The 72,089-nt window shown below is 30.3% G+C and overlaps 4 protein-coding genes across 6 annotated transcripts in view; 2 read left to right on the forward strand and 2 right to left on the reverse strand.

Annotated features, from left to right (window-relative positions):
• The first annotated feature begins 27,607 nt into the window (after positions 1-27,607).
• Positions 27,608-38,412, forward strand: ATM2 (myosin 2). Of its 2 annotated transcripts, none has more exons than XM_020368029.3 (24): positions 27,608-28,711; positions 29,354-29,455; positions 29,550-29,693; positions 29,784-29,934; positions 30,031-30,058; positions 30,140-30,308; positions 30,454-30,517; positions 30,669-30,682; positions 30,773-30,857; positions 31,187-31,290; positions 31,402-31,540; positions 31,716-31,834; positions 32,137-32,289; positions 32,369-32,458; positions 33,000-33,077; positions 33,308-33,466; positions 34,176-34,373; positions 34,578-34,783; positions 34,859-34,994; positions 35,311-35,440; positions 35,763-35,873; positions 35,962-36,074; positions 37,003-37,218; positions 37,610-38,412. In XM_020368029.3, the coding sequence occupies exons 1-24, from the start codon at positions 28,313-28,315 to the stop codon at positions 38,069-38,071; spliced, it is 3,570 nt and encodes a 1,189-aa protein (XP_020223618.1). In that variant the 5' UTR covers positions 27,608-28,312; the 3' UTR covers positions 38,072-38,412. The 2 variants fall into 2 exon arrangements, with proteins under 2 accessions (XP_020223618.1, XP_020223619.1); XM_020368030.3 differs by having other exon boundaries at positions 27,610-28,711; positions 37,006-37,218.
• Positions 38,413-39,743: 1,331 nt separating this feature from the next.
• LOC109806683 (chlorophyll a-b binding protein 13, chloroplastic) lies at positions 39,744-41,608 on the reverse strand. The gene is made up of 3 exons (XM_020369157.2): positions 41,373-41,608; positions 41,102-41,263; positions 39,744-40,381 (listed from the first exon to the last, which is right to left on the reverse strand). The coding sequence occupies exons 1-3, from the start codon at positions 41,508-41,510 to the stop codon at positions 39,872-39,874; spliced, it is 810 nt and encodes a 269-aa protein (XP_020224746.1). The 5' UTR covers positions 41,511-41,608; the 3' UTR covers positions 39,744-39,871.
• Positions 41,609-43,176: 1,568 nt separating this feature from the next.
• MRE11 (DNA repair and meiosis protein (Mre11)) lies at positions 43,177-53,449 on the reverse strand. 2 transcript variants are annotated; one of them, XM_020368196.3, is made up of 20 exons: positions 53,072-53,444; positions 52,900-52,990; positions 51,325-51,444; positions 51,170-51,238; positions 50,982-51,073; positions 50,700-50,802; positions 50,511-50,618; positions 50,337-50,399; positions 50,101-50,172; positions 49,667-49,744; positions 49,239-49,301; positions 49,083-49,143; positions 46,973-47,055; positions 46,385-46,498; positions 46,118-46,195; positions 45,760-45,831; positions 45,408-45,634; positions 44,713-44,830; positions 44,310-44,501; positions 43,177-43,654 (listed from the first exon to the last, which is right to left on the reverse strand). In XM_020368196.3, the coding sequence occupies exons 1-20, from the start codon at positions 53,371-53,373 to the stop codon at positions 43,622-43,624; spliced, it is 2,139 nt and encodes a 712-aa protein (XP_020223785.1). In that variant the 5' UTR covers positions 53,374-53,444; the 3' UTR covers positions 43,177-43,621. The 2 variants fall into 2 exon arrangements, with proteins under 2 accessions (XP_020223785.1, XP_029128732.1); XM_029272899.2 differs by lacking the exons at positions 43,177-43,654; positions 44,310-44,501 and having other exon boundaries at positions 44,712-44,868; positions 53,072-53,449.
• Positions 53,450-69,702: 16,253 nt separating this feature from the next.
• LOC109806066 (cyclic nucleotide-gated ion channel 4) overlaps positions 69,703-72,089 on the forward strand; it is a 9,489-nt gene continuing 7,102 nt past the window's right edge. Inside the window, exon 1 of the mRNA XM_020368415.3 lies at positions 69,703-70,371. Within this exon, the coding sequence (XP_020224004.1) occupies positions 69,772-70,371 (600 nt within the window). The 5' untranslated portion in view covers positions 69,703-69,771. The remainder of the gene's footprint in view (positions 70,372-72,089) is intronic.

Raw genomic sequence — 72,089 nt, forward strand, 5'->3', positions numbered from 1 at the left:
AGATAATTATCCCAAACATCCTCTCATACCGATATGAATGAGTACATTGCTTGTTCGAAAGATTAACTTTAAAAAAAAAAAATTATATAGTAATATATAAAAATTATCACTATTTTATATAGATATAAATTTATTTAACATATATTTATATATAATTTTAAATAAAATTTAATAACATATATTATATGTTATTATAGTTTATATCTATATTTTTTACAATATATCAATATATATTATATCAATAATTATAAATAAAAATAATTTTTAATGATAAATATTGTATCTATAAAATATGTATCACTATATAATAATCTTTTTTTAGTGACTCTCCAACTTAATCTATACATCTTTCAAGATAATTATTGATAAAGGTAAACTAAATTGGGAGAAGTTAAGGGTTTTTAGTTGATTGAGTCAATCCTAGGATTAATCGAAATTGATCTTGTACATAATCTTGTATCTAGCATAAAACTAAACAAGTCAAACCCGAATAATTGATATTAGTTCGACCTTATATCAAGACTAGGGATAGTTGAAATTGATCTAATATCTTATAGTCGATACAAAATCTTATATTTAATAATTAAAATTACATATCAAGATATAATGTCCAATAATGAGTAATAGTTTTATAGAATTTTTAAATTTGCAAGATCCATAAACTCCTAATAATCAAATATAAAAATCCTAATTTTAGAGTAAGCAAAATTTTCCAGTACGTATTTTATATTGAAACACTTTGACAGGCTTAATCAACAGTGATTGTTTTAATAATATTTTCAAAAATTAATAATAATAATAATAATAATAATATTATTATTATGGGCTGAAGGGGTAGGAAAGTAGATATGGCTTAATAATCATTCCCAAATGTGATTAACCGATACATATATAATTGAATGATCATCACAAGTGCGAGAGGGAATATGATCATCTTAATTTGTCTCCCTTTGAATGAGTAAAAAATTATAGCTTCTGCTAAAGTTTTTATGCATTAGGCGATTGAATTTCTTGGAAAATGCTGAGAGATTACTGGTGCTTTTCCAGACAAATTTTTCGTGTACTCATAATTAGCTGTGCTTGCCATTCTTCTGGCTCATTATGTGCCACTAAGTTACTTAATTGTGTCCCACTAAGTTATTCACCAGTCACCATGCAATATATATAATATAAATAAGTTAAATTATTGAGTAGGTTTTTTAAGTATACGAATTTTTTAAAATATTTTTATAATTTATTTCTTAAACTTAAAAAAGTATCTTTATGCTAATTTGCTGTAGTTTAAAACTATCAGGAAAATAATGACATGTGATGATTTTAAAAAGTTTAGAAACTCAATTAAAAAAAGAATTTAATAGTTATGCATTAACTTAATAAAATATTTTTATATTGTCAATTAATTATAACTCATCATTAATATATTTTTTTTAGTTATTTATTATAAAAATTAATAAATTTACTGTATACAATAATTTGTTACACTATACTATTTTACATTTTCAATATATAACCTAATTTCTCATATATATAAAAAAATATTACATAATAAAAATCAATTAAAAGAAATAGTGACGGAAGTAATAATCAACCATGCAAATACTTCACATCTCAATATTAGCACTCAATGGCAACTTATGTAAAAGTCAACTACTGATAAGGACTTTGGTACTCTATCGTGTTGTTTTATTTCAAAATAAAGTTAAGAGTATGGATAAATATCTTTATATTTTAAGTTTAACACAAAACTTAATTTTAGCGAAATTTTATGAAAAACAAATGCAAATTATGTATTAAAAAAATGATATACTACGTATATCATTGATCTATTATCTCATTCAATCCTATATGTGATTTTCTTAATATATTTTTTTTGTTCGTCCCTGGAGTATCTACCGCCGACAGCAGTGACTAATCTCCTCGCTACGTTGGAGGCACCTCAAAGGGTGGGATAGCTGGCCCCAAGATTTAACGCGGCTGCATATATATATATATATATATATATATAGAGAGAGAGAGAGAGAGAGTTATAATTACACCGGTGTAACTTTTATTAAGTATTACACCGCTCAATAAGAATTTTATATTAAATGTGAATTTTGTAAATCCAACCGTTAGATTGAAAGTTCATATCTTTTAAATCATATATACAAAATTTTATATTAATTCAAGATGATTTGATACTTCATTTTTATAAAACAAAATTGACGTAATATATTCATTTCAAAATATACTAAAATATGAACATTTTGATTACCTTCAAGTTGTTATTCAATTTTAACAAAATTTGATATACACGTATAAAGTGATATGAATTTCAATCTAACGGTTGAATTTATAAAATTCACAATTAATATAAAGTTATTGAACGGTGTAATACTTAGTAAAAATTACACCGGTGTAATTATAATTTCCTATATATATATATATATGAAGAACCACATTTTTCCAATAATGTATACACTTTTTTTTTCATTTTTTGTCATGTCATATATGTACATTTTCAACCCACTGAATTATAATTTATTCTTCCTCATTGTATTGTAATTATCATTGATACAAAGAATTCTTGTAGATAATAGGAATCGAACACATAATTTTTTACTAAATATATCATTTTTATAATATATAATTATGGTAATTAATATGTCAAATCAATGAATTGTTTCATTTAAATGTGCTTTTATAGTTTTATAATATATAACAATCTATTTGGTCATTATATTTACTATGATCCAACAACAACTAAGCAAAAGTAATAACGTCAAATGCCAACCTATAATATTATGCAACAAGTAGGTAAATCTCATGTAAGCATATATATATGAAAGAAATAAAATGATTATTTACTTCTTACAAAATAAGTAACTACTACATATATGATAACCTAGTCGTTAGTCAAACGTCTATACAAGACCTAGTTACCTCAGGGTAGCAACACCCAAAAGAAAGTCACCTCCAGTGTGACTCATCGCCAAACAGCACCACTCAACCCACTAATCTTGTCCTTCCCCATACCAAGTATGACCATAGCAGTCTCAAATCACAAGGAAAAACATAGAGTAAGCTTATGATACAGAACAATGTCATACAATAGCATGCAACATAAACAATCTAAAATGAACATCATTCATTACATCATATTAGATCTCGTCATATAAATTAAGGCACTCAACCAATGTGTACAACTAGGCAACTTCATTATAGATACAATACAACACATAGTCATTAGACAACATCAAACTAACAACTTTCATTAGATAACAGCTTCTACATCTTTACACCTTCAACTTAGCCATTTTCAATATACACATACATATTACCAAACAACATGTACATTTATATCATCAATACATAACAAACAACATAGAACAACACAAACATCCATTCGACTATCATCCATCTTAACACCTTCAACAAAATGACATAATCTACATATATGTAAATACAATTGATGCATCATCACGTTTATCAACGACGGAGATCTCCTACAACTGAGGTGAGTAGTTTAAGTGGATTATCTCTATTGAATCACAATGTTACACCTATCTCACCAAGTAAAGTATAATACAATGTTAGGCCTCATAAGAGAGTCAAGTATAGACAACTTAGTTTGATTTCTTAGACTTTACCACTTAAATAAGAAAGTGTGGTACTATGTCAAGATAGAACAATTTGGATATGGGTCTACCATGACATTAGTCTATAACATTAAGTCACCTATGGGATTAGCCTATCGACTATCTTCTAAATACCACAACCCTCCGATATTAGGTTAGAGACTAAGTTCCTGATCCGATATTTTACTTGATTGGTCATTTTACACCCATGTGCCTTAACCTTGCCCACACACGGATAACACGTAGAACTAGAGGAGACAATTGAAAAACAATTTACCATTCAAAGACCAACTTACCTACTAAAGGGTTCAACTGATCTCTCGGAGCATCGCAACGTATATCTACACAATGGGATATTAAGTTCAAAAACATCTTTAACTCCCTTTTAGTTTCCACGTATTGTAGCTAAGATATGTATCTAACTCACATATCTATAGTTTATAAACTTAACAACTTATTCATCTTTCAGCATTCAACTTAAATACTTTAACAACATACAACACATGCAACATTTAACTTTCAATTTCACAACATGTCAACTTAAACAACGTAAATAACATACATCTTTACAACATTCACATCTTGAGCAAACAACATCTTAAATCAACTTAAGCAACTAGAATGACTTACAACTTTACAACACATTCAACTTATCAAAACTTATATCAATGGCTAAGGAAGAGAAAGGAGAAAAAAGACTATTTGTGAATGAGTTATGATGAAAATACAAGATTAAGTTTGTGTTAGCTTGTGCTTGAGGCTTTGTGCATGCATACAATATGAGATGTTTTTATGTGATGTGCATGACATGAAATGTTTATGCGTAACATGAGAAATTATATGTGACAGGAGATGATTATGCATGATGTAATAGGAGACAGTTAATTATGCATAATGTGATGAGATGATTATGTGTAACATGAGAATGAAACAATAATGATGTTTATGCATCAGATTTAAATTAAGATGATGTGTAAGCGAATGAAATGAGTATGAGTTATTTCAATAAGATAAAGTGTCGTGTAAAGTCCTATACATGAAACATGCATGATTAGAGCCTTTGTACTATAATTGTTAATTTAGGGTAATGTATAAAGTGTGATGACGAATGCAAATGAATCAATGTTATGACATAAGTACTGGGATGCATGATTGATTGAGAATTTATATGGTATGAGATGTGTCTAACGATTGAGTATGAGATGTATATTATGAGTAAAATTAAAGATGTGCGTCATGAGTATGAGATACATGTAACGATTAATTATAAGATATGTATTATGAGTAAGAGATATGTGTCTTGAGTATGACATACATGTAACGACTGAGTATGATATATGTGTTATGAGTATGAGATATGTCTCATGAGTATAAAATATGTGTCATGAACATGAGTAGTAATCACCTTCGGGCCACAAGTAATTGCCTTTGGACCACAATCAAGTACCTTCAAACCATAAGAGTATGTCATTGAACCATGAGTAGAGTTGTTAGAACTTTGAGTTATTCATTACTTATGTTTTTATATTAAAGAAGTGGAACTGATTGAGTTGAGAATGTGGAGTATAAATGTGTTAATGTGAAAATGTGAGTATTAAAGTTGTGTGAGTATTAAAGTTGTGAGAATATTGTTGTTTAATATGAATTATGAAATGTTACCTAGTTTTTCTTTTATATATGGTGAATATGTAATATTGAGACATTTCTCACTCCTATTTTTTTGTTGTTTCATGTTGAGTATTTTGCAAGTAATGATCATCTTGATGATGTGAAAGATGAACCTTATGGATTGTTGCATTGTGCTTTGATAGGACGTAACACTAGTATACGTAATATAAGTTTTCCTTTATTTTGAGTTATGATTATCTTAGACATTTGGATGACATGTCATAAGAAATCTTTAGTACCTCAACATTTAGTTGATAGTAATTTGTGAACTTTATGAATATTTCTTTAAAACTCGCATACTATTGTGATTTAGTACATTTGAATATATTATTATTGTTATGTGAATAATGATGTTGATAGAAACTACTGGAAGAAGATAGAACTACATTAGGTTAACGCTAAGAAATTCTCATTCCCTTCCATGAAAGATCATGATCAAAGGTTTTAATACAACAAAAAGGAAACAAAGCAATCCAATACCTACACGTGTAGGGTACTGCTTATTTAAAGTTAAAAACATAACCCAACTATAATTGGGTTGTCACACATAATCTACTAACTTCATGGGCCTTTTAGTAGCACGTTTGGGCCTATTCTCTGTAAGGCCTGGTGGCATTGTAACATTACTGGCCCGGTCAAAATGGGCCTTGTCCTCAAGGTCAGTGGACGCACTAAGGAAACCACGGATCGATGCTGACGTGGAAGCACGAGAGGGCCTTGTGCTTTCTCTCAACGGTGGAGATGAAACCGGAATTGGAAGTGGAGTCTCCACAGCCATGGCTGCAGAGCTACAGCTGCAGCGCCAGAAGTTACTTCACCTTGAAGGATTCTCCACAGCCATAACTGTGGTTCTACAGCTGCAGCGGTGGAGTTAAAAATTTTACTTTTTGCTCAGTTTTAGAGCTGATATAAAAGGGAAAAAGGAGGAGAACTGAGGGACATCATACAGAGCACGAATTTAAGGGAGAAAAACAGGGGAAAAGCTGGTGGGGAAGGAAGAACGAAGGAAGAACAGAGATTTGGAAGCTGGATCCTTTGGGAACGAAGATCAACTCCATTTCTTCATCCTTTGCTTTGTAATTTCTTCTTTTCACTCTTTGATTCTGTAATGGCCATGGGTGGCTAAACTTCTTAAGGATTGGTTAGATGTAACTACTAACTCCTCTTCTTCTTAAATATATGCATTTTGATCTCATTATTTGTGTATTGATTCTTTGCTTAACGCTTATATCGGCTTGATCAACCGTTGTATGAATTTTGGCTTTTGAATCCAGTTGGAAAACGTTTTCGAAAACCCGAACTGAATCTTGCACCTAATCACTTCTTGTTCTAGGAATAGACTTGATTTGGTTAGTCACATTGTTCAAGTTATTGTTCTTAATGCGAAGTGTTAGACTCAAAACATTGAGGAATCATGTTTTGAGCTTAATGACTTTAGGATTCAACCTTGAGGAATCTTGTTGAATTATTTAATGAACGTGGAAATAATGAAATTAGAATTGCATTTATTTTAAGAAGATCTATGAGTTAGCAAGTGCTCTGAGCCAATCCTTGTTTCCTTATCATTGTCTTTACTACATTGTCTTTACTACATTTGCTTTATTGTGTTGTTTGAATCTATCTTCATTCAATTGCAATTTCAAAATCATTCTCTTTTAAATCATTAGAGCGAGAATTACTAAACACGCAAATCCCTGAGGACGATCTTTAAATACTACTTCGAAACTTGGTTCACTTGCCAAGTGGTAGGTTTGCGAAAAAAATCTTCATCAATATATTCTGCCAGATGAAGATATTGGTACCATGCTCTAGGGTAGTCACTCGCAAAACACCGAAGATAAGTCTCCAAACAACGGTTAAGAATGGCAATAGCATCATCGTCTTTAGTAATTTTGGGAGGCATGAAGGAAAAAAATGAAAGCACCAATGATAGAAACTGCTGGAAGAAGATAGAACTACACTAGGTTAACGCTAAGAAATTCTCATTCTCTTCCATGAAAGATCATGATCAAAAGTTTTAATACAACAAAAAGGAAACAAAGCAATCCAATACCTACATGTGTAGGGTACTACTTATTTAAAGTTAAAAACATAACCCAACTATAATTAGGTTGTCACACATAATCTACTAACTTCATAGGCTTTTTAGTAGCACGTTTGGGCCTATTCTCTGTAAGGCCTGGTGGCATTGTAATAGATGTCATTCAACTTTTACTAAAAACTTAAATAAAAATAATTCACGCAGAAAAACCTTTATATATATATATATATAATCTTTGTGACTTAAATTTGATTTATTTGATTATGAATAAAATGATTTTTAGGAGTTACACAAATAAAAAGTAAATTTAGCCAACTGATTCCAACAATTTTTTTTGTCACCAATTATTACTATTTTTGGTCACATTTGTTTGACTTTTCACCAATTTTCAACTTTGAAATCAATCATTCTTTTGAATTAAAGAGACAAAATATTAGACTAATTTGTCACTTTAATTAAAATTTATTAAAAATTATAAAATTATCAACAAAATTTATTAAATAAAAAGTGATACCCAATAATTTTTTGTAAGTTATGATAAATTTTAGTGGTAAATAACACTGTATTAATAACAGTCATTTCTCTTATCTCTTTTTTATTTCGAATCGGGCAGGATATGGTTTTCTAATTAATTAACCAGGTAATAATTTATTTCAACTTGATATGCAAATATAACTCATGCCTTATAAATAAATTCTTTTTATTAAAATAAAAATAGTAAAAGTGGCACATCATATCTATTTTAAGATAAATGTTTTTGTACAATAATTTTTTAAATACAGAGAAATTTAAAATATTTAATAATATTTATATAAATAGAAAATAATATTAATTATATCAATTATTATATAAATAACACACTTTCCGTAATATATTAAACGAAACATTGAGGTCGCATGATGCAAACGTATGAAGTATATATTGTTAGTGAAATCGCTCGAGTATTAGATATGTCTCTCTCTTCAGCCAATTTTACCCAGTGTAAAAAAAAAAATTATTGTTTAAACTATTTATGGTTTTTTATTGCTTAAGCAGTTTTTACACATTTGAATTTTATTTTCATTCAGAGACAGATAGGAGAGGATTTGGCTTTTTACAACTCATAAATCAGGACAATAATGCCTTTGTGAGGTTATTAATTAATATGATTCGATCATTCGATGACATCATTAATTAATTGAATACTTTTTATCCAAACTACATCAGAGTGGAAGTATGATAGTAAAATAATCAAACGTAAGCAGGTTACCGCACCATTGGTTGCAAATATTCGTCTGATAATCATAAATGCGGATAATGATATCATGTCATTATGCATTTAGCTCCTTGCTTTTGTTTGTTTAATTGTGATAAAAACTTAAAAGAATTGTTAGCAGCCAAGATAATAAGCGAGAAAGATTCATCAATATAATATTTTAAGATTTTGGATTGATAAGTCGTGTTAAATTTATTTATGTAATTTATTTGTTATTTATAGATGAAGAGATCCCTAATGTTTAATGAGTGACCCAACAATTAATACTTGTTTGTATAGATATTGTACAATAATAGATAATTACATAGTAAGTTAAAGTCTACTTCCCAAATATTTTTCAATAAGATCATACCGATATGGACGAATACATCACTTGTTCCGAAGACTCTTTAACTTAATCCTTACACCTTTCAAGCTCAAGACTATAGAAAAGTATACCTTTTTGAATAATTGTTGATAATGTTAGACTAAATTGGGGAAAGTTGAAAGCATATAGCCAACCAAGCTAATCCCAAGACTAGTTGGAATTAATCCAACACAATCCTATATCTAGCATAAAATCAACTAAGTCAATTCAAGGATGGTTAGTATTAGTTTTTACTTTAAGCTAGGACTAAGGATAGTTAAGATTTGTCTCATCTCTTGTAACTAATATAGAATCTTATATTTAATAACCGAGACTATATATTAAGATATGATATCTAGATAATGAGTAACCATTTTATGAAATCTCAAAATTTTCAAGGTTCATAAATTTATAGGAATAAAATATAAAAATTATAACCCTAAAGTAAAGAAACACATTTTTTTTTTGGAAGGCAACAATTTTATTAAATAAAGTCAATTGCGCACAAGAAGTGTCAATTGAGATAAGTACAACAATATCATTGAATCCACATTTCTCGTTAAACAAGAATATTGTAATGCCAAAGAATAATGAGAGTGTTCCTCTGTGACAGATTATAAAATCATAGCAAATACATAGATCCACTCACAACAAATTACAGTATTGTAACAAACACATAGATTAACTCTGTTGCTCTGTTAGCTTCTACCTTGAACTTGAACTGTTCTCCTTCCTTTTTGATTTCACACTTTTGTTGTAAGCTTTCATCATCTTACTGAATTCGAATACAGGTTTGAATGTTACTTACCCATTGGCTCAAGTTAAATTTTGTCCCCTTGTTTACCTTATATAACCACCACCAACAAAAGAATATAATAACACTACCATAATCGAATGATGAACCATTAAAGATGATGTTGAGTAAAGAAACACATAATACACTTTTAAATACTTTAATTTTAGTTAAGTTGTTAGACAAAATGTAATACATTTTCCATATTGAAACATATAAAAACCAATTTTACTTATTATATAACACATAGTTTAATCTATTATTTGGTTAAAAAAGGAAAGAAGCGTAGGGAATGAAGAAAAATAGAGTAATATAGTGTTAGAGATCATATTCATGGATGATTGAGAGCGAGAGATGAGAAGGGATGTGTACGAAAAAGGGTGGATCCATTGTTGTAATATGTTGTGAGATACATTGGATCGATCATCGTCAGGGAGTGATAGAGCAACCGTACTATACCAAACCATGCATGCACCTTTGACGGAGAAGAACACAAACCACACACGGGACAAACAAATTCATCTTATTTGTTACCCATAGTGGAAAACTGCATGCCTACACCGTTTCAATTTTCTTCTCCCTTATTTCCTTTTCTTTTACTTATTATTTTATACTTTTCTTACTGGTTATTGAAAAAAAAATTAAGCCAATGTGTAATTCTTAATTATTTTATCATATCACTCGTTAGACCTTCAACTTAGTTCAAAAGTATAATGGCTCAAGGTCGATAACTGAAATAAGGGATTCAAAAAGGTTTTAAAAAGTATATATTTGTGTGATTCTTTTTTATATTATTTTATAAAGTAATATGCTCTACACATTAATTTTCAAATCTCTTATATGATAGTAAAGTTTGTTGGATATTTGGGTTCACACATACATGTCACATTTATATGATATTATTCACTTTGAATCTAAATTTTCATGATTTTATTTTGGTCATCTTCCAAAAGGTCATATATCAATGAAGATTATGTGTATTTTACAAACATTTCTTTCTACATGTGATCCAATGATGTGAGACTTTGTTTGTACCTCAACAAGTTCTCCTCAAACAAATGACCATGATTTAACCTTCTTTCAATAGAAATCTTTTTTTTTTTATGTACGAGTATTCAATGGTGACCCTTAAAGCTTTAGCTACACCTATCCAGCTCTAGATACTTATATTGTCATTAACTCATATCAATGGAGCACCCTGTCTAACCTTTACATTGTCATATGACTTTTGACACAAGGGATTCTACATTTGGTTGACCATTGACTTTGATACTACTGTTGAGCAATCGAGGTTCACACACATGCATGTTTCTATATTGTTCACTTTGAAATTAAATCTTCATGATTTTATTGTTGATCATCTACTAAAAGGCCTATATGTGTGTTTTATAAATATTTATTTCTCCTCATGATCCAATAATATAGGACTTTATTTGCACTCCAACAAAGTCTTTACTCTCTATTAAAAATGTCTACACACATTTTGCTCTTTTGAAAGGTAACTTTCATGTACATACAATTAGATAACAATATAATTATTATAGTCATCTCAAATTACTTTTTGTTTATCTTTATCTTTACATATATGTATGTGATTTTCTAAATCACACATTTATTTTAATTTTAAAAATTATCATAATTTAAATTATTTATTATAAATATAAAATATAATTTATATTTATATAATATTTATTTATTATTAATTATAATTATATAAGAATCAAATTTTAATTTGTATAATATACAAATTAAAATATTAATTAAAATCAAAATTTAGTATATTAATAAAAAATACATGGTAGATTTAATTTAAGACGATAATATTTCTTTAATAATAGACTATAATATAGAAATAAGTTAAATGAATATATAATACATATTTTTAAAGAATATGTTAATTAAGATTATGTTATTTCTTTAAAGTAATGAAATATTTTATTTTCAATTAATTAAATTATGTGTCTATTTTTATATAATAAATATTTAATTTTAAAACTCTTATATATGAAAGTCCTATTTATCGTTTTGACTGTAGTACATAAAATATTAAAATCGACTATGCCATTTACGTTTCACATTTCTATACGATAATATCATATTAATATGCTGAACAAAATATTGAGAAAATTTTGTCATAAAATGTGTTATGCAAATATGATAATATAACTCTAATGTCTTAAAGAATGTTATATAAATAATATAATAATTAAAAGAAAAACTAGCATTGGATCTCTAACAATGTGCGAGATTGTGGGCCAATCATATTTTAAAATTTTCTTATTTATATTTATTTTCATTTTTATGTTCTAAAATTTAAAATTGTTCGGGATAAAATACAATATTTATTATATTGTTATAAAAATAAAATTTTAATCTCAGAATTTATTTCCAAAATAAAAAAGTTTTAAAAGACATTAAAAATATAAAAAACTTATGCTGTAATTTTAGTTCAGAAATTTTAAAAAATAAATTAATAATTTTTAATTTTATTAATTTCCAGTATATTTATAAATTGAATAAGCATGATCTAAACTGTGACCGTTGGCAATGGGAAAATGTAGCCATTGTATAAAGTATAAAGTGACTTGATAGTTGATTCAATAAACCATAATATAAATTCATAAATCGAAATTCTAACTAACTATTATTATCCGGAATATTAGTCCCAACTAACCATTGATTCGTACCTTGGCACCTCGTGTGCACCTAAATAGTGCCAAATGTCAATTCATAGGTCCTGTCCACCAACTTGCTTCATTTTAAGGGAATTTTTAGAGGAATGGCTTTAACAAATTAAATTTATTATATTACCATTTTAATACATCCATTTCACATGTTAAATAATTGTTATATATAATTCTAAAGTTTTAATAAATTATATATTTAAATAAATATTATATTTAAATATTTAATTATATTTTAGATTAATAAATTTGAATTTATTTAATATTACAATTGATATATTGTGTTGATATTGTCTATTCCAAATATTATCTAATCTTAATTAGTTCAAATTTATAAATTTATCCCTATTAAATTTAAGCCAAATAGAAATATAAATAAACTTGTTACAATATATTTTGTGTCCATGGAATTAGCTATAGGAGAGTCAAATTTCATTCAATCTAACAAATTAACTATCATCACTCTCCTACAGAAATTGGTTTAAGTTTTATAGTCAAGCCATTAAATGATGGTCAACTCATTAAATAATGAGTTGTGTTAGGTTAGTATGCCGATTGACATATTACTTTCTTCAACTTTTATATAGTATTTTATGTGTAATTTATTTTTTTGTTAAAATTTATTTGTGATTGTATTGAATACTTATTTTATTATTGTTAATGAATTTATTTGTGATTGTATTTTATACATATTTTTGATGATATTGATAAACTTATTTTTGTTGAACATTTGAATCAATATTATTATTGAATACTTGAATCATTATTAATCTTATAACATATTTTTTATCTATTTTAATTATATCTAATAACAAATTTTGAAAATAATTAAAATAAAAATAATTTATAATTTTCTTAATAAGTTAACAAGTCAACTCAACCCAAATTATAATATTAGATTAACATGTCATTTTGGATTTAAAGGAAAAACAAACCTAATCCAAATATAATTTTAGAAAATTAAAGACATGTTAAGTGCATGTTTAGATTCTTATCCACAAATCTTAAATGTTGATTAAAAAAGTAACTATTTATTACTTTTAGTACATTTTGATATTAAAATGTGGATCATCAACGAGAATCCAAACACACACTAAACGAGAATCCAAACACACACTAAGTAGTATTTACCTATTTAACAACATACATGACAAAAAAAAAGGAAGATTAGTTAACAAAATACATAGCATAAAAGGAAGGTAGTGTTGGAAAAAGAACAAGCATTAGATCCAGAGAGACCAAATGGAATTGGTTATGGTTGCTGGTTCGGAGCACATGAGATGAACAGATCCATTGCATGTACTGCATCGTCGTCGTCTTCTCACTTGTATCAATTCAATTCATTAGTGGAGTGCCCATATTGCTTTATTCATTCCATAGGCATAAATCTTCTGCCTCTGTTTCTCAAGCCGGTTTTGTAGGGTTGAGTTAGGCTTAAATCCACTATTCTAACATGGTATCAGAGCCATTTAGATCCACTTTAAAAATAGGCCACCCACCATTGATGCATGCCTCATAGGCATGAGGGGGTGTATTGGGAAAAACCCAAGTCCCGCCAATCCTAGATCATTAAAAAGGGTCACCTACCATTTATCCACGTGCCAAACTCAATAGTGCTGGACGTGAGGGGGTGTATTGGGAAAAACCCAAGTCCCACATCGACTAGAGATTAGGCAATTGAATAGTATATAAGTGGAAAGCAACCCTTACCTTACAAGCCGGTTTTGTAGGGTTGAGTTAGGCTTAATCTACTATTCTAAGATGGTATCAGAGCCATTTAGATCCACTTTAAAAATGGGCCACCCACCATTGATGCATGCCTTATAGGCATGAGGGGGTGTATTGGAAAAAACCCAAGTCCCGCCTATCCTAGATTATTAAAAAGGGTCACCCACCATTTATCTACGTACCAAGCCCAATAGTGCTGGACGTGAGGGGGGTGTATTGGAAAAAATTCAAGTCCCACATCGACTAGAGATTAGACAATTGAATAGTATATAAGTGGAAAGTAACCCTCACCTTACAAGCCGATTTTGTAGGGTTGAGTTAGGTTTAGTCCACTATTCTAACTTGGTATCAGAGCCATTTAGATCCACTTTAAATGGGCCACCCACCATTGAATCAACGATTAAGGGCCCCAAATTGAAGCAAAACATTGTCGGCGTAGATGCAATCCCTCAAGAATTCCTATCGAAGGAAGATGCAACCAAAAATCGAATTAATCCTCTCTTCGAGAACTTCGAACAGCAAGATTCTCTCCTCAAATCATGGATGTTAGAATCCATGGAGCCCTCATTCAAGATTCGAGTAGCTGGATGCACCTGGTGCTACCAGATTTGGAGTGTACTGAAAACGTATTTTGCTTCCCAAACAAAGGCAAGGGTCAAACAGATCAAGATTCAACTTTGCAATGTTTGTAAAACGGGATCGATGAGTCACTACTTGTTGCAAATAAAGCAATTGACGGAAACATTGGCAGCGATTGGCTCTCCGGTGTCTTCAGAAGAGCACATCGATTTTATTTTTGATGGATTACCAGAGGAATATGACCCTCTTGAGACCTTGTGTCTAACGAGGAGCGAACCCTATACGGTTCCTGAGATTGAAGCTCTCTTGCTTCATCAAGAAGAGCGGCTTGAACGTCGCAAACAGAAAGAATCTGAAACAATTCAGGCAAATCTTGCCCAAAACCCCGGAATGCAAAAAAAGGGGAGGATCAAATTCTACCAGAGGAAGAGGTTTTGGTCGTGGACAAAATCGAGGAAGGGGTCGTTTTGTAAAACAAGGGTACAACAATGCAGGACGAGGACCCAAGATTCAGTGCCAATTGTGCGGCAAGAATGGACATTCGGCTTTTCACTGCTGGAGACGATTTGACGAGAATCTTTCTGATCCAGCCACGCAACAGAACACAACGAATGTCAACACTACAAAGAGTCAACAAGAAGCAATGTTGGCCTCTTCTCTTCATGCTCAAGCAGATGACATGTGGTACCCGGATTCAGGAGCATCCAATCACTTCACAAATGACATTTCCAACCTGAGTACAAAGCAGGAGTACCAAGGTAAGCAACGTGTCCTTGTAGGTGATGGTAATAGCCTGTTAATTTCTCATATAGGACATTCTAAAATGCATACTGCTCAATCAAATGTTACCTTCTCGTTGCCCAACATCATGTATGTTCCTAACATATCAAATAACTTGCTTAGTATATCTAAATTTACCAATGATAACAAAGTATTTGTCGAATTTCATCCTACTGAATGCATTGTAAAATCTCAGGAAACAAAGATGGTTCTTCTCAAAGGGCACCTTAAAGATGGATTATATGTCTTTGATAACCTTCGGCCCATCCACACACACACTGATATTGTACAACCATTGGGTTTTGTCACTGCTCTCTATAATACTGTATCTTGTAATGATGTGTCTCTATGGCACTTTAGGCTAGCACATTGTTCTTTTAAAGCACTGAAACGTGTAATGGCGTCTTGTAATATTGTTGTTGCTGAGAATAAAATGTCATTTGTTTGCTCATCCTGCTGTATTGGTAAATCTCATAAATTACCTTTTTCCATTTCTAAAACTGTTTACAATGATCCTCTTGAAATGATCTATTCTGATATTTGGGGCCCTTCACCTACACCAAGTAGAGATGGATTCAGGTACTATATCATTTTTGTAGACGCCTTTTTGAAGTTTACATGGCTTTATTTCTTGCAAAACAAATCTGAAGCTCTAAATTGTTTTATTCAATTCAAGGATATGGTTGAACTTCAGTTAAATAAAAAAATCAAAACCTTACAAACTGACGAAGGCAAAGAGTACACTGTTTTTTCTAAATTTCTTAAGCAAAATGGTATTCAACATAGATTTAGTTGTGCATACACTCATGAACAAAATGGCTCAGCTGAGAGAAAACATAGGCACTTGACTGAAACTGGGCTCACATTATTAACTGATTCTGGTTTGCCTTTTTCATTTTGGACTGATGCTTTTGCTGCAGCATTTTTTGTCATAAATCGAATACCTTCATCTGTAATAAAATGGAAATCTCCTTTTGAAATGTTGTTTCATAAACTTCCTGATTATACTCTCTTCAAGCCATTTGGTTGTGTTTGTTTCCCTCATTTACGACCCTACAACAGGATAAAAATGGATCCAAAATCTCAATTGTGTATCTTTTTGGGGTATAGTACAATTCATAAGGGTTATAAATGCATGACATCATCTGGAAAGATTTATGTCTCTAGACATGTGGTGTTTGATGAAAAAACTTTTCCTGTCAAAGAAAACAATTTTTTCACAGAGACACATGCTACTCCTAAACCTGTGAATATCTCTTACCCAACTATACCTATTGTACATAGTGTTCCACATCATGGTAATGGCACAATTGTTCCGGATGAAAATCAAAATCTCATACCTGAAAATACCAATCTCAATCAAGCAGCAATTGGCTCTACTTCTCATCATAACATATCTCATGGCATAAATCCTCATGTAACTGAAAACTCGCATACTATGATAACTAGGTCCAAGTCTGGTATATTCAAACCTAGAGTCCTCATTGCTGAAACAGAACCTAGTACTGTTACTTTAGCTCTACAAGATTTGAAATGGTTTAATGCTATGAAAGAAGAATACCTTGCTCTCACTAGGAATCAGACCTGGGACTTAGTTCCTCTACCACCACATCGGAAAGCAATAGGATCAAAGTGGATATTCAAATTAAAATACAACCCTGATGGTACAATTTCTCAACACAAAGCTAGACTTGTAGCTAGGGGTTTTAGTCAACAAGAAGGTCTTGATTATACAGAAACTTTTAGTCCGGTTATTAAACCTGTAACTATAAGAATAATTCTTTCTATTGCTCTTACAAAAGGATGGTCAATAAGACAAATTGATGTCAATAATGCTTTCTTAAATGGTACATTAAAAGAAGATATATATATGAAACAACCTGAGGGGTTCAATACTCAACATCCTGCTCTTGTCTGCAAGCTTAACAAGGCCATATATGGCCTTAAACAAGCTCCTAGAGCTTGGTTTGCTAAGCTTGCTTCTACTTTGATCACTTTTGGTTTTAAACCAGCAAAATGTGATAATTCTCTTTTTATTCTTGTTACTGCTGTTCACACAATATATATATTAGTCTATGTGGATGATATTTTGATCACAGGGAGCTCTCCAGCATTAATACAGAATCTTGTTAACAGATTGAATGCTCTGTTCCCTTTGAAAGACTTGGGAAAGTTACATTATTTTCTCGGATTGCAGGTTCACTATGATACACAGGGAAGTATGCTTCTAACTCAATCAACATATATAAATAATTTGCTAACTAAACTTAATATGCAGGATTCCAAACCAGTAAAGACACCTCTTCCTCCTAGCTGCAGAATGCCAACAGATTCAACAAAGCACTTTGACAATCCCAGTCTATACAGAAGCGTTCTTGGAGCTCTTCAATATGCCACCATAACTCGACCTGACATAGCCTATTCTGTAAACAAATTGTGCCAGTTTATGCACCAACCCCTGGAATTTCATTGGAAATGTGTAAAAAGATTGCTAAGATACTTGAGTGGTACAAAAGACCAAGGATTACATTTTCAAAAATCACCCAGTCTGCCAATAACTGGGTTTGCAGATTCAGATTGGGCAGCAGACAGAACAAATATGAGGTCTACAACAGGATATTGTGTGTATTTGGGAAAAAATCTAGTCTCTTGGATGGCTAAGAAGCAACACACTGTTTCCAGATCAAGTACAGAAGCAGAATTTAGGAGCCTAGCTGCCACAGTCTCTGAAATTACATGGATTCAGTCCTTATTAACAGAATTGCATGCAAAACACACCAAACCACCATTAATCTGGTGTGACAACTTGGGTGCTGTTCTCCTTACTGCTAATCCAGTCCTTCATTCCAAGTCCAAACATTTTGAACTTGACTTGTGGTTTGTAAGAGAAAGAGTAGCACAAGGTCTCATTGAAGTCAAGCATATACCTTCTCAGTTTCAAGTGGCTGATCTTCTAACCAAATCCCCTTCAACAACTATCTTTCAAAGCTTAAAACCCAAACTAAATGTTGTTTCTAAAGACCAGTTTAGTTTGAGGGGGGATATAAAGGATACGTAATATTTGCTGTTATTATTTTGGTTTTATTATTTGCCTTATAACAGTTGTTGTTATGTACTGTATATAGGCCCTGTATTGGACATATAATAAATCAATGATAGTTTTGCTCTGCTGCGTTTTCTCTCTGGACTCGTAGCACTTGCTTTCGTTTCACTTAGTCATTTTAGTCATTCTATTTTCGTTCCTCAACATGACCATACCAATTAGTATCATCAAACTTTGAAGAGTTTGAACCACTCTCGTAATGAACCATTCTGATTTCTACCCAAAACAACATCTTTGACCAAAATTAATCAAAATTTGATGAAACTTACATTTCGCATAAATAACGTAGTACGTGGTGATTATCAATATAAAAAAAACAACTAATTGGTTCATTAAAAAGGGACTAACTAGCTTCTTATTATTCATGGTCACATAATACACCCGTGGTTTCATATTTTTATTAAAATCTTCGTAAATAAAGTTACGAAATCTTTGATGAAACATTGTTCACCGAATACGATTAGGCTCTGAACCATTCTAATTAAAATGAATATGCTCTTTTTGGAGCTCTAAAGTAAATATCTATTATTAAAGTTTATGACTGACTTCATCATTACGTATAATTATGACTTGTTATTAAAAATAGTAAAATTAAACGAGAGCTCTCTCCAACGCAGTATCTCATTATAAATGAGGAATAATAAAAGTATAATTTTTTTAACACATTTCCTTTTGTATTTTCTATTATTTATATTAAATTTTTTAAAATTTATAAAATTATAAATAAAATTCATCATTATAAATACATCCGTGAATCTAATTATTGATTCACATAACTATTTATTCCGATTACATACTTACCAAAATTATTGTTTTTATATGATTTCATCATTAATAGTAAGTATAACAAATGAAACAATCTATATATTAACAAAGTGAGAAAATGAATAATCATCATTTAACTACAAATTTAATGACACACATCATAATTGTTTCCTATAAACACCTAATTTTGTTTATTAGAACTATATAAAAATATAAGAATAACTAATAATACTTTTTAGATTAAAATAAATAACTTAAACTAAAAAATTGAAAATAAAATAACTAAACATAATTATTATTGTAATTATTTTTATCATTATCATTATTACTGTAGTTACTATTTTCATTTACTTTCTTCTTTTTGAGATGTTGTCACCTTTCTCCCGCCCTCAAACAACACCACAAACACTTCGGATCACACCCTCTCCCACCCCTCATCTGCAAATGTCTTACCATTGATCTTGAACCTTTGCGAGCTCTCGCCACCGTCAACCTCTTGCCCGTTGACGCCATCCAAGTCCAATACTACAACTTCATCCACCTCTACAACTATCACTAGATCTACAACCTCCCATGTCTCTTAGTCTTTATAGATCTATAAAAATAAAAATATGTTATCATTTATGAATGCTAAGAACACAAAATAATGTGAACTCCTGAAACATATAACGTATTGTTTTAGAGGACTTATTCAGAGATTTTTATGCAAGTTCAGAATATAACAAAATCTTTCCAAAATTATATAAGAATCCAGAACTAGCAAGTTTTTAACCTAAAAAATAGAAAACATAGAAGAGAGTAATGCTTAATAAATATGACTCCTACTAATTCTATTTATAGAAATGGATATTTGTTTTGAGTATAATTAATTACGAAAATTAAAATCAATTAATTAATTTTTAAAATATTTGATAATTAAAATTACAACTATCAAGTTATTATATATTATTAAAATCAATACTAATTAGATTTTAAGACTTGTAAATCATAGAATAACTATTATAAATTTAAATTTAAAATAACTTTATAAATTAATTAACTTTTTAAATATCTTAAAATATACACAACACAAATAATAAATGAGATAAAAGACACAAACAACATAAATCACCCTACATGGAACAATCACCAATATTGAAAACACTGTAATTTTAAAAGACATTACGTCAAGTATAATTTTAATGATGTCCTATATTATTTTCTACATCAATTCATATTCAAATCCATATAAAATACTTCATTTTAACATTTTGTTAAATTATAATTAATGTAAAAAGTATTATATTACACCAATTATATATACTAAAACTAATGTAAAAACTATTATATACTATGATCAAAACAGTATAATTATCATTATTTTTGAAATTGTCATCCCACCGCATATTAGTTCAATTGTAAAGTAGTACATTAATAATATCTTGTTAAATCTTGTTTTTTCACTAATGAAATTGGTAGGGGGGGAAATTGTGTCAACATACACTTTTGACATAGCGTATGATTAAACTAAACACACCAAATTAAATATTTTTATAAAACAAATTATACATTTAAAAGTAGATTGTACTGATGCCATTCAAACAATATATGTCTAGCTAGTGACTATTATATTATATTTTGTATTTTTAAATAAAATAAAGTTCATACATCTGATATAAAACACACTAAATATTCAAAACTCCCTCCAATATATGAATGTCAACATCACCAATGAACTTTGACCTCCTATTTTTTAATAAATATATAATATAATGAAATGGTTACACGTTGCATCCCTCCTCTATGAGGTGTGAAGTTCAGTTCATAATCACATTCATAATATATGGTGAGGATAAGCGTCCGTGGCCCCTCAAATGAGTTTTAAAAGCATCCTTAGACAAAAGCTACATTTCCAATTGCTCATGTCCTTTCTCATTGGACAAACGCAAGTTTATCCCTTATATACCCTTTAAAGTTGTTCTTATGTCCTAAATCATAAATCTGTTAACTAGTTTCCCATTTGGGATTATTCAATTTTAATGCAAGTGGGGCTACTATTTTTATTTTATTTTATTTTTATAATATACTAATATCTTTTCAATTATTATGATAGAGCCACAGGACCACCTATATATCCCCATGTCAAAACGTTGCTCGCTTGTCTTTGGCCATAAAGCACCTTTATTGACGTGATTTTCAGGTAACAAAGGAATGAGAGTAGAAGCTATGTTTTGGCTAAACATGTTTGTCCTCGATATCAAACATTTTCTAATGTTTTATTCGTGTACGATCATAAATTAAGATGGAAGGTAGTACTACTATTAAAGGTTCTAAATCTGTTACGCATCTTGTTACCTTCTAGCAGAACTGAATAAACAAAAATGAGTCATGTAACGTTATATTTATAGTCACTAATTAGTCTAAAATATTTTCTATGGATAGAATTTAAAATTAACAACAATATTCAAACATTATCTTATATTTTGTTAATAAAAGTTATATTTCATCAGTATAAATTAGTCTTGATTATCAATTTTAAAACATGACATGTACTATTTTCATGAAGAAAAGAATTATCTTAATCATGTTACTAAACCAACTATAGTTTTTTTTTTAATTTTTATTAATGATTCTTTGTCCAAGCTTCTAGATACATGTTCAAGTTTTAAGATTTGTTTTGATAAAAAAAAATTAATTTTATTATTTTCGTTACATTTAACCATGTTTAAGATTTTTACACACTAATAAAAATATAATAAAATTTCTATTTTATGAAATATTTTTTAAACTTCTTATTATACTTTTTATAATTCAAATCAAAATATTTATTAGTTGTCAATATGTAAATTAATTAAAAATTAAATAAGAAGTAAGACTATAATTGATAATAAAAAAATTAACTAATGTTATTTTTAACTTTAAATATGATAAATATATAGAAATAGAAATTTTTAGAAAATTGACAACTATATAAAAAAACCAGAGGAATTATGTAACAAATCAATTAAAAAATAAGAGTCATAATTTTTAAACATTCAAATAAATTCCATAAAACATTTTCTAGCGGGTTGACAAGTTTTTGAAAATTTTCAAAGTTATTTAATATTAATTTGTGAATTTAATTTATAGTGATTTATTTCCAAATTAATATAATCCAAATATAGAATGTAATAGGCTGAAGTTTGGTCATAAAAAAAGTTGACATTTTAGTATACCATTGCAATAAAAAAACTAATTAGTCAAACATTTATCTCATTAGTAATTATCATTTAAACTCAATCAATTTTTTTAGTTCCCATTCTTTAAAACTGTACGAATTGTATTCTAAATCTTATTTACTTCTTTGTTAAGCATGCAATTAAAATTTCCATTTCTTTATAGCCATGCAATTTCCATCCACTTGAGGCAAGGGATATCCGACATAAATGATTCAAATTTGGTTTCCCTGGCTTGGCGTCAAAGTGAAAGCAGAAATACATTATGATTGTAGAGTGATTGAGGTCAAGTGAGGGAGAAAATTGTTTGAAATTTAAATTAAAATAAAGGGAAAGGCAATTTTGAATTCTATTTTCAAAAGATATTTTTTTTTCTATTTTGTTTTTTATTTAACTGAACAAAAGAAAATCTGTTATTTGTAACGATTCGGTAAGTTTCTATATTTTACATTTTACAACTTAACAACTAAAGTAGCAAAAAAACATAAATCTATGTAAATTAGGATTATCATGCAAATAATTTTTGAATATACATATAATAATATATGTATAGAAGTATATACCGAAAACATAAACATTTCCCAATGAAATTATACCACAAATCTTATAGATACATATATATATATATATATATATATATATATATATATATATATATACACACACACAAAGACACATATACATATCTACAATAATCCAATTGAAAACATAAAATTTTAGTTGTGGGTCAAGCAACAACTACAAGACAGTTATATAAAAGTAGTCCAACTAACGCCACCATTCTCTAGCATGACTTCCAAAATGTACTCTTCCTCTAGCCTACTCATGTCCTTTTATTCTCATAACAAATATTACAATTCAACCACATGAAAACATGTAAGGATAAACTTAGATTTAAAAAAAATCATATAGAAACGTTAAATTAACTACACAACTTCAACAACTCAACATTCAACAACCATTTAAAGTAACAACATAGATCAACACATCAATACAACTTTACAACTTAATAACATGACAACAATTTCAACTTACAACACAATTATACAACTCATCAACATCTCAATATAGCATATGAACAACACAACATGTCAACACATCATGTGCACCACATAGTAACTATATGCGTTATCACACATTTTCAACTAAGAGAGATCTCTTACAGTACAAGTGAGTAGTCTAAGTGGCTTGACCCCACCAAACCAACTTAACAACACGATCTTTTTGGATTTGCTAGATCAACAATAATTTAGATTAAAAATCCACAACATGATTTTTTGAATTTTGCCACTTAAATTAGAAAACTCCAATATTCTTTTTAGGGATAAGACAACTTGAATGTGAATCCACCACGACCTTAGCATGCATAACTAAGTCTATTATGGAATTAGTCCACTGACTACCCTTTAAATATTACGTCCCTTCCAATACTTAGTTAGGGATTTTGGCCCCCAACCTTGTACCTTACTTGGTTTTGTCACTTTATACACATATGACTCAACCTTACCCCCATATGAATCTACATTGGTTACTTTATACACGTATGGCTCGACCTGACTCCTATACAGTATCAACTACGGTCAGTGACGGATTCAGAAATTTTAAGTAGTGGGGGCAATATTTAAATACATAAATTTTTTAAAATATAAAATAAATTTTTTATAAAGATAAATATATATCATAATTGTTCTCTACGAGTTTTCATAGTTTGAAAACATTAAATGATTTGCTCATTTTCAATATTATCAAAAACCTCTCTTTTCTATATAAGTAACTAAACAATCATTTAACCATTCATCTCCCATACGATTGCGCATCCGATTCTTGATGATATTCATAGCAGAAAAAGTTCTTTCAATTGATGCAGTTGTCACCGGTAGTATCAAGGTTAGCTCTAAAAATAATAACTTTAAATACACTAACCTCAAAGATCACTTTAAATGTGTAGTTTAGCTATTCAAACAAGAAGTATAGATGGAAGAAGAAGTTTATTTTTTTTTTCCAATTTCACTCTTCTACACTTTAAAATATGTTAGAGGTAGAAGAGAACCTCAAAATATAAAAAGAATTAGAAAAAATAAAAATAAAATAAAAATATATAAAATATCTAAAAAGATGTTAATAACAACTTATGATTTTGTTTTAAAACTTAAAACACATATATTATTTAATTTATAATTTTTTTTCATATTGATTTACAATTTAAATGCATAACAATTTTTTTTAAAACATGTAGTTTGTTGTTAATTATTATAATATATTAAAATATTTTTTTAAAAATTTCCTTTATAACTATAACAAAACTTAAATTCAGTTTTAATTTTATAATTTTTTTAGTTTTATTTTTATTTTTTTGTTTTTAAATTTTAAATGAAAATAATATAATATTATATATATTATTAAAAAAATTTGAAAAATTAATGGGGCCACAAATTAGTACATCCGATCCTGTAACAAAACTTAAATTTAGTTTTAATTTTATAATTTTTTTAGTTTTTATTTAATTTTTTTTAGTTTTTAAATTTTAAATAAAGATAATATAATATTTTATATATTATTAAAAACAAAATTGAAAAGTTAGTGGGGGCAACTACCCCTACAAGCTCCAACGTGCGTCCGTCATTGACTACGGTCCTAGTCGAGACTTGACATTCTACTTTAAGAATCAACTTTTCAAGAAGGATTTTCAACAATTGGACTCATAGAGTACCACAATACTATATCTTCACAATGAGATATTTATATTTTAAAACATCTCTTCTTTAGTCCCAAGTCAATCAACATAATGCCTTGCATTTAGCATTTCCAACACAACCACGTCAACACTACACAACATACAACTCAACTTTTATTTAGTTTACCACTTTAAACAACTTAAAATATCTACATACATCATCCTAAATTAATGTATAAGGAATTAAAGTCATACAACAACATATAATATGTAACCATTTCCACTTATACACATAATATTCAACACTTAGCCAAATAAACAACACATTTTTATTTAGTCTCATGCCTAGTGTCTTTTTTCCCATGCCTAACATCATTTTGCCTGTGCTTGATATTATTGAGGTAGAGAGCTTTTAGCTCACCCATGTTTGACGTCATTCTTCTTGCACCCAACGTGAATGAAGTAGAGAACCTTTGGGTCAATCACGCCCAACGTGGCCAAACCCATTCTTGAATTCGTTCAGGTAGAGAATATTTGCTTGACTCACGTTTGACTTTGTCTAGGTAAAGAATTTTTTGTCTTTATCACGTCTGATGCCACTTAGTTAGAGTACGACGTCACCAAGTCAAAGAACTCTCTTTTAACTCACGATGACACTATCAATCTCGTGCCTCGCGTCAACGAGGTAGAAAGCCTTTAACATGCATCACGCCAAACACCTTAAAGTTATGCTTGACACGATGATGAATTTAGCACTTGGCATATTCATGTTTTGATATAAATCCACTTGAAACTCAGAAAAGCTCAACATGTAAAACTAAATATCATAACCACACATCATAAGTAGTTTATTTCAAACCAAAATAACCACATGCAAACAAGAATTGAATCCAAAATCATCATCTCATACTCAACACATTCAAGAACACCGAAAACTAAAAATCAAGAATTTCACTTTTCAAATTATCATTACAGCCACGATTTCAATGAAAATTAAGTAGGATGCAACTCAACAATTCATCAATAATCAAGTTATAACTTTCCTTACTTACGAATCACCTAAAAAGAGATAGAAGGAAGCAAAAGAAGTTACTATGGGCTAACTTTGCATCATCACCACAATTCGGCTCCGAAGCTTCACCTAAACAACCACAAAGTCTACTACTAGGGAAGGGATGGAAGAAATATGTGGATTTAAAAGATAAAATAGATCTCCTCAATTCTAGAGTTTCTCTCTCTAGTATCTCTCTAAATTTAAAAAAAAAAAATTATGAAATTACCTTTTCCTTAACGGACCAAACTTGATCCCATACCAAAATAACTCATAAACAAGTAACGTTCATAAAAAAAAATTCCTTAAAATTTTAAAATACTTAAATAATTAACCACAATATTTAAAATAACAAAATCAGCACTTACTAATAAAATCGTTACATTATTATTTATATTTTCTCCCATCTAATCCGATTTAGATCTCCTCATATGATATTTTTATTCAATAAATTTTGACTTTTAAATTTTATTATAAAAAAAGAGATATGGAATTTTGATGCTAAAAAATTTAACCGTCCAAAAACAAAACATACTATAAAGAAAAAATACGATAAAGAAACAACAACATTAACTCCTGCTATTTAATTTGTGCATCAATTATTCGTCTACTTTTTTTTTGAAATACAATTATTTTTATCCGAAGGATATGAGTTTTTAGAATTATTTTCTCCGTACGAAGTAATTACCCGTTTGCTCTAGGTCGGTTGGAGGTAGAGTCACGGAGAATTAATTTTGAAAAAGTTTTAAAAAATCATAACAAAAAGTGTTTTTATTAAAAAATATATATAAGAATTAGTTTTCTAACAATAAAATAAATTGGTGCAAAAAAAATAAAATAAATGAACCAAGAAACTTCAATAAAAAATAATTATGGCCTAAGAAAAATATTCTTCTTAATCAAAGTCAAAAACTAATTTTTAAATATAATATTTCTTACGAACAACTACATCAAAAATATTAGTCAATACAAAATAAATTTGTTAAGGAAAATGTATTTAATATATTAAAAATTGCAAACATAAATTTAATTTAACTTTCTATTTTGTTTTCAAATGATTAAAAATTAATGATAAATAATAAATACTAGTATATTCTTTAAGAAATGTTTTAATAATTAATTTCCATAGTGGAAGATTCTAGCTTCGTAATTGCTTTGAAAATCCAACCCATTTATGTAAATTGCAATCGACTATTGAAGCTCACTGTCAGACTTTTCCCACGTTCCCACTAGCTTTCATATCTATACCAATTTTGAAAAAACATATAATAATTATTTCAAAATCCACAACTTATTTTATGTTCAAATTAATTATTATTATTATTTTATTTTATTTTCGTTGGTTCAAATAATATTCTTTGCAGTGTAAGATCCAAACGGTTTCACGAAGAAACGAATTAAGAATATTGGAAGAGTAGTTAGTTGCGTCGCCAACTCATCGGAAAAATTTGAATTTCTGGGCAAAAGGAAAAAGCCATCATCATCTCCAACAGCGACAACAAGGACAAAGCTAAAAGTCCCTGTTCTGTTTTCAGAGAGCAACGTTTAACGTTTCGTTTACACAGCACGAAAACACAACAACACTCACAACACCAATTTTCCCAAATCCTTGGTTTTGTTCCGTGTCTGTTATTGTGTTACAATTTCTCTCTCCTTATTATTATTATTTTTTTCTCTCTCTTTCTCTTTCCTTGGGACTGAGGAGGTTTGTTTCTCGTTCGCAACAACCTCAACCTCCTCATTCAAACCTCGTTACTTTCGCTTTCAGCAATGGAAACCATCGACCTTCCTCGATTAGGCAAATGCGCCTCTGGAGTTCGTTTTCGGAGGTTGTGTTGATCCGACCCTTTTCCACCTTATTTTCTTCAAACCACCCCCAGTGGAAAGGAATTCTTTTTTTCATTCTTATTTCCATTTTCCGCGCTAGTTCCGAAATGGGTCGGAGGAATCAGGAAACGGGGTGTTGAAAATTGAGAATTTGAGGGAAACGTTGTGAAAAAATTTCTTTGAATTTTGGTGATTGAAGTTTTCAAGATGATGTTATCATCAGCTTCGATGTCTTCTCTAACGAGGAGTTCGTTGGAAGAGATGCTTGAATCGCTTCGCCGGAGAGACGAGGAGGAGAAGCCGAAGGACAAGCCGCCGGCATTGCCGTCGCGGCCTCCGTCGAGGGCGCGGTTGCCGTCGGCGAGGAGGTTGCCTAATAGCTTCAAGGTTGATGGTGAGATGGGGCACAGGAGGAAGAGTAGTTTTGGGCACAAGAAGATAAAGATGGATGTTGAATCTCCTTATGTAGTTATATCAGAAGAGAAAGTGAGTGAACAAGTATCGCCTTGTCCAGTTTCAACATCCAATGAGTCTTCTTCAGATTGTGAAGCTCCTCCTTCATCAGGGGAGTTTGAGGATGACAATGTTGGTTATTTCATGAAAAAGGTAATTGGGGACTTGAAAATGTTTATGATAAATGATTGGAGATAAGTAATAGCTGGCTGATTAATGGATTGGAGTTATAACAGCGGTTCTCAGTGTTTTGAAACTCTCGGATTGTTTTCGGTTATTGTGTTTTTTAGTTAGAGAATGCTAGGTTTTTGGTGTTTTGATGAAAGCAATCAGCTTGAATGAAATGTGGAAGTTGGTGTTTCAAAAAAATGTATTATTGACACAGTAGCGTAACCTTTCAGAATTGCAAATAGGGTAGAATTTACCTGATGTAATACCTTGTTAGCTTGCTACTTATTGAGTGGTATCTTGATTCAGAGGTTTTTATTTGTTTGATCTTTCATTCTGGCTCTACTTTTGTTCTTCAGTAGGTTAATATTATGCACAGATACATTATTTTTAGCATGTATAGCTTACTTGCAGCTCAATTTTCTTTGTGTTTTTTATTTTCCCAATCCCTATGTGTTCATCTTATTAAATGTTATTTGATTGAAAAATATCGAAGTTCCTTTTAACATTTTACTTGAGGAGAATGTTTGTTTATGGCTTTTATCTATTTATATATCAGCATTGAGACATTGTTTATGCATATTTGTGTCTGTTAAATTTCCTTTTTGTTTTTGGTTGTTTCCACAGAAACTTCATGTTTGGTGTAGGCAACCAAAAGGGAAGTGGGAGCTAGGAACGATACAGTCAACTTCAGGAGAGGAAGCATCTGTTTCACTCTCAAACGGAAATGTGAGTTTCTTAGTTTTTTGTGTCTTTCAAAGGTAGTATTCATTCTTGAATTGCAAGGTAACAGGTTATTTTTGCCATCGAGTTGTTACTGCAGGTTATGAAAGTAGCTAGATCAGATATCCTACCAGCTAATCCTGATATTTTAGAGGCTGTCGAAGATCTTATACAGCTCAGTTATTTAAATGAGCCCTCAGTTCTTCACAATCTTCAGTCTAGATATTCTCAGGATATGATTTATGTATGTCTGCTGCTTTGGCTTGTTTTTCATACTTGGCCTCGGGTGCCTATATATGAACTCTCATATGCTGCTTGTGCTCTTTGTATGCAGAGTAAAGCAGGGCCTATTTTAATTGCACTCAACCCTTTCAAAGATGTCCAGATTTATGGAAATGATTATATCTCAGCTTATAGGCAGAAACTTATGGATAGTCCTCACGTTTATGCTATGGCAGATGCAGCTTATAATGAGATGATGGAAGGTGAATGAAATTCCCCTTTTCTTTTTCCTCCTTTGAAACCTGTTTAATGTAATTGTATGATAAAAAGGTTTTCTGTTTGCACATTGTACATTGCAGATGAAGTGAACCAGTCTATCATCATCAGGTCAGCTCTCAGCACATTTTTTTTATATATATAGTTTTTATAATAAGGAAGGTATAATAACCGGTAGTAATCTGTTTACAGCGGTGAGAGTGGATCTGGAAAAACAGAGACAGCAAAAATTGCTATGCAATACTTAGCTGCTCTTGGTGGTGGTTGTTCTGGAATAGAAAATGAAATTCTTCAGACAAATTTTATACTAGAAGCTTTTGGGAATGCAAAAACATCTAGGAATGACAACTCTAGCAGATTTGTGAGTTTACATTTCTTTTCATTGTAGTGGAAGGAACTTACTCCTCCTGTTTTTGTTCTACAAGATTTCTATAGCAGATTTATGACTGTGGATTTTATCTAATGGCTGAGCAGTTTAGTTGATAAACATTTTTAATTTGATGCAGGGGAAGTTGATTGAAATTCATTTCAGTGCAATGGGGAAAATTTGTGGGGCAAAAATTCAAACTTGTAAGACTGTCAGAACTAAACATGTTACATAAAATTAGTTTTTTCTGATATTTTTTTTCCCTTTTCTTTTAACAATATACTGACCTGACTTGACCTGTTCTTATGGTTTTGTGTTTCTCATATGCCAATTCCCATTTGCTGACTTGATCAGTTCTGTTAGAAAAGGTAACTTATGATGCCCTATTTGAACAAAAGTGTGAAACTGAAATATTTATTATTCTTCACTTCTGAAATCATCTTGTTTCCTGGGGCCAGTCAAGAGTTGTTCAACTTGCTTTGGGCGAGAGGTCATATCACATATTTTATCAACTTTGTGCTGGATCTTCGTCTGAGCTCAAAGGTGCATTTTCTATGCAATCAATCTACTAGTTTGCATAGTTTTATACTTCTTTGCATCTTTAAATCTCAATGAAAATCTTTGAGATGATCCATTTAAATGACCATTGACTGTGATACTCCAAACTATTTATCATCTGTAAAGATATCCTCTCTGCCATATAATCTTATTTACAAATTTTAAATGGACACTTATTTTATATCTTGAAATTCATCGACACCAATTTCTGAATGTGAAGTGATAGGTTACCTTCACACTGTTATTCGTTCATCAGCTTAATTGGGCTTGAAAATATTTTCACCCATATTGAATTACTTTCTTTTGCTGTGCAGAAAGACTGAATCTTAGGATGGCTAGTGAATATAAATATCTTAACCAGAGTGAATACTTGACAATTGATGGTGTTGATGATGCTAAAAAGTTTCATGGGCTGATGGTATATTATTTGGCAGTTCATTTTTTGAACATTAGCATCTTTAATTTTGTTTATGGCCTCCTGAAATCTCATGTCACCTTTTCCTCCTTTTGCATTTGAGTTTTTCCCCAGGAAGCATTGGATGTTATTAGAATGTGCAAAGAGGATCAAGAATTGGTTTTTAAGATGCTGGCTGCGATTTTATGGCTGGGAAACATATCATTCCAAGTTAATGACAATGAAAATCACATTGAAGTGGTGAATGATGAAGGTAATTGTTAAGATGTTCCATATTGGCTATGAATATGGTCAAAATAGTCTATATAAGACTGGGCAATCCTACCCCCTTTATTCATATTGTCTATTACTAACATAGTGACATATCGCATATATGAAATTTCAATTACTACTTAAAAATGACTTTTGTTTTTCTTTTCTTTTGGCAGCTGTAACCAATGCTGCTTTGCTAATGGGCTGTAGTTCCCAAGAGCTAATGGAAGCATTATCTACCCATAAAATCCAAGCTGGCAAGGATACTATTACCAAGACATTGACCTTGCGACAGGTATGTCCATTACTTGAGTTAAATCTGTTTTATTCGGTTAATGATTTACAACATATGTACTAATATATATGCAAGTAAGATGCTTTGTTAAAAATAAAAATAAAAAATCTTATCTAGATCCTACATACAATTTCAGATCAAGTAAATTATCCTATCAATTAGCATATCCAAGGCAAAAAATAAGGAAACTAAATATCTGATTGCAATCAACACCTTTAACAATTCAGTTGATCTATTTTTATATGCCCCCTTATTGTATTATTATACTATTGTTATATCCAAATTTTTTATTTTATGTTTAGGCAATCGATGCAAGAGATGCATTAGCAAAATTTATCTATGCAAGCTTGTTTGATTGGCTTGTAGACCAAGTTAATAAGTCACTTGAAGTGGGTAAACGACGCACTGGGAGGTCCATAAGTATCCTCGATATTTATGGGTTTGAGTCATTTCAGGTATGCAGTTTGTATTAACATGTTTATTGATGTTTCAGAGGCTTTTTATGTATTCTAATCGTTTATTATTTTTTTGTAGAATAACAGCTTTGAGCAATTTTGTATAAACTATGCCAATGAGAGGCTTCAACAACATTTCAATCGGCATCTATTTAAACTTGAGCAGGAGGTCAGCAACTATGTTAAGCTTTAATTTGAACACAATTGTCATGTGCAATACAATTCCAGGAATTTTATTTCTGTGCTCAAGGTTGCTGGGTATTTTGATGCCTTGTATGGTGATATCTTCAATATGAGTGCAATAGTATGATACAAATCCAGGAATTTAGTTTGTGTGTATATAAAAAGTGTTACTACTTCTGTTATCTTTCAGGAAAAAAAAAAAAAAAGATTTGGTGAAGACTTCTTTAAAGTTTTGGCCAATATAGTACATAACTAATAAAAAGTAAAGTATCAAACTGAAAATTCCCAGCACAATGGACCTTTGAAGTACAAAATCATAGCTCAGTTTAATCCTGAGATCCTGATTTACCTATCTGAATTAGTGTGTTGTTTACTTCAGTAAATTGTCTGTCGTACTAATGAATAAAAGTAGAAAACCATAATATAACAAAACAAGATGGTGTTTGTATGATTGTATCATATTATAAGTATGTATTTTTGAAAGGCTTGGCATACTTCATAGCAACATTGCAATTTACATTTTTCAGGACTACGAGCTAGATGGCATTGATTGGACTAAAGTAGAATTTGAGGACAATCAAGGATGTTTGGATCTCTTCGAGAAGGTATTTATATGGCTTAAGATTCCTAAAACTTTTCAGAGTAATTCCTCTTTTGCTGATCTGGAAACCAGGCTCTTTTGATTTTTGTTGCATTTTTTATGGACAATATGTTTTTCTACACCACAGATTATTTTCAAAATCATATTATGTTCAGGTCATAATGTTAGAGTCACATTATTCTCTGTCCGCTGTAGATAATGTTTTAATTATGTACTCTGTTGTGTAATGTGCAGAAGCCTCTGGGGCTATTCTCTCTGTTGGACGAGGAATCAAATTTCCCCAGGGCCACTGGTCTAACACTTGCGAACAAACTTAAGCAGCACCTGCACACTAATCCTTGCTTCAAAGGGGAAAGAGGCAGGGCTTTTAGTGTCTGTCATTATGCAGGAGAGGTTAGTATCGGTATTTAAGGGCCTCTGAAAGTTAGTTCCTTAAAATCTATTTGGTTGTGATTATTAAAGTCAAATTGATCCTTCCATTTAATTGCTACAAAATCTACTTGGCTGTAGTTTTTAAAGTTGAATTAGTCCTTAAATTTACTGGTTTACAGTGTGTTAAATTTTAAAATAGTGCAGCATGAGTATGAGTATCAAGCATAAGCCTACTTCATGCGCATATTGTAAAACAGTAGCATTAACATTACTGATAATTAATACCTATTATTGTAATTTTCATCTTGTATAAACTAATGTAATCATATACCGCATATGTTTTGTAAAGACCCAAGTTTTTGAATATGATTGTTTAGTTGTTTCTGAACATAATATATGATAGTATATTTCTATCTTTCTACTTACTAAAGAACTTTGCTTCTTTAGTTTCTTTCATTGCTTGCAATTCAATAATAAACTAAATGTTGGGTTCTTTCATTTAGGCATGAGAAATTTTATGACACAAATATCATTCTGATATTAAACATGCAATTTTCCTCTAGAGGAAACATGTTTTAGCTAGAGTTTTTTTTTCTTATGGCCTTTTTCAGGGAATTCCTGGTTTCTAATTTTGTTTTTCTTAGTCTATCAGGTTTATGTAGAATGCATATCATGGAAGGCAATCTTGTATTTATATTTCTGATTATTGTATTATCTGGTTGTCTATCAGGTTTTGTATGAAACAACTTGCTTCCTAGAAAAGAACAGAGATCCACTACCGTCGGGTTCCATTCAACTACTGTCATCTTGTAGTTGTGAACTGTTACAGTTGTTCTCCAAGACACTTAATCAGTCTACGAAGCAATCAAATTCCTTGTATGGAGGTGCTCTGGACTCACAAAAGCAGAGTGTTGGCACAAAGTTCAAGGTATTGTAGCATTAATTGAGCTGGTTATGCATCTTCAATATTTAAAAAGTAATGATTATGATTTTATTGATTTGGGGGTAATGAGTATTGTGGGTGACGAAGTCCCCTGAAAATTATATGATGTAATAACTGTACAAAGATTTTAGTAAAAAAAAAGACAATAATTTGAGGGGAAGTAAGCCTAACAAGTCTCTTTCTTTTTAGGGTCAATTGTTCAAGTTGATGCATCAGTTGGAGAGTACCACACCTCACTTTATTCGCTGTATAAAGCCTAATACTAAGCATCTTTCTAGAATATATGATGAAGATCTTGTGCTACAACAGCTCAAGTCCTGTGGAGTTTTGGAGGTTGTTAGGATTTCAAGGGCTGGATATCCAACTAGAATGACACATCAAGAGTTTTCCAGAAGGTAGTGGTGAAATTTCATTTTTATTTTTGTCATATTATATTGAATAATGTGTTGATTTGTGTTCCTGCATCTTAGGTATGGGTTTCTGCTTTCTGAGGCAAACGCATCTCAGGATCCATTGAGCATCTCAGTTGCTGTTTTACAACAGTTTAATATCCCTCCCGAAATGTACCAAGTTGGCTTCACCAAACTCTATCTTCGAACAGGGCAGGTTTGTAGTAAATCCAAACTCTATCAATTATTTTTTAATAAATCTTAAATAGATTAATGGTTTTCTTTTTATCCATTCATTACTATCAAATCCACTCATTTCCCACCCTAGTCACAGTTGACTTGACTTATTGATTGATGTGTAGGAAGTTATGAACTATATGCTTTACTAAATGAATATTTTGTTTCCAAATTTGCCCGGCCAAACATTTGATTATTTGTATAGATTTGATGTCATGTTTTAGATAAATTTTATATTTAATTCATGTATTGGCTTCTCTGATATACTTTTTCTTGTGTTCTGGTTTATTTTATAGATTGGGGCACTGGAGGATAAGAGAAAACATCTTTTGCAGGGAATACTTGGGATTCAAAAAAGCTTTCGTGGTTATCAAGCTCGCCATCATTACCATGAACTTAAGAAAGGAGTGGCTACTTTACAATCATGTAATGCCAGGCTATTAGTTTTGTTTGAATTGGATGTTCTCGTCCTATTCTAGGCCTCATGCACATTTTTCTTTACTTTTATGCTGATTTTTCAAGCAAAATATTTCCATAAAAGCATAATCGATTTAAACCAAAAAGAAATTGGCACTTTTTTACTTCTACTTGTTGAAATCTAAATTGGAGTACTTTACGATATATGTATTCAGAACTTTATACACTTAAACTGACGGCTTTAATAGTCAAATTTTTATTTCAAGTGATTGAGTATAACCTAAGTTAAAGTTTGTATCTGTTACTTAATTATAATTTGGGTATATTGTAGTTTTTCGTGGAGAAAATGCAAGAAGGCAATATGGTGTTATGGTGAAGTCTTCTATAACTATTTCTTCTGAAAATATTAAGGAGACACAGGCAGCCACAATTCTACAATCTGGTTAGTGTTTTTCTGTTTTTGTCAAGTTTTCCATTGCCAATGTACTTGCATATATGTTTTGTTTATTATTCATTTCCCCTGTTTGTAGTAATTCGTGGGTGGCTGGTTCGGAGGCATGCTAGTGGCAAAAATAAGTCAAAGAAATATCCTGAAAATGCTAAATCTAAGCAAAGGACACGCGTGAGGTTGCCTGAAGAAAAGGTACTTTACAATGCATGTTTTCAATTTAGAAAAATGCGAGAAAATGCAGTCTTATTTTCTCAAAGTTTTTGGATAAGTCATTGATTGGTTTCTTTTTCTGTTGTTTTATACATGTAATGGTACTTTTTTGGTTTTCATTTCTTCTAACCAACTAAAAATTGTATCAATTTGGAGTTCCAAATCTGAAGTCATAATTTTTAGTTAATTTTCAACCCACCTTTTAATACTATTAATGAGACTAATGCTTGAAAGTTGAAAGGTGTTTGATATGCGGAAAGTCAGAAACGTTGAGATTTCTAAGCATATGAGAATTTATTTCCCCATGTTTGGTATGACAATTGAATTTTCTTTTCTTAACTCAAGAATAAATAATATCTATATTTATTAGCCCATGAAAGTGTACAAAATGAGATGCCAATCCAAAGGGCGAGAGTGCGAGACAGATTTAATTTTCTGGAACTTTTCATTTTAAATAAGTTAAATGTGTAACTCTTGTTATTGTTCATTATATTAAGTATAGACCAACACATTTTTGCACGAGTAGTTTTATGATTTAATTGGCAATTAATCAAAGCTCTCCCTCAATCAAGATTAACATCTCACTAGTAGTATTTGTGTCAGCTTTAAGTAGTCAATTGTAAGATATCAAAGAGCTTTATTTCAAGTCATTTGGCTGTTATACTGTACACTATACCGGCCTTTTTGCAGAAACGTGACTAAAATCTCATTTGTATGGTGATCTCAAAAACAAAAAACAAAAAAAGTATCCGTACCTTGACCATATTGTATTGCCTTCCTCAGAAGCATTCAAAGCATATTTTCTTTTTGGAATGAAACTTGTCATGGATATAGAATGCTGAGCTTGAGCTTCATGATTTTTTAAAGTTCCTAACCACACACTATAAATGTCTTGTTTTTTTGGGTTTAGCAGGATGTGTCTAGTGAGCGAGTCCAGAATCTGCCTTCAGCTTTAGCAGAACTGCAAAAGCGGGTTGTCAAGGCCGAAGCCACCATAGAGCAAAAGGAAGAGGAAAATGCTGAATTGAAGGAACAACTAAAACAATTTGAGAAAAGGTGGATTGAATATGAGAAAAAGATGAAATCAATGGAGGAGATGTGGCAAAAACAAATGGCATCTTTGCAAGTATGTTTTCAGTTAATAGAAATCCTTAATTTTTTTGACACTCGTGAATATTATTGTAATAGACTAGTTGATTGATCTGATCAAACTGAACTTTTGACTAGCTCGTTCTGCTTTGGCCTTGGACAAAATGCATAGTATTTCCTCAACCCCTCCATAACCAAAACAAGTGCACTTTAGTGTCGCCTGTGTCAGTCTTAAAGAGTAATTAGCATTAACTGTTATAATGTGCTTGATTTGTTCATTGCTGATAAGATAAGACTAATGTGTTAATATGGTGATTTTCTGTTTTACTATGAGTTTGTTGCAACCTTATTTGCTAAAAAGTCCAAGTCGTGTATGGTTTTAATATAACTTATAACTATGCAAATTTCTGATTGCAATTTCAATGCAGATGAGCCTTGCTGCTGCTAGAAAGAGCCTTTCTGCTGAGAATGCTGGCGGTCAACTTGCAAGACGCGAAGTTGCATCTTTCAGCTATGAATCAGAAGATGCTACTACCATGGGAACTCGAACTCCTCGAACGCCGGGTGCAAGCACGCCGTTGAAGTATTCGAGTAGTCTTTCCGAAGCTAATGGCTCTTTGACTTCAGTCAGCAACCTGATGAGGGAATTTGACCAGCGCAGACAGACATTTGATAATGATGCCAGGGCTCTGGTTGAGGTTAAAACTGGTCAATCTGCTAACACAAATTCCATCGAAGAACTTCGGAAACTCAAACATAGGTTTGAGGGGTGGAAGAGTGACTACAAGGTTAGACTAAAAGAGACAAAAACAAGACTTCATAAAGTAGGGAATTCAGAATTGGATAAAAGGAAGAGATGGTGGGGGAAATTGAGTTCTAGAGCACTATAGCATTCAGGTTACAAATATATTCTCTTTGTCGAAGGTGAATAAAAGGTGAAAGATTAGGATGGAAAATGGTAAAATGATTGTTGTCATAAATGGTAAGTGTTACTGTTGTGTTAGATGGCGAAGGGAAGAAATGTATATCTACCAATTTTGTTACATGGGGGAAGTGGTGTATAGTTGTAGACTTTAGGATGCATAGTTGTATGTGTAGTCTAGTTTGGTCATGTATATGCTGTTGTTGCTGATGTAATGTAAAATTTAGCCTCCATTATAAGTGTTGATATCTTCAATATTACTATATGATACATGAGAAACTTAGACTAATATGTTTTTATTTTCTCAAATTTGGGACAAGTTTATTTTTGGTTCCTTATTTAACATTGATTTGTTTAGTTCTTGTAATTTCAAAAAATATGTTTTAGTTCTTAAAATCTACTTGCAAATTCTTTAATAGAAATAGATTGAGACAGTTCTATACTACTTACTTAATTTAATATGATGTTTTTATTAATAATATTAATAGATAGATTGTGTGACATTCAATAATGAATGAGTTTTGTTTGACAAATTTATTATTGACATTTGAGTATAGGTATTGAAATGAAGTTTTTTTTTAAAATTATAAAGACTAAAATTTAATTATAAATTTAGGAAAAAAATAAATTACTTAATATTTGATAGATTAAGAATATATTTAAACCAAGAAATTAATATCTGCCTGGGACTGTTTCATGCTTGTTTGCATTTTTCGAGGGTCAGGTGTTTGTTGCTGTTCTGATTGTCTAAAATTGCAGTTTTCTCGGTTCTGGTTACAACATCTTCATATTTACAATCTACTTTCAGAGAGATAAAGTGTGTCACTAAAACATGAAACAGATTTGTAAGTTTTAAATTCGATCCAGTAAATTAATTTGAACAAAAGCTTAAAAACAATAAATTAAAAATAGAAGCCATTGAATGAAAAAAGCAAGCATTTAACATCTAAAAAAAATTTATGAAACATTTGATATTTTTTACTCAAGTGATTATGAAAATTAATAAATGCTATTTTTATTCTTTAAGATACTAGTGTTTATTAAAGACGCCCTGATAATAAATAAAAATATATTAATGAACTAAACAATAGTTAATTTAATATTCCCTTCTGTGTTTGTGTGGTCGAAGTGTGTAATAAAATAGAAGCGCCGTTAAATGTGACTCTACATTTGTCACAAACAATGGTGGTGATCCATTAATTTTAATCTTGGATATTTCTGTTGAAAATAAGTTGCATTCCACTTCGAAATTGCCCTCTTTCTTTGTGGTAGGCTTAATTTTGTTTGGATATTCTTTGAAAAATATCAACCTTATATATTGTATATTAAATATAAATAGTTATTTTTAAGAACATTTTTTTATAAGAGTAATTTTAATGATTTTTATAATTTTTTATTTAATTAATTTTTTATCATATTTATTTATAAATTAAATTTTATTTCTTTTTATAATAAGTTATTAATAATTAAAAATAATTTTTTACTGTAATATAAAGTATTTATCTTAAATCTAAAATATATTTTTTATTAAGTGAAATTTATAAATCTGACTAGCATGAGTATTATGTCTCATTTAATGAGTCTTATTCTTCGGTTAATAGAATTAACATAAAATTCCCATAGGTTGCTTTAGACAAAACTAGATCAACAAACATGGGATATCCCAGGTTTAAAATGAACCTTAGTCCTTAAGAAGTACACTAATCCGACAATTATTATGATCATAATCTACACATAAATCACAACAAGGGATGGATTATGGATACATTTAAGAACCGGGCACAAACTTAGTGGCATAGACCCAAGCATTGTTGGCCACAGGGTTGTCAAGGTGGTCCAAAAGATTCTCCAATGGGCCTTTTCCGGTGACAATGGCCTGAACAAAGAAACCAAACATAGAGAACATGGCCAACCTTCCATTCTTGATCTCCTTGACTTTTAGCTCAGCAAAAGTGGCAGGGTCATCAGCAAGGCCCAGTGGGTCAAAGTACTGGCCCCCAGGGTAGAGGTTGTTGCCCTCTCCCACTCCATCAAGCCCATTGATGCGGAACCCTTCAACAAGGCCCATCAGAACAACTTGGAAGCCCAGCACCGCCAGGATGCTTTGTGCATGGACAAGGTTTGGGTTCCCCAAGTAGTCAAGCCCACCTTCTGAGAATATTTGGGCTCCAGCTTTGAACCACACTGGCTCCTTGAAGTCCACTCTCACCCACTTCTCAAGGACTTCTGGGGTGATGCATCCTAGTGCTCCAAGCATGGCCCAACGCCCATGGATCACCTTATTCCACATAACAATTTAGGGAAAAAATTCACTAATCCTTCTTTTCAAATTATGACACTTACATGTATGAATATGATACCTCCTTATTTAACAAATTAAGACTAGTCAACAAAAAAATTTGCTCCATTATTGCTCTCGTTATGAGAAATGATACAAGCCCATCATAAAAATTAAGAAAATTCTTAGTGTGTCTTATAAATCAAACTCAATACTATAAAATTAATTTATAAAATAAAAGTTATTTTACTTAAATATTCAATTTAAACTTTCGAAGAATTTAGAATAATTCTAATATTATTTTAAAATATAAATTTAAATCTAATTTAACTTTACAAAATTTATTTTAAGAGATTTAGTTAAACTTTTCTCACTTTATTAGACAATAGATGTTTGATTATCTAAACTAACGTGATTTGAAGTAAATATTCATATATTAAGCATTGAAAAACTGATTTTATATCTAAAATGGATTGTGAATTAGTGTTAAGTAAAAGGTTTATACTTTTCTTTAAGGCTAATTTGCTTCTAGGATTAAAATATTTAAACATAAATCCAAATATTCTTTTGCAAACACAAACCCAAACACACAAAAGGTCATGCATGGTTGGAAACTTAAGAATAATTTAAAGTAAAATTACTTAGATCTTTCTGCAATTAGTTAGTTTGAAGAATCTTTTGAAAGGGAAGATAATGAGAAAGAGAAGCCAAGTAACTAACCTCAAGAGCCCTGTTCTTGGCAAATGCTTCTGGGTCAGCAGATAAGCCAGCAGTGTCCCATCCATAATCCCCTGGAAATTCTCCTTTCAAGTATGAAGGGGTCTGAGCTGAAAAGGGTCCCAAGTACTTCACTCTGTCTGGTCCATACCACAATTCATTCCCCTGCAATGCATGTTCACAACACACAAGCAAACCCAATAAGACCATAAATATTTTGTAAAAGTGAGACATAGAATGAAGAAAAAGGGGATATTTGGAAAATGAAGAGTACCATGGTGTATTTCCCAGTTCCCATGGAGACAACATCCCTAAGAGGGTTGGCATTGGCACCCTTGCCTTGGCCAAGGAAAGGGGTTGGCTTAAGAACAGTGCCAGAGCTTGTTGTAGCTGCCATCAATGTTCCTGCCATCACTTCCAACTTCCTAGGTTTCAAACCTCAACTTACTTCAAAAAAAATAAGATAACAATTGGCTTATGGAAATATGTAGAAGAGTTGCATGTAACATCATATGTAGGGAAAGAGAATCAGAGGGATTTGTGGTTAGCAATGCAAGAGTGTGAGTTGGTGGTGCTGATGATGTGGTTTGGAGCAACCAATGAGAAGGCTCTAAAGGATTTTATGTATCTCTTACTCACATCTTTTTATCCACATTTTATCTTTGTCCATCAAATCATTTGTTTCTATATGTATACCAACTATTTTTTTTTTAAAACAAAAACTTATATTTGGAATTAGGATGGCACACCCACCTTAGATCTAAAAGTTCTATCGTATATTATTCCTTATCAAATATCTTTAAGACCGTTAATGTTTTAGAAAATAAATCAAAACTCGAGAATAAATTCACCAGTGGCATCATTATCAAATAGTAATATTTTGTATATGTTGTTTATCTGACACGTATCGGTAAAGCCATGGTTTAATTATTTGGTTAATTCTACATATCATCTTTAACACCACGAAAATTTTTTAATGTAAAAATTATTGTTTTCTGCGAGCAAGCGATTAAATAATTTTGTAAATAACAAGTATATGTGTATAATTGTAACAATCCCTTAGCCACAGCAGAGATTTGTGTGTACAATTTTTGCAAAGTCAACATACCATATACTTGCAAACCAGTGGTGAGAAACTGCTATCCCAATGTTAAATTGATACTCTGACCTCTCCTATGTACAGCACAGAGCCACAGATTAAATTCACTATTTAAAAATTGAATTTAAATATGTTAAAAATAATTTATGAAATTAAGCTTTTTCCGTATTTTCAGTCGGACATCATTTAACTTCACGAGAACATACTACAGCGTACGTAAAATATTAGCTAACCAAATTTTGATACATTGTTTTCTTGGTTAGCTTCAAATATTAGTTAAATTAATATATTATTTAATTACAACAATAGTGGCTGAAGTTTTTCACCTACGTAAAATAGACTAGAAAAAACCAAATCTTTAGCAATACTAAAAATCCTTTTCTAATGAATTTAGTAAGGGTTTTTCTCGAGCTTCCTCTATTTGTAATTATTTAGTTATTAGACACCCTATGGACCCTTCTAGCAGAAGTTTGTTTACCTTTCAAACCATCTTAATTCTTAAGTATAATTTCATTTACCGCATTTTCCCCAATAGTAGTCACTCCTACTGTCAGTGACATATCTAACCTCAACGTTTTTTTTTTTTTTTTTTTTTATGACTATCAATATTTATCTAATGTAACATTCTTAACATCATCACATAAGTTACACATTAACTTTAGTGTGCCTAATATAAAAAGACTCTTATAAATGGACTTTTGTAAAAGTTATAGCTTCAGAAGAAGCTAATTTTATTTTTTATTTTTATTTTTCTCCTATATGAAAAAAAAAAAGCTACCTAATTATATCCTTGTTGGCAATTTGACTCTATTACCTAACATCGAGTCCCATAAAACGAAAATTTTCATTTTAGCTCAAGCACCTTGCTATCACAGAACATCAAACATTCCTTGATTCCATCTACCCAACTTGAATCTTAAAATTTACTAAATTAATAGACTCCAACGAAAAACATCTTAACGAGCCATATCAAAGAGTCTCACCTAATTGTTTTTGGCCATTATATAATTAAATCATGCTTTGCTTAGTACACACGTTTGTGTAATTATGTTAACTGAAGAAAGTAATCAGATGCTCCTACTACTTCACTTCCTATTTCACATATTACATCAATCACTAGCGCCAAATTGAATGGCTTCATAGTGCCTATAAAGAAAGAAAAATTAGCAGATAATGTATTCAGCATAACACAACCTGGTTGAAACTTGGAAGGCTGTAGAACCCATAAAGTAACTGGGTTCGTTTGTCTTCATAAACCAGGCCCACACATAACATTACTCAACTGCATTCTGCTGAGCTTCGAATCTAAGGCAAGACGTTAAATTAGTTGGAGACGCAATGTTTTTTTTCTATACAATGTAACCTAATGACATTATTTGTCTTGTCATCAAGGCCTGTAGAAAACATCACATATAACCCACTGTTCACCTTCTTAGAGCTCCATAGCTTTTAGTAACCTAGAAACAAGAGAAGGGGCTTAGTCCCACAAAATTGCACAACTATTAGAATGTTACAAATCAGAAAGCACATTGTAGAAAAAGAAATTTCCAATATCAACCACAGTTGTATCACTAGAACTACATCACAGAGATGAACGTTTGCCTAGCAACATGGTTGAACTAAAAAATGGCACGCCTCTAAGGATATGTTTGGATGAACTTCTTCGTATGTATTTATAGGAGAAGAAAATAAAAATAAAAATGAAATAACTTCTAAAAGCTAACTTCTAACTTATGGAGATGTTAATTTAACTTAAGAAAAAATGTCTTCATTTTTATTTCTTATTTTCTCCAAATTTATCCAAACAGATCCCAATTTACTGATCAATTCCCTTCAAGTAATTTTAACATCTAATTAAATTCATATTGGAGGCGAATTAATTAATTTGATATAAAAAATATCCCCAGAATTTTTTTGGTTTGCTAATACCAGTTGCAGAAACCTTCTGCTCTAATTCCTAGGAGTAATATGTGTAGCATGAAGAGTATTGACCGAGTAAAAGAATATAAAAGGGCACTATGGATCACCATTTATTCAAACAAATATTTTGAATGGGAAATGGTATTATATATCCTATCAGAAACAAGTGAAGAAACAAAAGGGGATACAAACCCGAGGTTGAGACTTATTTAATCTCTTTCTAATGTCATCATCATCGTCATCATCGTCATCATCATTGTTCATGAGCATTCTATGGATTGAAGAGTTATCTGATTTCCTTCCACGTTTAGAAGACTTTGTAGATCCTCTACCTCTTCCCTTTGTAGCAGCCCTCTTCCGTCCTGGTTGATTGGATTCATTTTCCTGTACAATATAAGATGCAGCAGATTCAACTTACTAATTTTTTAGCATGTCAAATTGTCAGGGATGCTTCAGTGAAAAATTACAATTCATAGCATGCATAAAACTGCAGGTATCAGACTGGCAAGCACTCAATCAAAGATCCTAATCAACACTTCATATTTAAAGTTATTACAAACAAGGGAATACAATACAAGGGTAGCTTGATATATACCGAACTATCATCGATCTCTTCAACAGCATTTTTATTGGCATCATCACTTAAAGCAGAAGCCGGATTATCCTCATCAGCACCACTTCGGATGGCAGTTGCTACAGTAACTGATGCAGACCTGCATTAAGTCAATGGAATCGTGATCAATAGTAATACCTGTCCACAGCATCATCAATAGAATATTAAAGTCACTTCATAAACCCATCAATGGGGAAAACTAATCCTTCTTTAAATTATTTTCATGCCTGTACTAAAAAACACCTTGTCCACATTGGCCAACAAACATGCAGCAACAGGGATGCATGGAGCAAATCTTAAGTCAGAATGTCAAGATATCAGAATCTTGGCTCCTATAGAGAAAATAAATAATCTGAGGGACAGGGTTGGAGCTAATAACTCTGCTATGGCTGATCATGTACTTATTTTTCTAGTTTTTAACAAAATGAGAGACCAAGTTTCAGTGACAAATTTATGACAGTGGCCCTGGGGTCACATGTCCATTGGTCACCAACAAGTTACAAGGGGATATTTTGCTCTAAAGACAAGTTTATTAAATTAGAAAGTGTCATAAAATAAATACAAATACACATATATTGAGAAAATTTTTAGTCATGATTTCATGTCTGTTCTGGATTTTACTTTGCTGCAAAGAACTCAAAAAAGCTACTAAATGATTTATCAGCAAGAAAAACAACCTTTGAGAAGGGCGAAACCCTAAAGCTCCATCAAGTGTTGTCTGCTTCATGGTGCTGGAACCCCTGCCTCTTCCCCTACCCCTTCCTCTGGTTGTAGTTTGAGACGCACCAGAGGATCCTTTCCGACCTCTAGTACTTGGCTTTGAGCTAGATACTGGCATGGCATCTTCATCATCACTAAAGGTAACTGCATTTTGAGTTCCAGCAGTGCTTCTGCCTTGAAAATCCTATACAGAATTAGAGAGCAGATAAGAACAAATGAAGAAAGGCCACAGATAATTATATTATCAGTGCAAATACTGCTTTTCCATCATTATTTCAATAGTAAGTATCTTAAGCATGTAGGGTTTACCTTCCATGGTTGAGCACCAGCAGTAAGTTGTGTGGGTTCCTTAGAGCGTACAGAACGTTCCTTGACACGATCCTAAAACAAGAGAGAGAACCAACAGAGTCATTCATGAAAGTCGAATGTATGTTCCATCTATCAAACAATTGTCATCACATGGCAACATGTAAGAAATATGAAGGCCCCAATGATTGAAAATATTGCAAACAAAATTCTGATCAACAGAGGTCCAAAGGAGTGAAAGGACACAGGAGACTGTTGTGCATAGATTATACGCCTACTAGTATAATGCTATTTTATGAAAGCCCCAGAAAAAGTGAGGCTTTCCCACAAGGCAATGAACAACAACGATGAAGATTCTAACCTCCAAGCATTCTCCAACTTTGACAATTAAATCTTCCACATCAAACTTAACAATATCTGAATCCTTAGCAATTTTATTCTGCACTCGCATGAAAGTCATCAAAGAAAGAGGAATAACTATGACATCAACATGAAAACATAATAGAATATGCAGAGGCAATGTATTCGATCTTAATAGGCTGTTGAATACAATATGGACCAGATGTTCAAACATAGAAACATAAAAGAAAAATGGACATGGCAGATAAATGCAATAAAGAATACTCACTCGTGTTTCCTCAATATTGTATTGTACACAAGAGTAAAATGCCATTTTTTCATCCTTGTTCACAAAATTTTGCAATGCAATATCCAAATCATTAACTGGCAATATCTCCATTTTCTGCAAAACCATTAAAAGTTAGATAAATTGAAATATAAAAATAAACTGAACTAACATTGCTTCTATTTTCATATTCCTTTTCAATGAAAGCTCAAGAAAGTCAAGAATTTCAGTTACTATTAAAGTCATCTGGTCAAAATATACAACTAGTGAAACAAACTATAAACTGAGAAATTAGAACTTTCATGAAGTTGCAAATTACATGAACAAATATGAACAGGGACTGGAGTGATCTTTTTTGTTTCTAATGATTATATTTTTTAATTGCATCCTTTATTGATGAAAGACATAGTAACCTTTGAGTATTTCCAGAAAAATTTAAGTTACATTGTGAATATATAATACACATGACACAGTCAGCAAGTCACAAATATGATATGAATCTATGCGGCCATTTGTTGTAAAAACAAGAAGATTCTATAAAATCCATAAACAGAAAGACTGAAAGGAATAAAGTAATCAAGTGATTAATACCAGATTATTTTCAGCAACCAAAGCCTCTATGTTCTGTTGATTTAATTCTTCTGGACGAAGCCGTTCTGAATCATCAATTTTTCCTACAAAATAAAAAAAGCAGGGAAAACTAGCCTTATTCCCACAAGTTTTTAGTTGAAAAATGATATTATCACTGTTTTTCAAATTATCTAACATGACTAAACCAATAAATAAATAAATGTCACTTGGACAACTAGTGATTTTTCATACTTCTAACAAAGATTGCATAAGTCTTGCACATGATTCTAAGTATGGCCATACAACCAAGAGAACACAATTCCTGCAATATCTCCCTAAGCTGATTCTAAATTTCTAATCATAAGAAAACCAATTGAAATGTGGAGTAACTCAGGCAAATCAAACTAATGTTTAAACATACATAGGTATTAAAGCATTTGAGAACTATAAATATCTTGCAAAGGTTGATTTCGCACTCGCCATTGCTTTTGTAAAGTAACAATGTTATCAAATAACTGGTATAACTCCCTTATAATGGAATAGCATAATGGTCTCTAACCAACTCACCATTCGTCATCCATTATTTGGCATTTTATGGCGGCATCCGCCACGGCCATCACGCCGTAAAGGTTTACAACAGTCATGGTGGATATGGTGCCTTTTTATTAAAAAAAAAACATTTTAGAGTTTCTAACCCAAACCCAACCCATTTTAAAGAAAAATCCAAAACACTTGTACCCTGAATGCAGAACACTATTGCTCCCAACCCTGAACGTTGCTGCTGCCCTAGGGTTCTCTGAACCTTCGTTCAACTCCTGCGACCTGAACCGCAATGGCCCCTCACTCTGGCAAACCTTGGATTGAGGTTCAAACAGGTTCTGTTTTTTTTAGTGTTTTTTATTCCTTATTTTTCTTTTCTACTTCTTCCTCTTCTATCCAATGATTCTTCATCTATTTTGTTCTATTTGAGTTCTTATTATTCGTCTTTTATTCTTCTATTCCTCTTCTTCATCTCCTTCATGTTGGGTTTGGTTTGAGTTTCTATTTTGTTGAAACATTGAAAATAGTATTTTGTTCTTTATCTTTTATTCTACTTTGTTTTTTAAAATTTAACTATTTAAGTTGATATTTTTTTGTTTTTAAATAATTTTTTCTGTTTGTAATTTATTTTTTGCAGTTTTATTTTTGTGTATGTATATTATTATTTGTTTGTCACCAAGTCTTCTGCCATATGTTTATAACGGATTTTTGAATTACCGCCATAGACCACTATCCATTATCGTCTTATTGATAACCTTGTAAAGTAAACAATTTGAATCTTGCAAGTTTCGTGATAAGATCCAATTGCAAGTTATGGAACTTGAATCCCATATTGGAAATACAGGATTCAAGTGTAAGGTTTATAAAGCTTTGAGTTCTCCAACTATAACAACTAACTTTTATGGTGTAATTCTCCGAAGGTTCTTGTCAAGTGATATAAAAGTTTTTAACCATATCTCTTATGAGTGGCATGGGTGGTGATATTGACATTGCAATGTTCACTCAGAACTAGTTAAAGGGTTAGTGCACAGCCAATTCACAGGGATGTCAAGGCTACATAGTGTGGTGAGATATTAGGATCTAATTGCAAAGTATGAGACTTGAGTCCTACATTGGAAGTACGGGATTCTAGTGTGGGGCTTATGGCTTGGGGCTCTCCCAAGTACAACATCTAGCTTTTTGGGTGTGGTTCATCCAAGGTTTTTATTATTCTGATTTGGGATACTAAAAAGCATGTGCAATTAATATGCAGTATTAATTTTTTATTATGCAGTATTACAGATATTATGCAAATAGTCAGGGCCAACTGATACTGCTCAAAACAGATTACAAGGGGCCATGTAATGCTGTTGAAGTAATGGTATCAAAGGTGGGAGTGGAAGGGCTAAAATAAATTTTTCAAAAAGAGAAGAAATAACTGGATAAAACTAACGAGAAACATACTCTACAATGTAAAAGAAAAATATAAATATACCTTCCTCGTCAATAAGAGAACTAATAACATATGCCTGCATTGAATTTTGTAATTGGCAAATAATGTTGATATCAACTGAATCGATAAAGAAAGGTAAATAAAAATAACTCAAATTACCTTCAACCTTGGCCCTTTTTGTAGCCTTTGAGAAAATGAGAATGTCTTGAGGGTTTGCAACCTAGTATAACGATCACTAATCAACAGTAGAAAAGAATCCTCAAGCAAAATCAGCATTAGCACACTAATTCAGGAAGAGGGACAGATAGAAATTACCTTCCCAACATATTTCTGCCCAAATCTTTGAGGATTTATAGTCATAAATCCAGAGTAATCTACCTATAATTTACATTGTAGAGAAGTTAAGTCCAAGCCAGAAAACATCATGTAATATCCAAGGCAACTAGATGTCCATCATAGCCAATAGACTGATCATACGTTCAAATAAAAATTAAAAATTCATAATAAACCTATGTATTTTGATGGCATTGGGAGTCTGACTCCATGCAACAAGAACAGAGTTTAGTTGGTTTAATATTATTATGAAAATCACTGTGTTTTCTAGAAGAAATATGTAAGATCAAAACCAATAAGACTGTAGAAGCAACAAGTTGCAGAATTATCTTCCAGCTAGGTGAAAACCAAAATAAAAGTGCCATCCAATCTAGACATGAAATTCAGAAGTTACAGTATACAGAAATTACCTTTACACGTATTAGTGGGAGCTTGAGTTCTTTTCTATTGACAGCCTTCTTGCTAGACTTTTCTATCAGTTTCCCAACCTGAATCATTTTCTATTATCAAAACACAGTTGCTATACATTTGACCAGAACCCATGCACAAAAATAATTTTAGAAAATTACAGTCAAGTTCCAATACAAATTTCACTATGGTCCCAAAGCAGATTTCTAAAGCAGAGTAGCCAATTTTTATCACAACTGAATAAGAACAATTTTCTTTAAAATAAAAAATAAAATAAAAAAGCACACTATGAAGAACTAATACCGAAGAGGAAGACTTTGGTCAAAGGACACCTAGGTGGTAGGTCTCTCCCATAAGTTTGTAAGCAACCAAAAAGAACACAGCAAATAATATGGAAAAAGAAAAAAAATCATCCAATATTAAGAAACATACATACCACTTTGTCTAGGTGTTCAAGTATAGAACTTTGATCATTAGGATCAATATCTGGCTCGTCTTTTAGTATTACCTGCATTATGAAGATTTGAATGATTATTGAAGAAACATGAGATGGCTTCAAATGTCGAACACTCAATCGATTCAATTTTGCTTCAAATAGCAGTGAGAAATGTAAATTTGCACATAATAAATAATTACAAAGGAAAAACAAAATAATATTAGTATTTACCTCACCTCAGTATACTCAAAAGGCCGCACAGACACCAAAGGTATCTTAGTTGGGCGATATTGATTTCCCTGTCAGGAACAATTTGTTCAATAACTTAGTAAAACTATAAAAATGACAATAGCTGGTATGCTACCAGGAAAGAAACATTTAGACTCTCATTACATCAACAAGTAGACAACCTTAATTTCTAGAAGAAGTACATGCTTCGGCTTTGATTCCCCATCAATAAGTGATGTTGCAACTGATGAGCCTGGTTGCGAAATGTGAAATCCCATCCCTGGAACTTCCTGGAGAAAATTAAAATCCATATTAATTTTCCAAAACACATGTCTATCTAGGCCAATTTAAGAGAAGTTTAATCAGTACACCTGTGGGTCAACCAAACATTCATGCTCATGGCCCCACACAATGAAGTCTAGGAAGCGTGGCAAGAAGTGCTCATTTATTGCATTTTTCGGATTTGTTTTTACCCTACATTCAATTATTGAAAACAAGATCAATCATCATGTAGATTAAAATTTAAAACGTAGATGCTGTACATCATTTGCATGATCAATAATTTCCAAGTCAAATTTGGATTTCAGGATAATCAAGACCTCTTCATTTACAAGCAGTATTAAATGCAACCCCCCAAAACAATAAGACATAACCTGTTCTGATGAAGTACAAGAATGTTGAACCAATCTGACACTTGACACCCTTCCTGAGATTCAGGTCGCATCCATTGCACAGCATGTGGCGTCTGAAAATAAATATAAAATAAATGACATACCACATCCAGATGGGAGTGCACTTAAATGGATGAACTGCTTGAAACCAATTTTTTACAGTAGCATACTTGAAACATCCTATTAAGCCTTTCATCTCTAATGTTTCCCAGACCATACAGAGCTACAGCTGTTGAACCCTGCAATTCACAAAAATACAGCCTCAGTAAGAGACTTTTAACTAGTCCAGTTTTCTCTGAAACAGCTTATCCTTTCAATCACTGACCTTCTTGATAAGAATAGGGTGGAGAGTGATCTGACCAACACCAGAACCCCCAAGAACTGTTTTCCCAAAGTAGTTGACTAGATTACATGCCGAGAGAATATCAACTACAGAAAGGTTGTCCTGTCACAATCATTCAACAAAGAAAACATATTTGCAGTAGTTTAGCTTGCAGTAAACAATATATAATTAGGTAGACCGTAAACAAAATACTATTCTTGTCAACTATAAATCTAGCTAAATTAAAAGGAGGGGGGATCAGTTTCTTTCATATTTAATTGAATTTTTTTTATCAGATATGTCAGTAGAAAACCCAATTAGCATACAGACCATGCAAATTGCTTCTTGAAAAAATGTAAAATAAGATCTTCCGGTGTTACAATTTAGACGTCTTAAATTTGGACTATTAGTGTGTAAATATTGTTTTTAACTTTTAATATTTACACATTAATATGGACCAGGCTTAATTCAATATTGTGTAAACAGAATTAAAAGGTAAAAACAATATTTACACACTAATATGGACCAGGCTTAATTCAACTCCAAAAGCTAGCTCAGGAGCTGATGATTGCTCAAATCTTATTAAGTTATACTTTGGCCATTTTTGTAGTTGAAGTGAGATCTCAACACACACCTCTCACGTTCAAGATTAGAAATCAAGTGTGGAGATTGTGGGACTGATTTTTTTTATACTGCATTGGGAAACTTGAATGGCTAAATAGATTGCACCAGGAAAGCCACAAGTCAGGTGGATTTTTTGGCAATTGAGGGTGGCCCAATATCAAATTTATGATAGGCTCTAATACCATCGTGAATTTGGACTAAACCTAACTCAACCCTTAAAGGTAGCTCATGAGGTGATAATAGTCCAAGCCTTTTATAAGCTCTACTTTGGCCATACACGCATTCTTCAGAAATGTTCTGCAAGTCTAAGCAACACATTTTTCAATCATATTCTGAATTTAGCTTGCCACAATGCAAAGTACAAGACCAACAATTCTAATCATTCTTAAATGAATAATTGTCCAGGTACTAGTACTGATTGCTCGTGTAGAGCTATAACCAGAAAAAAAAAATACACTAGTATTCTCCAAGTCCACATGGGAAATCATTAACCCACAACCAACCGCCAAGTAAAATATATAAACCAAGTCATGGTCATTCAAGACACATAAACCAACATTTGATGATCTCTTCAAGTCCTCAGCCTATATAACACGCATCCCCCTTCCAAACCCCAGCTATTCAAAGTCCATTTCATCCAGCCGAAACTCTGAACAGTGAGAAAATAATAGAACCAATGTTGCAAGCAAAACCAAAACGTAATTCAATTTCCAACCACCAAATTACACCAACATTCAAACGAGCCTACTTTCAAAACAATCAATCATTTCCAATAAACACATAGAAAAACCCCGCGAAATACAATATATCGTTAGTATATCAACTTCCTTCTTAATCGAACAGAAGACATTCTAAATGCAGCAGCAACGAACAAACAAACAAATAAATAAACCAAGTCAAAACAAAACACAACCAAAAGCAAGTCCAAAAGTACAGATAAGCCACGACACATACCACGCCAGCAGGATCGTCATGATTTCCATGAATGGTAAACACAGGCAAACCAACATTGAAGTGAGGATCCTCGTAGTTCACGTGACCAAACCTGCGGAACAAGCAACAAACCCTAACAACGAAAATGCGTATGAGAGAGGCGAAACTAGCAGCGAAGGAGAAAGAAACTGACGTGTTCTGGAAATTAAGCGTCTGGTCGCTGACGACTTGGAAGGGGACGGGGCGGTCGTTGAGGCAGTAGCGACGGAGAATCTCGATGGCCTTGACCAGCGTTGACCGCGAGGGCTTGTTCTCGTGGAAGAGGTCGCCGCCGAGGAGCACGAAGTCCACGCGTTGGCGCTCGGCGATGGCGCAAATCTCCTCGAAGGCGTGGAACGAGTCGTGGCGGCGCACCTCGTCCTTCTCCATGTACCCGAGGTGGCAGTCGGTGGCCACCAGAACGCGGAGCGTGTTCGCGGCGTCGGCGTCCTCCATCGATGAGTTCAAAGAGAAGAACGAATTGCACAGTGTGTGTGTGTGTGTGTTAGTGACTCGGTGAAGAAATTTGGGTGCAGGAACCGAACGTCGTCGTATTGGCTCCAGAGTTTTGTCAGAATGGGCGGGACCTTTTTTTTTTCTTAGCTATTTTCCTATTCTAGTATTTTAAAATAAAAAATTTTAATTTTTAATTTTTAAAATAACAAATTTTGATCTTCATATATTAATAATTAAGCTTTAACATTCACTCGAGTTTAAAAAATGTAACATTTAGTGATATAATATAATGAGATAAGAAAACTAAAAAAATATATAAATAAAATTTATTAATAAAATAAAAATTAATTAGTCATTAAATTAAAATAAATATAAATAAAAATATTTTTATATGTTATTTAAAAAAAATATTTTTATATATTATAATATTAAATATTATGTCACTTAATTAGTAATATATATAAAACGTTATTAAAATTTAATAATTAATGAACATTAAATTGATATAAGAATCAAAATTATGTATTTAATTATGTATTTTTAAAATAGATGGTGTAAATACTTTTACATTAAAATAGGAAAATCAAATTTTCATATTGTTAAAAATAAACAGATCTACAATTTAACTTATTACTTTCTTTTCCAATTTTTTTTAGATAATTTATTTTCTTTTCTAATTTTAATAAAAAATAATTAAATAAGATAAAATTAGTTAAAATTATTAATATTTTTTAAAGAAAACAAGAAAAACAAGTTATTTATTTCACATTCCCTAAAAAATGGTTTCCTGGAAATTGAAAGGAAATGGAAGAAAAATAATCACTACATTTTTAATTTCTTAAAAATTAAATATATTAATAGCATATTAAATTTTAAAATAATAAACAACTTTATGTTAAAAAATAATGGAGTAAAAAAGTTTATTTTTAATTAGTATAAAATATTTTCGTATAATTTATTTTATTACTTTTTTTTCATCCAAATAAGTAGAAATTTGTCTACTTAGTTCTTATTTTTATTCATTTAAATAATATATTTTCCATTTTATTTTTCTCATGTTTTTTATACTTTCAAATTTCAATCTCTTTCCTTCTAATTCTTTTTCTTTTTATTTCACTCAAAATCCAAACAATTTAATTGCATAAGGCCCAAATCCATAACTATGAACTTGTGGTGAAGGCATGCCTAATAGCAAGCAAGGAATGAAAATATTGACGGCCCATTTCATCTAAGTGAGCTTACACGATAACAACAGCTCTAATCCTATTCCCATTAGACAATCTTACTCTACTACTCATCTCAAATTGTTCCTCTTAAGTTTTTGAATTTGTCAAAACACTGTTGAATGGCTTTTGTAATAGTTTGACAAGAAACCAACGCTTTGTAAAAAGCTTAGAAATATAATTGACATTGTGGATGTAAATATCAATCTCCCTCATTATGCAATTGATGGAATAAGTAGCATCATCTCTTTTTGTACACAAGTTTTAAAAACATTATTTATAATTCTCTTCCCTTTTCACTATTGATATCGATATCGTGCTAATACTATAAATTAACCCACCTTTTTGTTTTACTTTTCATTGAAACTGATGTTAATAAATTATTAAGTATTTTATTAGAGTGTTGGTGAGTTTTCAAATTTTAGGTAGTATAAATTTTAAAAGAGAATATGCTTAAATGAATTAGTTCTAAGTCAAAACACTTTTATCTGAAGTTTGATAAATAAACGATAAAGAAACTTTAATATTTAATTCTTATAAAAATAATTTATTCAATATTTTCTCATTTCTTTAAAAAAAACTCACATCTATTACTTTTTATTGTTATTACTAAGTATTATAATTATTTTTATTGACATTGTTGTTATCATTATTATCATAATACAACAATGATTATGCATAATCCCGCGAATTACTTCTGAATTAATTAATTCCATTTTTTTTATTAAATTATTAAAAAAAAATATTGAAGAACCATAGCATTTCGTGATTTATTGGTAAATTTACTTTGATTCTCTATTAACCAATACTTTTGGACTATTACCATGGTTAAAGTGAATAGTTTGAAGTCTAGACGCAGTGTAGTACTCTTTCTACCACTATGTTAATACAGAAATGAAATGGTTTCAATTTCGTCATAAAAATGCTAAAAAAATTTAAAAAGTTAAAAAGTACTAAAACAAAAATATAAAATAACAAAAAGAGAAAATTAAAAAAATATATATATATAACCAAAAGAGAGATGTACGTACATTTTTGTCTAAGTAAGTAACTTAGAAAAAAGAGATAAAATTTTGAAGTTTTTATGTTCAACAACATAAGTTCACAATATCATACATTTTGCTATAATTATTTGTTTAATGTTTTCTTTGCACTGTTAGAAATCTTGACAATAAATCTATAATTGTTGTTGCTAGCATGAAAATCAAAATTCATCTTCATTTTGATGAAAATTAATCCCAAAGTAGGTGATTTATTAAAAAAAATGTTAAAGTCCCACTTTATTTTTATAGCACCATAAGTATTGTTAATTTTTGCCTTTTTTTAGTAATAATTAGGTGTTGAGTTGTCTTGTAATGTGGTTAAGTGACTCTAAGAGTTAAGAAACTCTCAAGAGTTTGGTTAATTTTGGGGGTTATTTGGTCATAAGTTCAGTTAACCTTGTGAAGGGAAAGTATATAAGATTTCTTTTTAACCTAAGCCTCATAAACTCAAGTCCCAAAGAAACTCTAGAGAGAGACTCTAGTTTTCTAAAACCTTTCTTCATCTTTCCAGCTCCCTTAAAGCGATAGAAGATTTTAGTTGTGTAACTAAGGAGAAATTTAGACTCGAGAAGCTTGAAATTAGATTCAAAGTCTTCAAGTTGTGAGGAAAACTCCATCTTCTTCTTCCTCTTCTCTTTCAAATTTCGAGACTTGGGGGTAAAGGGAAGTTAGGATTGATTTGTTGATGAACTAGCTAAGTTCCATGTTGTTGATTGCAATGAAATGTGATTATGTTGTTGAAGTTTTCAGATTGTATGATGAAAGGGTTACATTTGAGTGTTCACAAGGTTGTTGAAATGATATTAGTGGTTTGGTCTTAAATATGGTTGCATGTGTGATTTGGGCATGAATTTGAGTTGTAAATGATTGGTACATATGAAATGTTGCAATGCATGCGTGGTTTGCTTAGTTTCAAGTACCTCGGGGTTAATTTCATGGGTTGTTATGTACAAAACTCACTGTCGCATTGGGTGCACCTTCATGGTGTTAGACATGATTCAATTAGAGACACTTTGTCTAGTTCACATCGAACTCATAATTGATAGCAATGGGCATAAGGAGAGAAAATCGTCTTGATTTGAATTGGTGTCAAACATGATTTGAATACATCGAATGTGAGGTTAGAGAATAGTCTCAAGTTGGATTAGCGTTGGATGCTAAAGGAGTGGCATTGAGTGTGAAGAAAGAAAGTCACCTAAGGTTGAGGTCGAATGTGGAATTTTGTCACATTAGGTGTGAGGTCTTAAGGGTTCCCTATCTTAGCCAGATTGGTCACAAGTTGAGTGATATCGAACATTGGTGAGACAAAGAGTTTCATGCCTTAATGGCATTGAGTGCAAGGTATATTGTGTCAAGTGCAAGTTGCTTTGTATGTTATTGTTGTTAGTGACTTTGATGGTGAACATGAGTAAAATTGTTGAATTCATTGCATGTTGTGTGTTGAATGATGATGATAATTCTATTTATATTGATTTGGAATAATATATGTAGATTCGTATGGTTGAAATTGTTGATAAGCATTGGTATGTTCTACTTGATGGTGTTGTTGGATCTTTATGTGTATTGACCTAGAGTAAGCAAAGGTGATATATGTTGAGGTGATGCTGAGAATACTATATACATTAAAGCATATTGATCAACTTAGGGTTAAAGGAGAGATTGTTGTTTTTGAAAAATAAATATCCCATATGGGAGTATTGTTGTGGCGTTCTAGGAGGCTAGTGGTTGGATAACCCTCATTGATTAGGTGTGAAACTCTTTGAGTGAATTAATGAGTCTTTTCTAGGTTTTTAATTAATGTTGGAGTAAGGTATGAAGTCGAAAACTATAATCCTCAACTAATTACTAAAAAAGTTGTGTGGTATCTCAAGGATAATCAGTAAGTCAATCTCACAAGTGGTTTGGTAATATATATCAAGATTGCTAAACAAAACTTAATTGGCACAAGAAACTTGACCTACTGATTAAATAGATAATAAATAATTAATAAAAAAAAGTACATAATGTGTTAAGTACAAACCTTATTGTTATTATAATTCTTATTTATAAAAATTAAATAGATAAATAATAATGAGTAGAGGTAAACATGGGTTGATATATGGGCTTAGGTTCACGAGAGTGACGAGACACCTCATGAAAATAAGCTTAGAGAAGTGGGCATAATTTTTTTTTTTTTTAAGATTCTCATATTCATAGAAGAAATTAAGTTTGGCTCGCGAAATCCATAAATTTTACGAACTTAATTTATGAACCTCGTGAATTGACCTATTTAAAAGAATTATTATTTTTGCTAGCTTTATGAAGAATTTTAAAATATGAATGATTTTATTATTTTATTGATAAATAAATATAAGTAATAAATATTAAATTTAGTATATTTTCTATGCAAAATATATTGCACTTTTACAAAATTAACATGTTTTAGTTTTTTTAATGCATAAATATATTTTAGATTAAATGTACAAGTTTAATATATTAATACTTTAATATTTTGGTTTAAATTTGTAAATCTTTATATGTTAAAACTTTCATAAATTTTTTTTTAGATTGTTTGATGTTTATATTTTTTATACAATATTTTTCTCATTTTTTTGGACATAAAAAAAGAGAAAGAAAACGTACCTTTTAAATTTTTTTATTCAACCCACAAACTTGTCTTTTTTAATTACGGATTTCGCAAAATGAATATAGACTGAAAAAAAAAAACATTTAAAAATGTGAACTTCACATACTGAGCCTTAAAGAACCAAGTCCATTCCTAGCGTTGATAATAATCGAAATCGGAAAGTTGAATACACAATTTTATTTGTTTTTGAAAGACATTCAATAAGATTAAATTATTATGCTGCCTATGGATAATTTGCGTCAAAAAGATGCAAGTGTGAATGAGATTTGTCCAACTTGTATAAAGGTAAGCATCCATGTTTTCAAAATTGAAAAGATGATTAAATCGGTTTAAATATTAATTTGCCATTTAATAATTTAACTATAAATTATGATCAAAGTAGTACTAATAAAATAATAATAATTATTAATATAAAAATAATTATAAATAAATATAATAACATAATTTTATAATACTAGAATATAATAAAATATTATTTATAATTTTTCAACATTTAATATAATATAATATTTATATTCTAAAAAATATAATATAATATTTAAGTCTAAATTTTAATAAAATATGACAATATCCATTATTAATAATAACAAATTCACATTTAAAATAAAGAGTATAAAATTAATATAATATAAGTTGTAAAAACAATAAAGATATTAAAAATAAAAAAGCTAACATAAATAATTAATTCATATTTATAAGACAAAGTATTAAAAATAAATTATAGAAATCTATAAATTTTTAAAAATTTGTATTTTTATTAAAAATATTTCAAATTAAATTTAAAATAAAATATTTTTTAATTGAATGATCATTTCAACCAATTTCCTTATCTATTTTGACTAATTTCTTGTCAAACGATTTTGAAAACTAATCAAACCGATTAAGATATCAATCCTCAATCAAAGTAGTCGAACCCATAAGTACATTCCCATTTTTAAAAGCATGGTAAAGATAGACAATTTAATTTATTCGTTCTTCATATTTGGTTATTTTGCTTTTTAGCTCCGGTTTTTTATATATGGATTATACATAAACTACAAACTTCTATTTGAGGTGTGGGAGCAATTATAGCAATTAATTAAAAAAATCATGGATGGCAATGCAAGAAGCTGGTGGGGTTCTATATGCTTTATATCTGTGATCTGTAGTACTTGCCTAATTAATAATAGAAACAGAAATTTTGCCAAAATGTGGCATAATTGCTTTATGCAAGTGTGAAGTAAGAGTACCAAAAGTAATGTCAATGGTTGTTAAGCAACCAGAGGTTTAACACAATGTATGATTCTTGTAAACTCCTTTAGTATTCATGTTCAATTTTCATGGATAAAAAAAATTATTGTTAAGTAAATTAATGATTTTCTTTTTGCCTGATTTTACTACTTGTACCACTTGTATTTGGGTTAATACTTCTTTATATTCTTTTTCTTAATTAATTTTCTCTGGTTACTGTCCAGATGAGTAAATCATAAAACTATTTCTATTCTCGCAACTCTTTTTCATTTTTTTTAAATGAATGGAAAACCTGATCACGTTATTAATATTTTGATGAAAAAAATAGTTAATATTGCAATATCATATTAATAATTATATTTTTCATGTATTAAATTTCTCAATCAAAGATATTGTCCTGATGGAACCAACATAATTATGTCCTTGATTATTGACAAGGTGAGTATTTTAACACTCTTTTTCTAATATTTTCTTTATTATTGACTAAAAATCTCAAAATTTGGTAATTCTTACTAATAAATTAGAAGAAATTCATTAAATAAAGTACAAAATTAACACAATTTGTAATTTTCAATAAATTTCAATCTAATAAAAAGAGTATTAATAAGTAAGTGTTAAAGACAATATCGCTAAATCTCCTCAATTATAAAATACTTTTTGTTTTTAAATGCAGGAAAAATCTTAGCATGTTATGAATAACTTGATTCAAAAAATAAAAAAAGTCAATATTGCAATATTATATTAATAATTGTATTTTCATGCATCACAAATGAAAGTATTGTTTTGATTGAATTAGTTTGTCTTTGAAAAAAAAATACCTTAGTGACTTAAGAGAAGAGAGTGTTTATAAATAATTTTTCACTTCAACTTTTACATGGTATGAGATTTTTCGATAATACCATAATAAGTGTGAACTAGAATTGAGATCAATTATCAATAAAGTTGATGAATAATTTACACTAATAAAATAATTAACTAAAAAAATCAAATAGATCTCAATCAAGTGAACCAACATGTATAGTATAGGTGACAAATAGTTATATTTCTTAAATACATGATCAAATGTTCCATTTTTTGAAAAAAAAAATTGCTTGTTAAAAGAAATCAGTCTCTCAAAATATCAAATAGACCTTTGTACATTGAGAGATCTTAATATCCGACTCTCGAACAAAAAGAAACCCTTAAGCGCGGGAAAAAAAAATCAAAGAGGATCTCATGGTGAAAGTAACTATATATCGATCAAAGAAAAAGAACCAAACTATATTTACCATATTTGTCCCATGCAAATGAGCCTTTCTGCTAATATGGGCCATGTGGCCTTTCTTTGCGAGACATGAGATGAGGATACAATTAAATATGCTTGCATCAGTCAGCAAAAATGGAAGCACCATGCATTCGTGTAGTTTCATAATTGGCATTGTTTTTCTTTGGTTACATGCACTCATTAGATGGAAAAACCTGATTTAGTTTCTTTCAACGATATCAAAAGATTTGAAATGCCAACTGCCACTTTTATTACAACGGGATATAATAATTAACATCATTTGTGTACATAGTTGAGAAATGACAACCAAGGAATCAAGCTAGAAAGCATTAAAGCAACGATTTTATTGTATTTTTAATTAGTTGATGAGTTGCGAACGAACGGTTATCCACTTTTCGCCCGTTGGGGGAACAATTAAAATAAAACGAAAATAAATGGAATTATGTTGTTGTTGGTTCACCCTTGTCTTGTGGAAGTAACAGAACAGAACAGTGAAGATAATGAATGTTTGGTTTCAATTGTAAAGAATAAATGGTAGACCAATACATGATGATGCCCTTTGGTTGCCAAATGTGACTGATGTGTGCTGTCATGTATTCTTCTTTCTCATCAGATGGATATCAAAATTATGTTGAATATGTTAGAGATATAAATACTTAATTATCATTAACAAGTATCATATATGTTATGTGTGTACCTATGATATGTAGGCTTCATTTGGTATTATAAAAAAGGAGAGAAAGGAATTATGATGGAAGGAAAATGTGCAATATATATATATATATATATAATTAATGTTTCGTATGACATATGGATAAGAAATAAATATGTGAACTCTTCTCGAATATTATTTTCTCTCATTAATTTTTGAAATAAATAAGAAAAAAGAGAGAGTGTTTTATAAGAATATAAAGACGAAAATATTCTTGTTTGTTAAATACCCTTTTATTAGGAATATATGTATCATTTTATATGCATATCTTTTTTTGTTTTGTTTTTAATTTCATTCACCTTTACCCAACTAAATAATTCACAAAATCATCTCACATTATATTAATTTTTTTTTCTTCCCTTTCATTTTGCAAACCAAATATACCATTAAGTTAGTTTATAATTTAGTATTTGTGTTGGAGATGTGATTTATAATTTTTAAGAGTTTTTTTATAAAAAAAAAATAAAGAACATTTTTTAGGAGATAAACTCTTAAAAACATTAATAATCTTGTAACAAAACATGTTTTTATCTAATTAATTTATAAGCTGGTTTGATTAAAGTAAAAACATTTGATAAACTAATTTATTTCACTGTTTTATAACTTAATTATAATTTAGATGCTTGCAGATTAAACTAGTATAGATGACAAGTTATTATTCTTTTTATCATATTTATCCATATATTCGATACAATTTCACTTTTATCGTTTTTTCTTCATATAATTTAAAATACTATGTTGGAATGAATAAATTATATTTAAAATTATATAAATAAATATTTTTAAATATAAATTATATTTTAGATACATGGTTATAACACAAAATTACTCTTATTTATTGATAGTTTATTTTAAAATCTTAATATCTAATTAATAAATATTTATGATAAATAAAAATTGAATCAAATGATAATTAAAAGAATTCTTATAAGCCTTTTTGTGAAAATAAAAATTCTCTAAAATTACTCTTCCATAAGATAGTGGTTTGTATTTAATATAAGATTGAATGATTGATTTAACATTTAATTTTGTCAAACACATTCATTACCATATAAATATAAAATACATTTTAAAAATATTTTTATGAATATTTTAATTAAAAAAATTATGCAATAAAATTAAAAAGAATAAAATATAAAGTTTTTGAAACTTTCTTTTTTAGGTAAAAGATTTTAAGATTGATTTTATTGATAAAAAAATACTTTTGGTGATTTATTAACGCTGATCTTTAACTATGATACCTAAAAGTTATAAGGTCAATCTTAATTAATTAATTTGCTTAACAAGTACCAAAAATAACAAATAAAGTAAATTACAATCACATTCTATTATCTTCTCTGACACAACTCTCTTACTTTTTTTTTTAATCTCTACAAATACAATAATTTCTTTAATTATGTTAAAAAAAATTACATTAATATTGATACCTTTTATACGACTAATCATCCTCTCTATTTCTCTCTCTCTCTTCATGAAAAATATTTATGTATTTTATACACCAAAATTAAAATAATACAAAGAAATGGACAATAAAAAAAATGAGACATTCCAAATTCCTTTTATACATTGCACCAATCACTCTCGAATGTAAAATAAAAAAATAAAAAAATACTCTCCCATAAAAAAATATCATAAATTAACATTAAACAAGTAAAAAAAAAATTATGTATATATAATTTCACAAAACTTGAAGCAATAGTAGTGCAATATATTTTGCCGTGAAATAGACCATATAGGTGCTGTTTGGATTTCAAGTTCTAGATGTTTTATGTTTATTATCACAAATAATGTTTTGAGGCACACCCAGTAGCACAGAATAATATAATATATATATATATATAGTGGAACCTGAGGGTAATGTTAAGTCGCATTCAACTTGACCTGGAAAATGTTATCTAGTAATTGTAAGTATATAATTAGTAGAGTACGTAGGGATGAAAACAATTGATGAAGAAACAGACAAACAAATGAAGTTGCTCAGAACCTCCATTTCTCGAACTTATCTGCGAATGCGACACAACGTGCCCACTCCCTTTCACACTTCATCGAATCACTCATATCTTCCATTCACTAACTTGATTAAATTTAATCACGGATCACCCCTTTTAAATTAACAAACCATACTATTGCTTTTTAACTCTAACATGCAAAAGCAACAGCTTCATACGAAATTTCCATCCACGAACTAAGAAAAGCACGTTGATAGTGTGTTTGCCAATAGTTAAAGGCGGCATGGGGAACTTAATTTAACGTAACCTTTTTTTAATTTCTCCCGTTTTCATGATCACAAGCATGGAATCAGATTGAGATCGACGAAACACTTTCATAATAATGCAATGTTGTTACCATAACTAGATGGTTTACCCTCTCTTGTATATTCCCAAAAGAAATCATTACGCACGAGTTTGCAGTTTCAAGTGAGGCACACCCTAACAAAATTCAACTATCATTCTCATGCTCTCACTGGTGCCAAGAAAATGCCATGCCTTTATTCAAAAAGATAGAGGAATTATTAAAGTGGGTGGACCCTCATGGGCTAGTATGAATCTTTTGACTAGACCTGTAACTGTTAGTTATTTCTACTTTTTTCTCTTTTTTTTTCTTCTTTTTTTTTTTTCTTTCTTTCTGGTCTTTATATTGTTAATTAATGCTTCACAATTATATAAAAGCCAAAAATATATATAGCACTAATCATTGAAAAAACCTAGTAACACACAATTTTACAACCATCCCAGAAACCTAGCTAATAACCTAATAATACTGCAATTCTCAAGTTGTCACCACCATCAACGGATATTGTTTTTCTTTTACCCTACTCTTCGCTCACCTTTTCTTTTGCACCATCACATTGATCTTCTTCAGCCTCCTTCTTTGGTTAGTGGTAACTGGTAAGGCAAGTTTTGTGTTGAGAAAAAAAAATATGTATACTTTGATGCGATGAAAAAAGATAATTTTTCACATTAATTAGCTTTAGGTTTATGTCTAACGTGCAACCATTACATTCTACGTAAATACATTGCTAACCTCCTTGTATACTACTACATTGATCATGATTGCACGTGAAAAACGTATAATTAACTTTTTTCGTAATTAATAAACTCCCCTTATTTTTAGATGGATTATTAGCTCTTTTCTCTGCATCAAAGTTGAATATAGATGTGTTAATAATTCAAGAGCTGAATAAATTATTTCCACATGGATTTTCATCGGTCCATTTTCTAGTTTGCTATTTGCGGGACTAAACTGAGCTTAGGATTCGGTCTACTTTGTCACGCAGGCAATATCTTTTTTTTCCTTTGACGCCTTTGATAAAATTAACTTATAAATTGATTAAAACCTTATAAGTTATAAATTAGAAGTTAAATTGAAAATTTATAAGCTAATTAATTGAAATGAAATGTTTGATAAAATCAGTTAATTAATATAAAATAATATATTTATTTAATAAAAAGAGAGACACTAACATATAAATAAAATAATTTTTAAATTAAAAATTAAGGGTTAAAAATAATTTCAAGTAAATTAATGATAATAAAAAGAAAGACAAAAAAAATACTAACCTATAAAAATATAAGCTACTTCAATTAGCTTATAAAAATAAGTTTAAAACTTTAAAATAAGCTTGCTTACTAAATAAATTTATTTTAGTCAAAGGAACTTATAAACTAATCAAAGGGGCTTATAAGTTCCTCAAATACTTGTCAAATACACTCTTTGTGTGTAACTAGTAAATTATTAACTTTTAGGGCTTTTAAACCGTTGATTGATCTATAATAAATTTTGGTAACATAATTAAATATTTTTATGTTGGTGTGATAAATAATTTAATATTTATATGAGATTATATTTTGAAGAGTAAATTATACTTTTAACTTCTATAATAGTTTATCAATAATGGACCATCTGACTTGGTTGAACCAAACTGGCCCATTCCAAACCCAAACATGTTCACAAACTTGGAACAACCTTAGTTATGACTCCTTTACCCTAACTAGCTCAGAATTTGAGGGATTTATGTATTGCCCAACTCAACCAAAATGAGTTGACCTTCTCCTACTCGTTCACACTGGGTCTCCAACTCATAATCATGAAGTGAAATCCTAAGCGATCAACTCCTAATAACTAACACGATATCTTGACATAAATATCTCTTAGAATATTATAATTAAGAACATTATATTTACCTAACAGAATATCTTCACTTATGAGGGACAAGATCTCCACACAACATCTTAACTTAAACATCATCTTAATTTAGATATCATACAACATTATATTAAAAAACCTAGAGATTCGATCTTAATCTCATTCTTAACCTAGGTTAACAAACTAGAATGTTACATTTCACATACTAATTTTGCAACTAGTTAAGAAAAGAGTAAAATATGTTTTTAGTCACTCTAAAATTTTAAAACTCAACTATAGTCCTTTAATTGTTTTTGTAATATTTTGGTCTATCTAATTTGAAAATACACCATAGTTGATCCTTAAAGTAATAAAAGTGCTATTTAAATAACTTAAAAAACATAAAAAATGGTGTATTATCAAATTAAACAAACCAAAATAAAACAATGTTTTTATAAATTAAAGCCAAACTTACAATACTTTAAAGATACCGAACACAAATTTTTCTCTAAAAAAACGCACACAGTACTCTCTCTCTATGACATTAACAACGTTAGAATTCAAGATTTCATGCATAATATCCAGAACTCTCACCATCATCTTTTTTTTTTCTTTTTTTTTGTCTATACGTGTACTTAAATTTTTTTACTGTGTGATTATTTCAATTTAAAAATAATCATATATCATATCCTAAATCTTAATTTATTATGAGATAGCAAAGCATTTTCCTTGACCATATCTACAATCAGATGCTGAACTGCTGAAGAGTTATGTCACTGTACACTACAACAAAATTCATTTTTACCGACAATTATTTACCGGCAATAAATTAATTGCTTTTATTTTATTATTTAATAAAAGTATTAGTGACTAATATATAATGGTCACTAAAAATATATTTATATCACATCAAAATTTACTATTAGCGACAATTATTTTAAGAAAAACTTTAGTCCCACATCGACTAGAAATAAGATAACGAAAGAGTATATAAATAAATAATAACTCTCACCTTACAAGTTTGTTATATAAGATTATGTTAGACCTATAACTTATTATTCTAAATTAGTATGAGATTACTCATTAAACTTAAGAGAGTCGACTATTGATCAGAAAATAATATATATATATATATATATATAATTAGAAGACAACTTTCATCTTAAAGTCCCACATTAACTAGAAATAAGGTAATTAAAAAGAATATATAAGTAGAAAGATAACTCTCATCTTACAAGTCCCACATCAACTAGAGATAAAGTAATTATTTATTTTTACTCATCTTACAAGTCTCACATCGACTAGAAAGTAAAAAATGTTATAAAAAGATATACACTTTTTTCGACCATTATAAGAGTTTTTACCAGCATTTTGAATAATTGCCGCTAAATGTTTTAGCGACACTGCATACAATGGCTAATGTGAAAATGCCGGACTAAAAGTATATTTTGTTGTAGTGGTACAAACCCATGTATTGTAAAAAAATAATCATTTATTATAAATTTGAATATGATTTTAAAAAATATTATGCATTTTAATTATAATATGATATGATATAAACTTAAAATATTTGTTTTTTATGAATGGTGATTATATAAAAATAAACATTTATTTTATGTAGTATACACTCTAAATACTAATTAAATATTAATCAGGAGTAAAGAATTTAATTAGTAATTTAAAAAAAAATTGGTTAACAATAAAAAATATATTAAAAATTCGTGTTGTCAATATTTCTTCGTGAATCTATATATTCTACGGACGTTGTGCATCCTACCATACTTTCCCTCAAACGGATCCCCAAAACTCGCTTCGGCCGCACTCACTACGCACTATTTTCTCCCTAAATGGACCCATATGAGTCCTTAATTAAAGCTTTAAATTCTCATGTCTCTATCTTGTAAATGAAAAAAAATATTGATCAAGAATAAATATCTCATTGATGTAGTCAATCAATCAGTTTTTTTTTTCTTTTTACAGGAATTAGTTATTGATATAATTATTTATTTACACGACAAAAAATTATAATAAATATTTTATTAAAATATAAACTGTTATATTAAAATTTACAAATATTAATAAGTATTTACAACATATAAGATAAATCTTGTATTTTTATGTCAATTAGTAATTAATATTTCATGCAATTTTGTTAACTATTATTTTTTAAAAATATTAAAATTTAATTAAAAAAATAAACTAAAAATTTGAAATAGATAAGAGATTAAAAAAATTTCTAAAAATACTTCCGTTAAAAAAAATCTTAAAAACTCAAAAATAATGTTCTCATTTAATATATTAATTCTAATTTATATATAAAGATTATTGTACACACACATAATATGAACAAAAATTTAATTTCCCATATATTTTTATGTATTAAATTATAATTTACTGCTATAAAAAAATAATTTACTAATATTAACACCTATTTATTAAATATAAAAAGATTTATCTTGTATGAGAGTATTTTTAGATAATTTTATTTTAATTTTGTAGGAGTATTTTAACTTCTTATTTAATTTAATTTTTATTTATCATAACTATTTATTAATTAAATATTAATATTTTAAAATAAATTATCAATCAATAAATAAAATTTCAATACAAATTATTTATTATAAATCCAAAATATTATTTATATATTTAAAAATATTTATGTATACTAATTTTAAGTGTAATTTATATATTCAAACATTGACCCTTATGTATATACAACTCTCTTTCCTCACGTTTGGTGTTATTCAATCCACACCTAACACATGATTTCAATTCGAGATGATTCTCTCTTCTCATATTTAATGTCACTAATCTTATGCTTGATGTAACCAAGAAAGCAGAGACCCCTTTTTAGAATCATGTTTAATGCCATGAAGGTGTGCTTGATGTAAATAAGACAGAGACTCCTTTTTAAAATTATGTTTGATGTCATGAAGGTGTGATCAATGCAATATTAGTGTTAAGGAGAGAAGAAAATGGTTCAATTAAAAAGTTAATTTGATTTTATGTGAGTAGACAAATTTTTATAATCTTCTACCTATCTTATGTATATGGGTTTTGGTACTCCTTGTACCGGTATATATAATAATATAAATATTTGTTGGCTGATAAAAAAAAAAAGTTTTACACCTAATTAGAGGTCAATCCACATGAAAATAAGCCAAATTCCAACATTCAACTAGCTATACATCACATATAAACACATTCAACACCAAAATGACTTTATAAATAACATGCAACCAACCCATCATAAGAATCAAACATTAAGCTCCATGAACAACTTTTGAGAAAATCCACAACTTTAAACCACCACAACAATGAAAATCATCATCTCATCTTCCTAAACATGAAGTAAATGGAGGAAATGAAGTCACACAACTTCGACTCAAGAACTTTAGCTCCACAAGTTTGTGAATCACCAACAAACTATTTCAATTAGCTATGAGAAAATGAAGACGAATTCCTTGTGAATCACCAACAAACTATTTCAATTAGCTATGAGAAAATGAAGACGAATCAAAGGAATGAAGGATAAAGGAAAGTGTTCGGGCTTTAGAAAATCTTTTTCTAACTTCTCTCTAATTTTTCTTAAAATATAAACTTATAAAATTTAAGTTTTAAGAAAAAATTTATATACTCCAATTCTAGTTGACTCAACTAAAATATAAGCTTTGATACCATTTCAATAAATAAATTAAAACCTAATTCACCTTATAAAATTAATTTATTATAAGACAAAGCTTTCTCTCCATTTATATATATTATTATGAACTTATTTATAGTTAATATGAAAATTTTAACCTATTTGATAAACATCTGGTAAGAAAATAAAAGAGAAGAAAATATTATTATTTTTGGTGATATTTTTCTGATAATATTATAACATTTATTATACTTGTACATTTGTAATTTTTTCCACAGGAAGTATATTAAGTGTTTAAGCTGAAACAGATAAAAATAGCGTATCATATATGAAAACTATTATTTTATGACAGACCGTAGGATTTATAATACGTATGTTTTGTAGTGGTTTTCTGAGTGGAAGTATAGATTGGTGGGCAGTAATATTATATTATATTTGATATTGATACGTATAATATACGAAGAAGAGTTGTTGGACTTGGACGCTCCCCACTTCTCTCTCCTACGCACCTTCCTTCCCACTCCAATTATTTATGTCTCTCTCTTACGCCCGATGCTTCTCACTCAGTCACTCTCCTCTCCTCTCCTCCATGGCCACCAATCACACTTTACCTGACCACCACGACTCACGTGTTTCACGCATGCACTACTACTACTCCTCCGACGACAACGACAGCGACCTCGACCTCGACCTCGACGACTACAACAACAATGTGAGCGGCAGCGCCTTCGAGGAGGAGCCGAAGAAGGCGGAGAGCGGCGGCCTGCGGCGAAAGGTGGCGGCGGCGGTGGCGGTGGAACCGAGAGGGAAGTGGGTCCAAGAATGGAACAGGGTGTTCCTGCTGGTGTGCGCGACGGGGTTGTTCGTGGACCCGCTCTTCTTCTACGCGCTCTCCATAAGTGACACGTGTATGTGCCTCTTCGTCGACGCCTGGCTCCTCATCACCGTCACCGTCCTCCGCTGCATGACCGACGCTTTGCATTTCTGGAACATCTGGCTCCACTTCAACATCGCTAGACGCTCTTTTTTTCTCTCCGCAGACACCACCACGCCACGTTACTTTGCTCTTCACTACCTCACCGCTAAAAGGACCTTCTTCTTTGACCTCTTTGTTATCCTCCCTATTCCCCAGGTTAATTAATTTACACCATTATATTCTTCGTCATTTTTTACTATTCATTCTCTGCATCCACCTTCCACTCACATTCTATGATTCATTCACAGGATTTTACATTAACATTATACTCTCATAATATATTTATGTTGAATGATAGTATCAAATTATGAACTTATTAGAATAAAATATGTTATTCAATAAAATTATTAAAATAATTAATTAATTATATAGATATATAACTTTTTTTGTTGATAAAATGTTAATTTGAGAGGAGGGTTGAAGTTCGAGGTTTGGGACACTTAGCAAGGATACGACAAATTGCATGCAACTGATTGTTGTTTTTATGCATGGAGACTGCGATGGTTACCAGTATTACACTTCATCATGTGAACGTTTTTTCACACTTACCATGTCTGCATGTGACTGTGTTTCAGCTATGTTGAAGTTGGATTTGGTATATTATTGTGGAGAGGTAGATTGTGATTAGGAGTTTATCTGATTAAGGATAACTTTGGGTCTTTCTGTCACTATACACAGAGAAAATTGAAGTACTATTTTTTTCATAAAGACTATATAAAGAGTACTTTGGACACTAATTAAAAAATTGGAAAACAATTAAAGGTAGTAATGTAAGCACCAACGACATATGTAGTAAAATTTCCGAATTGATTTCCTTTGGATCCTTGCATATCTTGTGAATATGAGAAATTTGGAACGACTCTTTTCCTATTTTTTTTCCAAAAGCTTCATTACACGTCTTTTCATTAAATTTTTTTATTTTATTCTGGCATGATGAGTGTGCATCCTAAATTCCTAATTTAATCATCATGGTTAAATTGACGAACTCCATCCAAATTTCATTAATTCATTTAATAGTATATACTTAATTGCACCTAACAATTACTAGTTCTATTTTTTTCCCATCAGTAAGCGGGTTAAAATTTTGGGTAACAATATTGTTGTGAAATCATGTATTTTAATTTCTAGGCAATTCAATGTTTGTCCAAACTAGTGTTAGAATAATTAAAGAAGCCGACCAAATAAAGGCATTTCATCAAACCCTACTCAAGTAGGGGCAAGGAATGACTATAATTAAGAGCTTTATATTTAAATGGGAGAAACAAGATATAATTTTTTATCAATTATTATATTATTTAATAATTTTATATTATATGAATTTTTTATTCAATCATTAAATTATAATTTTATATTATTTTATATATTTTGGTCAAATTTTTTTAAAATTGAGTAACAATTTAATCTTTAAATTATTCATAGTTTTACATATTTTAAAATGTATATATTATGTTAATTTTGATCTATATGAATAAAATATCAAATCACATTAAATTAATATAAAATTTTGTTTATATAATTTAAGAATAAATTTTTTTCAATCTAATAATAAGTTTTGAAAAATAATTATTTAATATTAAATTATTAGACAATATAATAATTAGTAAAAGTTATATCAATATCACTGGATTATTCTTCTCACACACATATATATATATATATATATATATATATATATATATCATATATCATATAAATTTTTATACGATATTTGCATTAATTATATATTAAACCCACATTGCTAGAGATATGCTAGCTTGTCATTATCCTTAAAAGGTAGCTCCCGCTACTTGTGTCAGCGTGACGGAAATGAAATATGGCATTATAAGGACACAGCATTTCACAATAAGTTGCCAATAATCAGAATTCCTCAAATT

The sequence above is a fragment of the Cajanus cajan genome, chromosome 10, assembly GCF_000230855.2.
Source record: "Cajanus cajan strain Asha chromosome 10, NIPB_CcT2T_4, whole genome shotgun sequence".
Lineage (NCBI taxonomy): Eukaryota > Viridiplantae > Streptophyta > Magnoliopsida > Fabales > Fabaceae > Cajanus > Cajanus cajan.

Coding starts and splice junctions, on each gene's coding strand:
- ATM2 (XM_020368029.3), top strand. CDS start 28,313: ATGATGTTATCATCAGCTTCGATGTCTTCTCTAACGAGGAGTTCGTTG. Junction 29,456..29,549: donor TTTCACTCTCAAACGGAAAT/GTGAGTTTCTTA, acceptor TTGTTACTGCAG/GTTATGAAAGTAGCTAGATC. Junction 31,835..32,136: donor AGACATTGACCTTGCGACAG/GTATGTCCATTA, acceptor TTTTATGTTTAG/GCAATCGATGCAAGAGATGC.
- LOC109806683 (XM_020369157.2), bottom strand. CDS start 41,510: ATGGCAGGAACATTGATGGCAGCTACAACAAGCTCTGGCACTGTTCTT. Junction 41,264..41,372: donor GAACTGGGAAATACACCATG/GTACTCTTCATT, acceptor CATGCATTGCAG/GGGAATGAATTGTGGTATGG. Junction 40,382..41,101: donor CCAAGAACAGGGCTCTTGAG/GTTAGTTACTTG, acceptor ATGTGGAATAAG/GTGATCCATGGGCGTTGGGC.
- MRE11 (XM_020368196.3), bottom strand. CDS start 53,373: ATGGAGGACGCCGACGCCGCGAACACGCTCCGCGTTCTGGTGGCCACC. Junction 49,144..49,238: donor GGCAGAAATATGTTGGGAAG/GTAATTTCTATC, acceptor TCGTTATACTAG/GTTGCAAACCCTCAAGACAT. Junction 45,635..45,759: donor CTGGTGCTCAACCATGGAAG/GTAAACCCTACA, acceptor AATTCTGTATAG/GATTTTCAAGGCAGAAGCAC.